At 41.8% G+C, this 70227-nt stretch overlaps 6 protein-coding genes across 8 annotated transcripts; 2 read left to right on the top strand and 4 right to left on the bottom strand.

Moving 5' to 3' along the window:
• The first annotated feature begins 5140 nt into the window (after positions 1–5140).
• Positions 5141–7377, top strand: LOC138621891 (proline-rich protein 15-like protein). The gene is made up of 2 exons (XM_069700240.1): positions 5141–5432; positions 5942–7377. The coding sequence occupies exon 2, from the start codon at positions 5962–5964 to the stop codon at positions 6346–6348; it is 387 nt and encodes a 128-aa protein (XP_069556341.1). The 5' UTR covers positions 5141–5432; positions 5942–5961; the 3' UTR covers positions 6349–7377.
• An 858-nt stretch (positions 7378–8235) lies between these two features.
• Positions 8236–16380, top strand: wipf3 (WAS/WASL interacting protein family member 3). Its single transcript, XM_069698762.1, has 8 exons — positions 8236–8553; positions 10297–10379; positions 11194–11329; positions 12496–12648; positions 12757–13473; positions 14577–14714; positions 15135–15239; positions 15343–16380. The coding sequence occupies exons 2-8, from the start codon at positions 10299–10301 to the stop codon at positions 15381–15383; spliced, it is 1371 nt and encodes a 456-aa protein (XP_069554863.1). The 5' UTR covers positions 8236–8553; positions 10297–10298; the 3' UTR covers positions 15384–16380.
• Positions 16381–16418: 38 nt separating this feature from the next.
• On the bottom strand, positions 16419–20000 carry LOC138621018 (peptidyl-prolyl cis-trans isomerase FKBP14-like). The gene is made up of 4 exons (XM_069698750.1): positions 19709–20000; positions 18963–19114; positions 18331–18458; positions 16419–18046 (listed from the first exon to the last, which is right to left on the bottom strand). The coding sequence occupies exons 1-4, from the start codon at positions 19900–19902 to the stop codon at positions 17888–17890; spliced, it is 633 nt and encodes a 210-aa protein (XP_069554851.1). The 5' UTR covers positions 19903–20000; the 3' UTR covers positions 16419–17887.
• A 576-nt stretch (positions 20001–20576) lies between these two features.
• On the bottom strand, positions 20577–29883 carry LOC138621036 (acetylcholinesterase collagenic tail peptide-like). Of its 2 annotated transcripts, XM_069698783.1 has the most exons (18): positions 29488–29883; positions 28827–28945; positions 28566–28675; positions 28356–28475; positions 28062–28106; positions 27910–27936; positions 26864–26935; positions 26641–26703; positions 26525–26551; positions 26392–26436; positions 26052–26087; positions 25891–25971; positions 25390–25486; positions 25142–25281; positions 24551–24670; positions 24099–24228; positions 23429–23531; positions 20577–21894 (listed from the first exon to the last, which is right to left on the bottom strand). In XM_069698783.1, the coding sequence occupies exons 2-18, from the start codon at positions 28927–28929 to the stop codon at positions 21825–21827; spliced, it is 1389 nt and encodes a 462-aa protein (XP_069554884.1). In that variant the 5' UTR covers positions 28930–28945; positions 29488–29883; the 3' UTR covers positions 20577–21824. The 2 variants fall into 2 exon arrangements, with proteins under 2 accessions (XP_069554884.1, XP_069554875.1); XM_069698774.1 differs by having other exon boundaries at positions 28356–28675.
• Positions 29884–30464: 581 nt separating this feature from the next.
• Positions 30465–32546, bottom strand: LOC138621899 (cytochrome c iso-1/iso-2-like). Of its 2 annotated transcripts, none has more exons than XM_069700253.1 (3): positions 32388–32546; positions 31903–32078; positions 30465–31354 (listed from the first exon to the last, which is right to left on the bottom strand). In XM_069700253.1, exons 2-3 carry the CDS (start codon positions 32069–32071, stop codon positions 31209–31211), a joined length of 315 nt encoding a protein of 104 aa, XP_069556354.1. In that variant the 5' UTR covers positions 32072–32078; positions 32388–32546; the 3' UTR covers positions 30465–31208. The 2 variants fall into 2 exon arrangements, with proteins under 2 accessions (XP_069556354.1, XP_069556363.1); XM_069700262.1 differs by having other exon boundaries at positions 31903–32081.
• Positions 32547–35011: 2465 nt separating this feature from the next.
• On the bottom strand, positions 35012–36300 carry npvf (neuropeptide VF precursor). The gene is made up of 3 exons (XM_069700276.1): positions 36124–36300; positions 35332–35705; positions 35012–35164 (listed from the first exon to the last, which is right to left on the bottom strand). Exons 1-3 carry the CDS (start codon positions 36283–36285, stop codon positions 35092–35094), a joined length of 609 nt encoding a protein of 202 aa, XP_069556377.1. The 5' UTR covers positions 36286–36300; the 3' UTR covers positions 35012–35091.
• Between the last annotated feature and the right edge of the window lie 33927 nt (positions 36301–70227).

Below are 70227 nucleotides of genomic sequence, written 5' to 3' on the forward strand. Positions count from 1 at the left end.
TAAGATACTGTGGGAAATTAAGGCTTTTGTTTCCTATGTCTCATTTCTCTGTATAATATTGTAACGTCTTGCTGTAAGGACGTTAATGTGTTAAGTGCCATGAAATAACCTATGTTGTGATTTGGCGCTATATAAATAAAGTTGAATTGAATTGAATTGAATTGAATTGAATTGAATTGAATTGAATTGAATAGTTGCATTTTGTACTTCAGTTACGCCATGAAACAATGTTCAAACTTTGAAACTTTTGGGGGATTGTTGTCCCACTTTCAGAGTTCTTGTTAGAAAAATTACTCGGAGGCTTGGTTCAAAATCAAACATATCGGACATTTATTCTTGCAAGAAGGAGCAAATACATGCACCCTCAAAGAGAGGTGTCCAGCAGTGCGTCCAGATCTCCTCCGTAGGGCAGCTTTTATACAGTGTGACAAACAGTTGACAGTCACCCCCATTCCCTTTGTATCTGCTTTCGTATGGTAATACTGAGTTGGTTGTAGATCACAAGATAAGGACACAAGGGGAGTCATCAATTAGATGTGGAAAGTAAAACAAAAAGGAATCACTTGCAAATAAGACAAACAACAAAAGAGACTTTTCGGAGCCTGCTTGACAAGAGACTTTCCGGAGCCACAATGCAAACAAGAGGAAGAGACAAATCTTTTTTTCCATCAGTTCTGAAAGTTTAATTGGGTTTAGCTTGTTCACCAAAATGGTTCTTGATGCAATCACAAACGGTTGAGTTTATTTTCTTTTGCTATTGGAAATATTGTATCACCAGAAAAATAATGCAATGATAATCACGCTATCCAAGGTGGATGCTCAATAGGCTATTTTAGGTTTAGGACTCTTGGTTTCATGTTAGAATTGGAATGGGTCCAGTTTAAGATTGGGCTTGTAGTGGTGCCAAGTTTTGTATTTGATGGAAGGCCTTCACAGTGTGAATATTGTACTACCCAAATCTGCGCATGTGTCCATAGCTGCCTGTCTGCATGTCTGTGTAATTGTAACACTTAAGAGAAACACTTAAGAGAAACACACCAAACACAAAGAAAACGTCCAGTAATTGTAAGATTCCTTTCTGCATTCCTGAAAGTTTTCATCTTTGGTGTCTGCAGCGCTAATCACAGGTGAAGCTCAGGTGAGTTTCTTGTTCCTTTACTCCTAGTTTCATTGCTCCAAAAAGCATATAGGAAAACAAACACTGCAATCTTCAACATAAAACAAGAGACTTTCCGGAGCCACACAATGTAATACATCGAAACTTATTCACAAGGAAGAGACCGTTTATTTGTTGTGTTATTACAATTCCTTTATGTAATTTGAGCCATGTATTCTTCAGTTAAGACCCCGAACATATCTACATGGTTACCAGTATTTAAAGGCCCTATGAAGGTTTGTTTTGTCTGAAAGGGCCACTAAACGAGTTCTGTGTTTGTGTCGTTAGTGTCCTTAGATACAGTAGCTGCTCACTTCCTCCGCTGGCTTTTTCTTTTCCCAGCTGACTCTACCAGTCCAACTGGCTGCCTTCCTGCTCTCTTTCCCATGGTTAGCACACCTCGGTTCAACCTGTTGTTCAGTGCTGCACAATGGCAAGAAGAGATTTTCAGGTTTTTCATTTTCACAATGCCTATTTCGCCTCATACGCACATGGCTCATGCGTGATGCAAACACATTGGCTTCACCACATACAAAACTATGAGCTTGGACAGGCGCATATAGTTTGAACGGTGTGCAACTGAATCAACAAAAATATTTAAACATGGTTGAACGGGTCCCATGTGTCTCAGTTTGTATCAGTCTATTGCCTTGCAAATAGTAGCCATATTTATACACATGTTTATGTATATACAATATACATGTCAGACTCAGGCCTTTTAAGTGCTTAGATTAATGGTTATAAACATATGATTAGTAATTTCATGCTGAAAATAATTGAGTAACTGAATTCCAATTATTAGTTTTACAAAGTACACTTTTATTTTATATATCTGAAATAAATAGAAATAAAGTTCAAATGTGACTTTATATTTGACAGCTAAATAATGCATGTTTTTGGCCATCAAATATGACGACTGCTCCCTCATGACCATGTGGTGGTTGTCAAGGAGAAAAAGTGTTGATTCATGTGGTTTCTGATGGCAGAAACCACTTACCAGACAGAAACAGATACACATTGAGGGAATACCTTATGCAACACCAGCCATTGTTTCAATATCTCTCGAAACCATCGCTTAGTTTTCTACACACAAGACATCAGTTCAATGAAAGATATGTTCTTGGGGAGAGAAATGTTTATAGAGCAGATCTTTATCTTAAAATGCATGCCGAGATGTTGTCGTTATCTGAAGCAGATGGAGTTAATAATCAACTTTCATTGAGACTACCTATAGTTTCCTGGAGAGGAGAACAGATGAAGAGATTTGGGACAGAGAGTAGAAGAACGCATATTGCGAGATGACATCCTGTGATTATGATGCCGCTCAGACCAGCAGAAGTGATATCCATGTGGGTATTGGATGAGTAGGAACGCAGGGCTGAAAAAAATGTGTATTATTTAGTCTATCAGACAAAATAAGTTACAAAGTGGCAAAAAAGACAAAGATTTAAAAGGTTCAGTCAGCTGGACAAAACAAGATAATCAAAGACATCATCTTGCTGTTTGGGAATTTTACAGACGAAACAATTCAACAGTTAATTTGAGCCTTAAAATGTAAATCTGTACATCTACAATGTGTAGAACAGTGTTTACATAGGTGAAAAATGAATGAGCATTTGAGTCTCAGTTGCATTTATGCTCACCTGTGTGTGCACAAGAAGAATAACATAAAGTGACAGACAGCTTTCAAGGTAGCAGAGAGGAAATAACTCAGTGGAGTTTCGACTGGCATGGGAGATGGGAGGAGAGGGAGTCCCCCAGGTATGCAGGCCACCTGCAGACTGCTGAAAAGAGAGAGAAGGGGCAGACATTCCTGGTGACACTACAACAGCTTTCACTCCAGTGTTACAGGATTCCTCCCTCCCCTCTCTGTTTCTGTGTCTGGGCTGCTCAGCTCAGACTGAGTCCTCCCTGTTGGCAGCAACTCACACAGAAACCATTTGGCCTGGGACTCCAGAGTCAGAGAAACTGCTTTTATCAGCATAACATTACATCTTGGAGATGTAATTTATTTAATTAGGAGGATCCAATGACACTCTGAAACTTGGCTTTCACACAAAAGAAAGTTTAAGAATAAAAGATCGTTTACATTTGTGATGAATTTCAAGCCTTTGATCATGTGAATAATACTGTATAAGACCTCTACCATAGGTTAAGCTACAGGATCTGTACATGGATGGAGACTGCTAAACTTTCTGCTTTACTTCTTGAAATACATGTTGAACATACTATATATGGTAAACATCGATTGTGTATTAACCTTGTAAAAACACACCTATTTTTTTTAGGTCCCTGCTCGAAAATTGCATACCCATAATAAAAAGAGTATATATCTGCAACCACAATAAAAATTATAACAACAAATATTTGTAATAATAAAGTGAACACTTGTGAGATTTGTTCAGATGTGTAAATATCAGTATGTGTGTCCATATTTTAATAATAGTTTTGCTATGTCTTCTCCCTGTAGGGCTTCAAAGGTTAAGGATGCATTTTAAGAATGTTACTGTTTTAAAGAAGTTCAGGAATGATTTAACTTTATTAATCTTTGGCTTAAATACAATTATTTAACTGGGCACCACCTTTAAATTGAAGATGGTGCTGCTTTAATGGTTTATGAACCTGTAGTTGCTTCACGGATCAGTTATAGGGCATTAACGAGAGCTTGGACATTGACATGTGAAAAAAAGCCCTAAGGCTGATGTTTACCTTCCTCAAGCCCGACTGATGTTGTGTCTGAAAACCCCCTCCAGTGGTCAGTTTGATCACATTTCCTTTAGACTGGAGCTGCAGGGCATCTAGGAGGTGATGCATAAATGCATCATATGCTCTAATATTATAAAATATTGGATTATTGGATTGCACATACATTATGTACATTAATGCATTAAAGTGTAAGTAGAGGTAAATTTACTCATAGATCCAAGTGCAGCTAATTTTGGGTACTAATCTAATTAATCTATAACGGTGTATCATTTTTTATATGGTTATCGTGGAGTAAAACAAAAGCTGTTTCCTTCTGAAATATAAGAGTATAAAGCATATGCATGATGAAGCATAAAATTTAAATATACTACTGACCTATGTCATGTACAGGTGCCTGTAAAGTGTACTCAAACAACCTTTGATTGAGAAACTATTAGCAAATTACTAGCAGCATTAGAGAGTTCAAAGAACCCTCTATTGCTGTATATCTTTTATAATTTTGACTTTTTTGAGTATTTTTCTGTACTGGATCAAAGGTCATCTGGACCATGGACAAGAAAGGTCATATGTCCTTCTGAAAGACAGACAGTCAGACAGAAAGGCATCAAACCGTATGAACCCTGAGAGAAACTGACTCCAGAGTTGGACTTGTACAGTACCAGGACAAGTTAAAGCATCAAGAAGCAACACAGGAGACAAGTACTGCAGCTGATGCCACTGGCACCAGGCCAACCTGCTTCCCCTCACTTAATGTGTGAAATTACAAGACAACAATTGCACGTTTAGTGCTGTAATGTCATATCAGGAGATACCTGACTTCTTCCTGTCGCATGCACTCGTCTAATAAACAGGCTCTCGTTTAAAACCATTTAGCCTGCCTGAATTGACTGCATGCTGATGTGGATTATTAATAGACTAATATTAATGCGTTGAATAAACGTCTCACTACCCGCTTACACTCCTTTGTACGACAAGTCACAGCTTAACTATCCAAAACATGGCACATTAATTGGCTCCCTGGTTTGGGTTGGGTTCAGCTGATACAAAGGACTCTTTTTTTAATCTGTCACCGAAGACGCGGACGGTCCCATGGGGTATGTTGCCACGCAACCACATGCCCCACCTCCCATTGCAGTGGATTCACCTGAGCAGTGCTCACGTGACATACTCCGAAACTTCATCCAATCAGGAGTGAAGACAGGTGCTTCTGGACGAGAGTTTCGGAGGCGGAAACCTGCTGGTTCAGTAGAGGAAAGCTGCTCCTTATAAATGTTTCTGTCCATTTGTAGGTATCTGAAGAACTGCTGAGAAAGAGTAGAGATATTTCACAGCAGAAAGAGGAAAACACTTCCAACGAATTGGTGGTGGGAGATGTGAGGAGACAGGGCTCGTGCGTAAAATGGGATACTTCTGCGACCCTTTGAGGGATTGTTTTCACGGTTGATCCACCACTGAAGAAGAAGACACTGAACACTGAGTGCTGTGGATATATCTCAGAAAAACCAAACGTGTGACATTTACACTTTGCTTTGGGTAGTTTTTAGTGTCTGCACCTCCTGTTACAGCTCAGGTAAGAGTTTCTTCTTTTGCGTATTGTTCAGCTGTGAATCACGGAGAATGATTGCGCCTCTGTTCTCACGACTCATTAAACCAGTTTTACAGAAAAGCTCATCACGGTTACACTGGTTATTCAGAGGATTAGTTGGTAAAACGATGTCTCATCAATGGGAAATGAGAGGTGAGAGAGAGCCAATCTGAGTAGCCAAAAGTTATAATCCATTCAGATCCCGCAGGCTAAATGATATTACAATAAATAGAATGGGATTTGTAACGATTATAAGGTGAGGATGTAGCTCTAGAGCAGGATGAGTACAATGACAGTGATGTTTCAGAGTAATAATTTACAAATATTGTTAAATACAGTGTTTTTGACGGAATAATTTGATGTTGAATTAAGAGAGTTGAGAGTAAATAAATGTGACCTCACACAGGACCTGACTTTACTGCCAAAATCCATGTAAAGGATGAGAACATCTTAACAACAGATGAATTAGTGACGGCATCTGTTCCTTATCACAGGTCCCTTCCTCTAGGCAAAGATGACAGAGAGGACCCCATGGTGGAAGGCATTCCTTCCAAAGAGAAAGACCGGAGGCCCCAAGGACTCAGTTTCAGCCCAAGCCTTTGAGCCAGACTTTGACCCCTTTGCACAGCCAGAGAAGCCAAAAGGGCCCAGTGCTGCCGCCTCCAAGACCTCCGGTGACCAGTCCCTGCCACAGCAGGAGTCCAACAGTAGCTCCAGCATCAGCGATGAGTTCTTCGACGACTCCCACCTGGAGTCGGTCTTCAATGAGAAGACGTGCCGCAGGAACATGAAGGTGTCCCGCTCAGGTAGATTCAAAGAGAAGAGGAAGGTGCGATCGAGTCTTCCTGTACAGGATAGAGAGACAGAGAATGTGGCGTCAGACAAAGAGGACGTACGATGATGATGAGGAGTGGAAGGAGGTGATCAAAGACTGCCTTACAAAGAGGCTTGAAAAGAAGGGGAGAATACATATATGAAGATGATTTATTCTCATGTGGCATGCAAGAGGTCTACTGTATGTCGCTTATGATGGTGATGATGAAGATGACGAGCACTCAAGTTTTAGCCCAATACTACGTGAATATGATGATGTGGTACAATAAATATTAACGGTTTTGGACATTTGTTGATGGACTTTGCCAGAAGGCCACAGAAACCATGCACAGCAATTTGAAAATGTTTGCTTATGATGGTTAATTAACCATTTTTTACAACATTACTCCACAATCAATACTTAAAAGAAGAGATGCAGTCTTAATGCAGTGAACACTTAGGAGCCCAGTGTAGTTCATGTCCCAGGGTATCCCCATTTCAGTGATTGGACAGCTCATAAAACAACACACAACCATTTAAAAACACACACACACACACACACACACACACACACACACACACACACACACACACACACACACACACACACACACACACACACACACAATATTTGAATGCCATTTTCTCTCAGTACTCCTAAGATGTGTAATGTGCTTCAGGAAAAAAAAAATGCTTATAAGATGTTTACATGATTTCTGTCCTAAGAATAATGTATGTTTAATAATGAAGGATAAATGTGATGCTCCTTTTACAATGCTTTTACAAAACTGTTGATTCTAAAGGGTTTGAAGGATGTTAATTAAGGTGTAAAGGATTTAATTATATGTGTGAGCAAAAAAAGAAATTAAGGAATGTTTGTGAGCAGCTTTTAGTCAGATGCACAACACTGGACGCATTCAATATTTTGATGAAGGATGAAATCGGGCATATTTTTTAACCTTTAGCAAAGCTACTGCCACTACAATAAAATGTAAACGTAGTATCTATATGAATAAAAGATGGGCAAGTTGCCAAGGAAGTGATGTAGATTTACTTTTCACTGTATTTTGAATACTTACATGAAGGCTAAATATGAGAAATAAATCTGATATCTGCTACAGCTGAATTGAATGATTGTGTGTCTGTCTGCTTCACAGTCAATTTCTGTAACCCCTCAACCTGGACAGTGCAAGGGTAATTTATGTCTGACTTACTTTGTCATCCCCTTTTTGGCAGAAATTGATCTTGAAACATCCAATGTTTCACACCGAAGACAAAAACAAGCTATTTTACAGCAGAAGTGATACAAAAAGTCACTTAAAAACTTTAGAAACGTGAATTTTAAAACAACGTAAAAGATGAAAATGCAAGAATCCTATCACGAGTCTTGGCAGCTGTTGATGCCTGACCATCAAAATGCGTCATTATCACAATGTTTGTAAAGGGCAATTACAATCAATTAGTGTTTATAGAGTCTGTAGTATGTGAAGACCTGCACCTTGCATGTCGATGTTAAAGGGTTACATCTGATGCACTTTCACTAACTTTGACATCCCATGTGGATCTTAACAATGAGTGCAGCAGGTATCCCACTGTAGCTCTTTATTTAAGGTGCTATGTGTGGAAACAAGCGCTGGCTGCTTAAATTGAATGTACACAAATGAATAACGACGACCTGTAATGGCATGTTTTCAACACAGGGGGGCAAAAAGGTGCGGACACCGTGAGCTGGAACATGAAAGGAAGATATATAAAAAACACCTTGTGAGATTTTGTGAGGTAAAAGTCACGTCTTGGCCTCTCAGTCAGAACCAGTTCTCATGAACACATAATGCTTACTTTATTCCACAGCCGTAATTCAAAGTGAGAGAAAGTTTCTTGGCACCTTCCGGACGAATTGAAGCAGTGACGCAGAGCCGAGCCTTTCTCTATTGGTCCCGTGTAGACTGTGGGGCGGTAAGATGTGGCTTTGCACTGTGCGCCTCCCGCAGTGCGCTCACACGGGAGTGAATTGAAAACAGCGAACAGCAGAGCCAACCAGGACCTAAACAAGTCTGCGTCTCCATCATGAAGTAAAATGCAAAGTTTCTGGAACTTTTTGAGATGTTTAGAGGAGCTCCAAAAGGCTCAGCCGTTGACAACCCAACCTGTGATATCCTGAGTGTCCTCATTTGACTAAAAATAAGTTTCTTGCTGTCCCTCTATGAAGAGCGCACCATGAGGGCAGCGTGCTGCGCTCCATCTCACTGAATCTTTCTCTGAAAACAGGTGGATTTCAAATCTTTTTTTGCAGGTAAGACCGCGTATTAATTATGTCACACCTGCACGTGACAGTTCTTTGAGGGAAATGTGCGCCAGAAATGCGTAATAATAAAATGGCTTTAACAAGAAGGCAAATAGACTGTTTTGGGGTACCTTTCTCATCAAGTGTACATGCCTCTTGTTTGATGGCCTTTCTGTTATTTGAAAAAATGTCCCCTCGGGGATTAATAAAGTAAATACCTACCTACCTACCTACCTACCTGTTATAATAAAAATGTGCAATTTGTGTGCCTAAAGTCTACTTTAAATAACTGAATAGGAGAGTATTTATTCCTGTCTTTTACTTGTATATTCATCTCACAAAAATCAGCTGACAGTGCACGGATAAACAAATGTGGACGACCTCTTTAAGACTTTTACATTGGCTTTACCGTTTCCTTGTTTGGGGTCTCCTTGATCACCACCTCTCTCCTGTGTAAAGAAATAGCAATGATCTCAAAATCAACCATTATTTCCTTTCCTTAAATATGTTCCTATTGTCACAAACAAGCTTGTACATTTGATGAAAGTGATACAATATGAAAATGGGCATAAGGAAATACAACGTTTTGCTTGTGTCTCACAAAGAAAGTGTCAGACACTTGTGTATGCTGCAGCAGCTGGCAGTTCCAGCTGTCTGTATTTTATCAGATCTCTTCTACCTCAGAAAGAGCACGCAGGGGTCAAAGAAAAACAACAAGTGGTGTGAGAGGTGCACTTCCACTTACTGTCCCACCTGTTCTGCAAAAGCTCATCTATCACCAGTGTCCAGTGTTTTGCCCCTTTAAAGACCTGAGCTGGCAGTGTCACAGAGGCTGCTTGACACAGATAGGAAGATGGAAATAGCTGCAGAGGACAGTCAGACGGTTGCAAAGGGGGGAAGCCTAAACTGCATACAGAAGGCAAGAATGATGCATCCACAAACACTGGTTCTGTTCTGTGTTTTATTAAATTGCTGAAGAAGAGCATGTGCAAATTCCAAAGAAAATGAGACAAACCTCAAGCTGTTTTCAGTCCTTCAGTCATGGAGGACAACTTGCCAACAATTTATGATGTCAAGATGGTGGGTGGAGGTCTCAGTGACCGTCACTCTGGACCCTTTTCTAGCTCAGTTACCATCAACATGTGGAGATTGAAACATGGTGACATAATCCCGGACATGAGGTGCTCTTGGAAAGTTGTTGAGGTGGACGTTTAGTGTTGTTTTGATTACAGAACCTGTTGCTCTTGAAGACATGATGTTCTTAGTTATATATTCGACATACTCTGGAAAAAAAAAGAACAATGTGTTTGCACGCTGCAGCGTGTTTCCTCTGGACTTTCCTGACCGTGTTTTCCACTCGGTTATAGCAGTGAAGGCCTTTGCTCATTGAGTGACTGCATGGAAGGGGTCCATTACTTTTCACACAACACTCACCATTGTTCCTGTCCCAAGTGCTGCCTCAGGGCATTGTGAGAAGAAGAGTCGTTGTGGTGACAGGGGGTTGGTGGTGTGTGTCAGATTTCTCTGGAGAGGATGGAGCGCTTGCTGTTTCCTGTTTTGTGCTGTTTGGTGGTGAAAGCTCTTCCTGTTCAGGGAAGAGGGTGGGAGGTCATCAAATGTGCCCCTTTGCACAGTAGCAGCTTCTGACATGCGGGGGGACAAAAAAACAATAAGAAGCTGGTCAGTGGCTGCATTACAGGACCTGGGTGGCAACTTTGTTTCCAGTAATAAGGTGTGCATTGTCTTCTGCAGGCATGCCAGTCCTCCCCTCTCCCCCCCCGCCTCCTCCTCCAGGGCCCCCTCCGCCACCTCCTCCCAGCGCTGCCCTGCCACAGGTGAGACCGTGTGCACTGCACTGCTCAACTCTCTCTCATGCAATTGTAAACACTCACTGGTATCCTTCTTGCTGCCCATCAACCAAACACCTGCAGGGCATTTGCATTATTGATTGAGCTCGCACACACACACACACACACACACACACACACACACACACACACACACACACACACACACACACACACACACACACACACACACACACACACACACACACACACAGAATAAGACATAGACTCTCTGTAGCAGGGGAGTGTTATGTTTCCACAGCAGGCTCTCCGTGTGCTCATGTTTAAATGAGTTGCTGCAGCCAGCAAACAGGGCTGCACTGAAGGGACATGGCTCAGCTGATAATAATAAATGAATAATCTGAAGTCATAGAGCCTCCTAATGTAGAAAATATGAAAGAAACATTCAGCTTTCTAGGAATCAAATAGAAATTATGTTCTCCCCCTCTTGTTTCTCTTCTTTTTCTCCTCACTTTCTTCATCTTCTGCAACTCTTCTGCCTTCACCTCAGGCTTTCACCACAGGGGTTCATTTATTTGTATTCATTTGTAAAGGAGCTAGGAAGAAGTTGAGATGATGATATACTGTATGTCATACACTCAATCTTTACATAGAAAGCTTATATCAAAGAAACCGACAATCTTGAAAAAGTTCTGCATCACAGTTCAGATCATTAGTGATTAATCTCTCACTTTTCGGATGAATTATATCCTATAATGTCATAGGATTGTGCAAAAATGGTTCTCGAAAGCCAACATTGACTTATTCAAATTTCAAAGCTCTTTGTTGTGTCTGCTGACAGTGTCCTTTAGAGCCTCCTAAGCTCCAGTCCGGAGGAGGAGGAGGTGGAAGGAATGCCCTGTTGGCCGACATCCAGAGAGGAGCCAAGCTCAGGAAAGTCACACAGGTCAACGACCGCAGTGGCCCCGTAGTCGATAGTAAGTCCAACAACCTTCTGTGTTCTCTAGCACACACGCACGGATGTACTTAAGTTGTGTTCACGAAGCTGCCTGAATCTAATCGAGTGTATTTGTATTTTGAAGTGTGCCATTGTGATGTGTTATGGGCAAAATAAAACATTAAAGATGAAGATGAGGGGAGAACACGAGGATTATTCAGTTCACCGGGAGGGTGTTGTGTTTCTATAGGTCTATTATTGAACATTTACTGGCCGGTGTTCACTTCAGGAAGGAATGCCCGAGAGCAGATAATGATGGAGGCACAAGAGGAAACTACTATATACAATGGGCAACACGACAGACAGGACAAAGTATAGCATAACCTTTATTTTCAACAAATGTTTATGTACTTTAATATATCACAAAGTCACTTTTGTACTTTATTATGTTTTATGGACAGTGTTGTAAAGTCTGCGAAGTTGATGTTTTACCTTGGCGCAAGACACATTTCTTTTTCTCTTCATGGAAAGTAAACTTTAAGTTCAAACTCTTACTGTAGATGCAAAAGACATTCATTTTAAGATTCAAATGGAACATTAGAGTTGTGAAAATTTTGTTAGAAATATTTACTACACACTTGTTTACTGTAATGGCAAATTACTGTGGCATCCTCCCCTTTATTAGACATAGCAAACACACAGCTTCCCATGGAAATAGAGTGAAGAGACAAAGAGAATCTGCTGACCACAAACTGTATGTTGAAATGTGCGTGCTGATGTATCTTACAACATTTTCAAAATGTATTCATTCAGTGAGTGACTGACATATCTCATCTTACACACAGCCAGGAAATAACACTTTAACAGTATCAATATCAGTTATATGTAAGGAGGCAGGCCACCTGAAAATGAGTGGAGTTAGTCCTCAGGAGGATGACTGTAGGTGAGTGAAGGGGTGCAAAAGATACTCACGATACTGCCTGAACTACATACAGCTGCGAGTTTCATTATGTTGTTTTTTCACTGTCAGGAAACTAATTAGCACATAAAGTAAGTGATTTTCTGAATGAATAAGTAAATTAATATAATGAACTTAACAAATACTGTAAAAAAAACAAACTTCAACAATCAGAGTTTCATGACTTATGATAAATGTCTACTGTTGTTCCTTTTATTGAACTACTGTATAAATGTGATGTTCTCCAGAACCCAAGGCTGACGCCGTAGATGTATCCGGAAACGTTGGCGTTTCCCAGGGTGGGATGCCACCCATGGGAACTTCTTTGAGTGGGCTATTTGCTGGAGGGTTCCCCACCCTCAGGCCTATTGGACAAAGAGACTTGGCAGGCAAGACCCCAGGTTGGTGCAAACTGTCATGTCCTTAGTAGATCTCTTCAGTCTTCACCTGTAAGAATCTGTACCATTGGAATGACTCCTTTTGTGCATGTGTGTGTGTGTGTGTTTCAGTCTCTCCATCGGCCTCCATGAAGCCGGTCTGGAACCCGCCCACATCAGCTGACTCGGTTAGCGTTGCTGAGCCTCACAGGACGTCAGAGATGTACAGCTTCATCCACCGTCCACTCGCTCCCTCGTTCTCTGCTCCTCCCTCCCCCTCTCATGGCAGCAAGCACCCACCTCCTTTCTCTGCTTCCTCTCCTCCTCCACCTCCACCTGCCCCTCCCTCTGCTCCTCCCCCGCCTCTCCCACCTCAAGCCTTCCAGGACCGGCCAGCGAACAAGCCTCCCCCGCTCCCCTCCTGCCCTCCTCCTCCACCTCCGTCCCAGGTTACCAAGCCCACATGGCTCCCCATCCAGCACCCTCACCACCCATCTGACTCCCAGCCCTCTACTCCTCCTCCCCCCCATCCCCCACCTTCTCCAACTTTCCAGCCTCCTTTGACTGTCCCAAGCGACCGTTCCTCAGGGTGCTTCTACCCTCCACCTCCCTCTGCAGTCCACTCTGAGCCTTCTAGGTTTCCCATACTGCGGGACAGCCCCCTGGGGCCTCCTCCCCCACCTCCACCTCCCCCTCTCCCAGCTTCCTACACCCCAAGCTGCCCGTCTACCCTCCCTCCACCGCCCCCCAAGTTGGCTCCAGTGCCCTCACCAGCCATGCGCTCTCTGCCTCCCTCATACCCCTGCAACGCTCCCACTCGACGGCCACCAGCTGTGCCCAGAGGTGCAGGTATGTGGACGGCAATATAAAAAAAAGGTTTTTATTAGAGGTTTTTGGCCACAACCTTGGTTATGCTAATTATTATTAATTGTGTGCTAATTATGACAAGATTTCACCAAAAATTCTAATTGGATATTTTATATCCAAAAGGTCAAAGGTCAACTTCACTGTGACTTCATGATGTTCAGCAAAAACTCCTTTCTGCCATCATTTAACACCATACGTCAGGACAAAAGGGGAGATTATGACCATATTTCCCATTTAGTCAGATACTGAATTGTTGACACTAACCTTGGGTATTCACTTTGAAACTGTGGCGATTGTAAAGATCTTCTGCTGTCAGGTTGAAGATGTGTGTGAAACGTTTACGTTTTAGAATTTGTAGCTTCTTTGCAGCAACACACATTTTAAGCATCGTCGTGGCTAAATCTTTGTGTTCTATCAGAATCAGCTTTATGTACAAATTCCTTGAAAAGCTTCACTACATATATTATGAGTCTGGACAGACATGGATATAAACTGCATTGACTGGTTGGCGGAGTCATACAACTGCAGTCACCTTCTTCTAGTTAAAAGATGTTTAAAGAAGCCTAGAAGTGGTTCTTCATACCAACCTGGGGAACCTTCTAACCCTGCAAATGGGTCACATGTTTAGTCCAGCGGGCCGTGAGAAGATAATTTAGAAACAGAGACAGGAAGTAGTTCTGTCACTAAATATATTCTCTCATCTTTACTTTTTTTTTATTTATTGTAAAACACTGATCTTGATTCCTCCAAGAACAATTTAAATGCGTTTATATGTTTGTGGGAATCTAATAAAACACCAGAAGCTATTTGTAGAAATGGTTTGTTTTCCTGTTTTTCTGTGTTTGGAACTTCCAGCCAAGTATAGCTTAGAAACCGTGGCAGCTTTTACAGCTAGTCATTAAAGCTAGCAGTATGTGTTGCGTAACCCTGTAGTTTTTTTTAGTGCTTTACACAAATCATTGCTTTTTCTCAGAAAAAAAAGTGTGAATATGCCCGACCAGTCTCAGTGTTAGAAAATGGCACATCAGATTTGATTTTTGATTCTTTATGTTGTAATGGTGATGCCTGACTCCTCTTAATAACAGGTGTCGGTCGGCTGGCTCCTCCACCAGCTCCTCCGGCGCGTTCCCCCACCACCGAGTTGTCCACCCGCATTTCTCCCCCTCCACCACCTCCTCCGCTGCCCCCATCCAGTCTCAGGAATGGACACCTGCACAGCCTGGGTACAACTTTTTTAATATTACAAGTAAATTGACTTGATAGATTAAACTTGTACGGTAACAAATAAGACCATCTATCTTATTTTCTCTCTTTTATTCTTTATGGGTTCAATAAATGGTTTTACTTGTGTCACACTGTTGTTTATAGTCTCCTCCTTCCTTTATTGAACTTAGTTTTTATGCATGCTTTTATATTTTAGGTGTATACTGTATGAATTTTCTTTTTCTGATCTGTAATTGTTGTGTAGAAATGGAGCAATGTAATTGCTATCATTTTTTGACATAAATAACAGAATTTTAAGGAGACAAGATTTGGTGATTAGACAGTTCTATGAGTTAATTTTTTAAAGTTCAACTGTGATGGAGGTCAAACTTATATTGTTAAAACAAAGTGGAAGTTTCTAATTGCATTTTTTATTCCAGCAGATGACTTTGAATCCAAGTTCCAGTTCCACCCTGTCGAAGACTTACCCCCACCCAATGAATTCAAGCCTTTCCCTCGGATCTACCCCAGCAAAGAAAACAGAGGTAACCACGCAGCACTCTCATTACGTCTCAACCTCACCCAGGACTTTGGTCTCATCTGCTGAGTGGTCATTTTTCTTCTCTTCCTCTTTGCTCTCTCTTACAGTGAACCCCAAACCGCCTGGGATCAGGACACACCTCAGATGAGTCCCCAACACACAGCAAAAAAAGAAAATATTCAATATTCCTCCTCTGTCTTATGACAGCTCACGACAACAACAAAACAGCCATGGACTTGTTTAGGCTTTATGTGTGTGTGTGTGTGTGTGTGTTGTTTGTGTGCCTTGTATTTGTCTGTGTGTGTATATATGCAAGTGTCAAACACGGTCCTGTCTTACACTGACTATGTGACCTCTGACCTTTTCCAGTGTGGAATGTTATGAATGTGTGTGAGGAGGAGGACTCGCCCCACTCATACTCATAAGCTACATACAGACCTTTCACACATACACATGCACTTCAAGGACAAAGTGTTCCAGTATTTTTAACACAACACAGTTTGTGACAATTCAAGCACTTCATTATCTACATACAGTGTAGAGCACTCGTTTGAGACTTTTGTCACCTTGTGTTGATCCGTCCCTCTTTACAGTAACACTTTTAAAGTCTGCATTTCACCCAGTCATTTTTAAAGAGCAAAAAGCTCTTTAAAAACGAATATATACAAACCGGTGTCTGGGTGAGATTCTCTGTAGGTGCAAAGAATGTATGCACCAAAAAATACAGCTACCTTTTTAAATTGATGTTCGCGCAATATTTCTCAGAAGTTATTTGTTTTATTTTGGAAATTTTACACTGAAAACTTGTGAATTATGTTCCTTTTAAAACTCAATGTGAAAACATGATTATATGTGAATTCTTGGTAACTATTCTCTTGTAAGGCAGGGTACACTAACCCTGGGTGTTCATAAATCATTGAACTTACAATACAGTGGTGCTCTCCTGTGTTAATGTGATTATTTCTTTTTAAGGAAATGTAACAAGACAATCACTGACATTGTGAGGATTATGGGATATCTATCTATTATTAATAGATGACTTATGAGGTATACTGTTTCCTTTCCCTTACAGTATGTATCAACCAACAGTGCCACCTGCTGGTTCAATGTGTGACCATCAAATAAACCAAAGGATCTTTGTGTAAAAAGACCCCACTTTATTGATCACATTGTCTTCGAAAGAAAAAAGTAACATACACAGCTGCCACAAACATTACAGGGATTTGCATTTTGAGTTTAGCCTTGATAGTTTACATAAAGGAAGCGACAGAAACAGAACAGTCCACATTCTAGTCAAGTCATTTTCTGGTTTAAGGCTCTTGTGTGCGCAATATCTCAGAATAACACATTTAGAATAACAGGTACAAATAATCTCCCTTGTGTTTTCTCATGAGTCTACTCTGGAGGCAGGATTATTCATTCAGTCACCACAAATTTGTCCCAAAATTTGTGTTTGAAAAATCTGAAAATACAGCACTCACTGACAAAGACCAAGGCTGAACAACAGAGCCTTTCAGTACTGACATCTTTCTCACAGATATCCAGATTTATCAGTATTTCTGATGACACTGATTATGAGTGGATTCCACTGAGGTGTAACTGTGCTGCACCTTCAGTATTGTGTCTGGGTATCTGTGAGCACTAACATTAAACAACGTTTTTATGTCATTTGTCACACCTGCAGGTTCTGCTGTAGCAAATCATCATGTCTGTCAGGAGAAATGCCAGTTAAATCCTAAAGAAATACCCAGTTTACTGCTGAATAGAACATTTACATCACTAAAGTTCACATGTGTCTGTTGAAAAACACAGATTAGAGTCAAGATGACAGGATTCATTTAATTACTTTATGGTTGCTTGTTTGTAAAGTTGTCTTTTTTTTCCAACTTGGAGCTATAAAAATGAAACTGCATTAATCTAATATGACTTCATAAAGGAAGAAAAGACTATTTAAATTTTTGCAGTCGAATTCAGCAACAAATCTTCTTACAATACCTGCCCACAGGATGCACCGTGACTAGAAGTGTACTGATAACTGCTAACAGTGAAAATACAGTCTTTAAAATTCATATGCAAGATGAAGCGGAAATATTTAATCCTGGTCTCATATTCTTCCATGTAAATGTACCATATGGTCATTTCAAACACGCAAAATCAGGTAGACTGCTGAATGTTCAAATCACGCCCACTGAATAGCCAGAATGAAAGTTTTTAAAATGTATTTTTTAAACGTTCAACATTGATGTCCGAGTGAAGTCCAAGGTGGGCGTTCAAAAAAAAAAGATGTTAAACTTTCATTCTAGCTACTCGGTGGACTTGATTTGAACGTTGAACTGAGGTCTCCCTGACGTTGAGTGTTTGCAGGGATAGGAGAGTTTCTGGTTACAAAAATTTAGCTGGCAATGCTCCCAAAACACACCTGAGGAAGCAAATCCTGAAAAATTAAGCAATATGCTTCAGTGAAATTTCACAAACAGTTAAACCAAGTCTCCCGCACCTACCATGCACAGCTTCACACAGGAAAGGTTGAACTGCCACACACCGCACAAGCATAAAACTAAATTTCTTTCAGACATCCTGAGAGAGTCTTTGCGATAAACTCTGTACCCAAGTATTTCCATCATGAGCCACACGTGAGTACTTGGCAGTGCTTTACAGTTCATCGTGTTTGTAAGTGAACTCTCTGGAGGATATAAAGCCGTCCTTGTTCTCATCCTCTTTGGAAAAGATATCCTCCACCATGTTCTCGTGAAGAGTGTCGTTGGGAGGGTAGCCGTGACGCTCAAACTCCTTCCTCAGATATTCTTTCACCTGGCAGACACGTGAAAAACAGGAGGATTGAGACAGACTGGGAGCCATTGAGAAAAAAGAAAACAACATTTATAAATTATTATTTATGATTGACAGTCTAAAAGGTCCTGTGACTGCTCAGAACTCCGACACATTGACAACCAGGGACAAAGGGCCGTGGCCAGGCACTGCTCGGTGATGAGGGGTCCGAGGCCACTAAGATTGGGGACCAGCAGCTAACTGGAAGGGATGGTTGACTGATACATTTAACCTCACAGTAGTTGTTGAGCACTGCTTGTGTTCACCTCAAGTTTGGAGAGCTTCCAGTCATCGTTGAGGTCCATCTCCTGGAAGGACTCATGTGACCTCGGTCCATTTCTGATCTCAAGCACCTCGATAACGAAGGTCAGTGTGCTTTCAGGTGGGATCTTACCTGATCACAGACAACACAAGGCAAGAAGTCAGCTAAAACTGAGACCATTATTAGGTTTCTGTAAGTGTGCTTTAGTTTGAGGAAAACAGTTAAAACATAGAAAACGTGTTGGAAGTGTTGCTGACAAGCGAACTTACTTTGCACATTAAATCCTATCAAGTCATTCAGGGTTGTTTTTTTTAAATTGTTGGTAGAGGTTAGTTCGGCACAGAAAAGACAACTGTTATTGGTTAGTGTGGTTTGTGCTTACCAGAATGAAGCACAGTATTGTTCACATGCTCCATGTTGAGAAAAACTGGACTAATGTTACTGAATGAAATCTACATTCAGTGTGGGAGTCCTAGAAAGCCATTCAAAACAGAAAGTATCACAGACATGCATGCATAACATATGTACATAATAATACCCATTTTGAGAAGCTGAAACATTTTTAGGAGGACAGAGCCACACTTCTGTTCAGCAGCATGCAGTGAAGCTTTATAGGCTTGGATGAGGCTACAGTACCTTTTCCTTCCTTCCCATAGGCCAGGGCTGGAGGTACGAGCAGTTTTCTCTTCTCTCCAGCACACATGCCCTGCAGGCCTTTATCCCAGCCTTTGATCACTTCTTTGATGCCCAGTGTGAACCATGCTGGCTGCTGGTCACCATGGCTACGACTGGTGGACAAACAGACACGTGGAAAGAGTTACACGTCAGAAGAGGGAAGAACAGACATCTATTAGAGACAATAACAGTGGAAAGTTAACACGTATGTATTAGCTGCAAGGGATGGCTGGGGGCGAGGGGGGGTCATTATGGGGTCATTATGGCAACGTATTGAAATATTTTGTAAATACATACATGTGCTAGGCGCATGCAACATTTATGACAGATCTTTATGTCACTGTTGGTCAATATTATTTGTATGACGTCAGACGTAAAATCTTTCATTCCGGCTACCCAAGGGACGTGATTTGAACGTTGAGCAAAGACGTTGAACTGACGTCTCCCAGACGTTGCGTGTTTCCAGGGATGGGATGGTGTCCCCACTAACAAACCCACAGACATCAATAAGGCTGCGCACAGCTTAAGTTATTTTGGGAAAAGATAAAGTGGATTTGAAGTTGCACAAAGGAGACCGTTAGTCATATGGCTCATAGACTACTATTAGAAGTGAAACACTGTCCTACACAGGACCCCCCCCCCCCCCTCCCAGGAGAAACAGAGGAGTCAGCTTCTTCTTAACTTATTTGAAAGTCTGTAAAGCCTACCTGTCGTGAAACATTGTACCATTCTCTAAGTAGCCCTCATGATGCGCCAGCAGGATATCTCCATACTTGGACTTTCGGTGACAGAGGAAAGGTCTGTGCAGAACCTCGATCTTCACCTCAGCTTCAGGCAGCTTCCCACCGCTGACGGACACCAGCAGGGAGGAGCAGAGGAAGCTCAGCACCGTCAGTAGCATGCCGACACGTTCAACCTTCAGAGGAGACGCCAAGAGAAACACACAAGGCTAAAAAAACTTTTAGACAAATGTGCAGAAGCAGCAAGAACAACAGCAAGGCATGCAGTTGGTCCTCTACGTGGCAGTGACGTTTCATCATGCAAGTTGTTGCAGGAAATTGTCTTCTGATTGGCTGCTTTTCCTCGACAGCCCCGCCCACAGGCATTTCCCCTCACAGATGGCCTTTGGCATCAATAGAGTGACGACTTTAACTGCGGCTGACTTCGTCTGTCTTGATGGTCGGCAAAAGCTGTCGGTGGCTGCAGGGGAGAAGTATAAAAAAGCTGCCGTCAACTCGGACACCTTGGCTGCATCTGTGCATTTGAAATTAAAACCTCGCAGAAGCGAGGCGGCCGCAGGTGTTCTCCTCCAGCTGCAACGGCGGAGAACCTCCTCTGTGACGAGGTGGTATGTCTAAACTGACAACAAGGGCTGATCTCGAGGTGTTTGCCTTTCATTTTCACTTAAGCTTATTTCAATTATTAATATATAGCTCCAAATAGGTAGGTAGGTAGGTAGGTATATACTTTATTAATCCCCGAGGGGAAATTTTTTAAACAAATACCAACATAAGTCACATCAGGACTCTGAACACAGTGAGGTCCTTACAAAAGCTGACAGTTTATTCACCCAGATTTGTTGCTCTCTAAAATGTACAGACCACACACAGTTTACATCAGTGTTGGACACATTAAATCAAATCTAAGTAAGTTTAATGGAAACAACCTCGTTTACAGTGTGTCTGTGTCCAGATGTAAAATCTGAGCAACAGAAGGAGCAGATCAATAAATTAGGAAAGATAATTACAGGAGATAACTGCTCTGAAGGTCTTAGAATTAAAAAGAAACGTCACATCATACATGTCGGTGAAACTTGAAACCTATCAGGACAGAGTGTCATCACAGAGGAGGTTCTGACCCAGTGCAGCTGGAGAAGAGCAGCTGCAGCGCCTGACTCAGAAATCTGCAGCCGCGTCGCTCCTGCGAGGTTTTAATATCATGTGACATCTTGAGGTTTTGTAGCCTCGGCTAAAGTCGGACAAAACTTCTAACCATCATGCAACGTTGCAAGTCCTTAAATCCATAAAGTCGAATGCACCCATTCAGTGAGGACTTTGAAGAGTAGACCTAATCTTTATTGTTTTATAAAATTTACAGCCATGCTGGTAGATTCTCAATTAATCACATTTTAATGGATTCATTTTTGATGTAATTTCATGCTGCTGCAATAATCACAGGTATATATTTTTTTGTTATTGTAACAATATGACATTCATTTTCCTTCTGTCAGATTTTTTGTACATTCATTTCTAGAGGGCCTCACTTTGGCACGTACATTTACAGCACTGGTTAAAGCAGGCTGTTGTCCACTGCAACACATTTGCATGCAATAACACTGCGTTGCACTTCATAAATATATGTTGTGTAATACATTGCACAGGAATAAACACATTTACACACCCCTGATTTGCATACTACAGAACATATAGAATCTATAATATTACTGCCTTTCTGAAAAAGGCTTTTTTCTCTTTCTTAATAAAAAGGACTTTAGAACACAGCTTATTTCTGCAGTAACAGTCAGCAAGTCATACACATTGTAAGTATTTCATATGATACAATCATTAAATCATTAAACATGTTTCCCACCATCTTCAGTGTCCATAACAGTGCTGCAGTCGATGGTGTGACAGTAGCAAGGAGCTGGGCAGTCAATTTAAAGTTGACTCCCATGACTTTTCATGGCTCAGAGCGGGCACAAGAGCTTCCCTTTAGTACTCTCGCAGTTATTTTTTAAGGGGTGAGACTTCAGTAGAAATCTGAAGTATAATCCCCTTGATCAGAAAGAGGAATCGCAAAGATCCACCGTGGCCATTTTTGGATTCAGGTGAAGTACTTGCAGCCCGTAGAATCGATGAGGCAAGAGTCGGTGCATCTGAGCTGCCCAAAGGATCTGCAGAAGACATGGAAAGTGGTTTGTGACAAGTGCAATTAAATGCATTACAGTATATATAGTTATATTTACACCCAGTGTCAGGGTCTGGTTTCTCCCTTTCTGTTTGCCTTGAAGTCCCCAGCGTCTGCTCCTGCCTCTCTGCTTAACACCCTGTACCACTCCCTCCACTCACCAGAGGTTCCCCACTCTGCCCACTAGAGGTCCACAGTGTTTCTTATGTCTCTTTCTGTGTTCAATCTCCTGCATGCCACGCCCACCTCACCTGATCAATGTAGTATATATATACTCCCTGTCAGCATTACCAGTTGTTGCATTGTCAGTCAACAGTCTTCATAGCAAGTCCTCATGACCATAGTCTTGTTGGGTGGAACTAGTTTAGACTTTTCTGCCAAACTGTTTTCTGTTGTGGGTTTACTGTTTGCTTTTTAAGTAAAGCTTTGTATTTACCTAAACCTCTTGCATCAATGTTGTGCATCTGGGTTTCAATTCCTGTTAGACAGCACCCAAGTTATGCAGCAAACTTACGGTTTCATTTCTCTTTATCTAAGGATTACTTTTAGGAAATGCACTTATTGATGTTCTTACCGACAATTAGATGAGAAGATCAATACCGCTCTGATAAATATGAAGCTGCAGCCAGCAGGGTTAAAAAAAAGAAAGAAAATCTGCCTACCTGCACCTCTATAGTTCACTGTTAACATGTTGTATTCTGTTTTAAGTAAGATACAGAAGTCCTGCCCCAGATCCAACCCATAACATTTCCATAAAATCCTTGCATGTCTTAGTAGATAGCTTTTGTTACCTTTGGAGAGGAAAAAGGCTTGCTCCCAGTAACAAGAAGCATTTTTTCCCCCAAATATTGAACTGTCATCTGAAAAAATATTTCATCGGTCTGGACAATAAACAGTTTTTAGCACAATTAGATGAGATGCTTGCTACCACTCATCTTAAATTTAGGGAAGCAATTAACAAGCTTAGCATAAAGACTTGAAACAGAAGGGAAAAAGTAGCATGAATGTCTGAAGGTACTACCCCAAATGCTCACTAATTAAAATGGTATATATCTTGTACAAAAAAAACCAAATACACACAACTTTTGGTTTTACAGGGAGTTATGAGATATAATGATTGGTTGGCTGTGCCAGTAAACTCCTTGAGGCTCTGCTGTTTATCTAGCAACCAAAAAAAACTGATTTGTTACCTTTAACAAGTCATTATGGTAAACTCAGACAATCAGCTGCATATGAGTGTGGGGTTGATCTCTCATCTTACTCTAAGCATAAAAGTGAATGTGTGTATTTCCCAGAATGTCAAACCCCTTCTCTCAGCATAAATGTAAAGAATGCTGAGTGGTGTGTTTTTTGCAAGATAATGCACCATCATCTCTGGATGGGTTCAGAGACATTACAGTAAAAGTACAGTAGTTCATTAAAATGACCTTTAAAATCCCCAGATGGGTGCTGCTGGTTTAAAAGGAGCCACATTGTGCTATCTGGACATCCTAAAGTCTTTTATTATCATTAGAACATACCCAGGAAGATAGGATTTGCAGGTCTGATAGCCAAAGTCCTTTCCATCGCACTCCTCCATGCCTTCATGCCTGTAGCCATCTCCACAGTAGGCCCACTTGCAGTCTGGAGTGACAAAGTGAGGACGATGAGTATGGTTGCAGAGGGAGGGAGGGGAGACGAGAAACGTTACTTATTTCTTTGGCACTGCAGTCTGTTTCAGAGCTGCCATCACAGCATTTTCCTGCTAATTTAATTGAACAGAAGTAGAGGGTAGTGAGAGAATGGCAGGGCGAGAGCGAGGGTGAGATTAATGCAAGATCAAGGAAAGGTTTCACAGTGCTTAGTGCTTTTATCCTGTGCCATGTGGGCTGAGACTCTGTGGTGTACTCTAGTTATGCTCTGCAGGGAATCTCATTAGCAGTTTGGTGTGATAGCATGGTGGTGTGCAGCAAAAAGAAAATGATCCACTGCACTTTGTAGTTAGAGACTATTCTGTTTATTTAGACTAACAAATAAATAAGCAGGATACTGCATTACAGAAAGGGATGTCTAGTTAATCTGGAGGTGTTTTAAATGCAATTTATATATGCTTGTATTATCAGAGTAGCTGACTGAAGAGCTGGATTTTTTTTTTTTTTTTAGCTCTACATCACTGGCCATGTAAGTGAGCATGAGAGGCATGCAACTCACTGAGACAAGCATCGGTGACGATCTGGTTCCCATCGTCACACTCTTCTCCGTGCTGGGCCTGCACCTTCCCGTCCCCACACACGCCAACTCGGTCCGAGACTGTCTCTGTGGACTGGAACGTCTGGAAGGGCTAAAAGAAGTGTAAGAACAAGCGCTGACTTAGCATTTCAAGTACTAAGCGTTATAATCCAGTCATTTTGGATCTGGTGGTTTGCAGTAAAGAGGTCAAAGCATTTAAGCTAAAGCTAGGCATTATTAGGTAGAAAAGTAACCTAGTACATACAGTATGGTAGGTATCTAAAAACAGTTTTCAACTAAATGTCACCCTGACAGACCAAAAAGAAACTTAAGTCAAGCTTTTTTGAGCGCTTTCAACTGCATATCATCTGTCTTCCTCAGTTTGTTCAATGTTACAGCGCAGTGTTGCAAATGCACACATTGAATGTTCCTACCTGTAAGGGCTGCCATCCATCTTTATCTTTAAAGTACAGCATTCTCTGATCCTTCCTGAATGCTATTGCATTGTCTAAATGTAGACGGCCCATCTCCTCCTCACTGTTGACCACAAATATCTACACACACACACACACACACACACACACACACACACACACACACACACACACACACACACACACACACACACACACACACATAAAAAGAGCAGTGAAAGCAGATGAGTATTAATTCAGTTAAATCCGAAAACTCACGTTGGAAATGTTTATTGCAACATTTCAAACGTTGAAAAGGAGCCTGCAGGTGAATGCTGGGGTGTTGGTGGGGCTTTGTGAACTGGCAGCAGCACTGATGCAGGGCAGCAGTGTCATTGACAGACAGAAAGGGTGAGATAGGACATTTTCCAGCTTTAATAAACCGCCAGATTTGGAGGCTGTGTATGTCAGATGATTATGGAGTATGAGGCATGTCACATGATGCAGAGCGGAGAAGCTCGAGCCTGAACTTGCTCGCAGGCGTCGCTCCATTAATGACACAAATGTAGTGTGGATATTGAAATATTGTATTGTGAAGGACCAGGGTCTTACTGCAGTGACTCTATCGGGGGCACGCCGTTGTGTGTAACTTCCAAAAGGGGCCTGATTTGCTCCAGGAGTGGCGTCGCAGTCACAACGACCTGATGGACCTGGAAGACCTTTCTCCCCTTTTTCCCCAACTAGATAGAGACCTGCAAAAAAAGTGTGTGACATTTAGTTGGATAACCACACATGCCCAATACATGAACTCGAGGCTGATTGGTTATGACTGTGTGTGCTATGTCTGAGAGTTATTGTACCTGAGGCAGGAGGACCCGGTGGCCCAGGGTGGCCGGTAGGTCCAGGGGGTCCGGAGGGACCCATTATTCCAGGAGCTCCAGTATGGCCCTTCATTCCCTGTGCAAACCAGGCAACATTGAGAATACACTTAAGGTTGCCTACATGTCACTGCCATCTGTGCATATTGTGTGTGTATATTTAAATGTGTAGCTATAGACCACAACTCTCCTCTGGGAATCTAAACTTAGAGCTGGAGGTAACGTTGAGTGTCTCGAGTGTCAGTTAAGTGATAGCTGTCAGGATGTGTTTGAAAAGTGTGAATCATCTGATGCATGTTACACTCAGATCTGGTCCTAATTTGTGTCAAGTACACACACACACACACACACACACACACACACACACACACACACACACACACACACACACACACACACACACACACACACTAAGATATGTAAGATGAAACTAAACAACTTGTGTACTTGTGCATTATTCTTGCTTGTCTTTTTTTCCTCTACCTGTTTGCCTCTCTTCCCTGGGCGCCCGGTTGGTCCTCGTTTCCCTGAGACTCCTTGTCCTCCCTTTGGTCCCTGCTCTCCCTGAGAGAGGAGCAAAGAGAAGGAATAATCAGATTAAATCAAACCTCGCCAAAGTGTCGTCATTCTTAAACTATTCTTACCTTCTGCCCGAGCATCCCAGGCATACCGATGGAACCCTAAACAGAGACAAAATAGGAGCTTGACATGAGAGAAGTGTAATATTAATTTAATATGGCTCTAAAACAAAGATATTTTTAAAGCGACTCAAATGTAAAGACCTGAGAGCTCTTATGAACCACTTTGGATTTTAACCAATATTTGTAGAAGCTGTTGTCAGGGATTTTACACCCTCATTAAATTATCAGGTCCATTAGAACATAGCATGAGTTAAGGTGCTCATTGTCAGTGCCAAGAATAAATGGGCTGAATGTAGTTACACACTATAACCCGGTCCCAAATAATTTCAGAAACATTTCAAACCTTGTCTCCTTTTGGTCCTGCTGAGCCAGGATCCCCATGAGCCCCCTTTTAGAAATGAAGACAGATAAAAATGTAGGATATCACAGTTTTGTACTAACAACAGGTACTATGGAACATGTCAGTCTGAGCTTACCTTCTCTCCTTTGTATCCAGGTAAACCCTGAAAAAATAGACAAGGAAAGTAAGAGCAGATCAGAGTCTATTGTGTAGTCTGCATTATTGTGCACATGATGTAAAGATGGGACTAACCTTTGTTCCCGGTGGTCCCCTCAGTCCAGGTAAACCCATGAGTCCTGGGTCACCCTTCTCACCCTAATAAAAAAATAAAACTATGACTTTCTACCACTGTATTAATGACATGCCATACAAATATGTGTAAGACCGAGATGTATTTAATGTATCACGTGCCATATCAGGAGCCAACAGTACCCAAAAATGTGTCTGTACCTGGAGGAAGAGCCACGACACTTACCTCGGGTCCCTCTGGACCAGGCCATCCTGGGAGTCCTTGTTTCCCTGGAAGGCCTGGCGCTCCGGTACGACCCTACAGAGACACAAACATCAGTGCTGGAACTCATCGATGCATTTTGTGCTCCATCTTCGTTAAACTTGGTGCAAAAGTGCTGTGAATCTGAAACAGCTTGCTTCTTGCTTTAAATTGCATGAAGGATTTTGCAACAGACTAAAATTAGTTTTCAGTGTTCAGAGTGTGATATTCTTCCCCAATAAGTTTCTACCTTGTTCTCTTAAATATAACGTATTACTTGCATGTTTTGCCAGTATCTTGTCAAACTGACCTCTTAAGTTTTCTTACTCTACTATCGGAGTAAGAACTATGAGCCAAACTTCAACAGTGCCACTTAGAGTTGCTAATTAGTGCACAGGAATGCAGCCTTAATTGATCTCACCCTGTAGCCAGTTCCCTCCAAGAAGAGCCAAATATGTTATGCAACAGCCTCACATCACTGTGACACCTGGACAAGTATTGCAGAGCTGCTGCCATCCTAGCAGCTTGCTCTCATTTAACTGCCTGTCATTAAAACCGCAGCCTGTAGAGACACCGCGGACATGCTCTGTGTGTGTGTTCAGTGATTTATCATGGAGAGCAAAAGCACTTAGGGAGATTAAAGTGCAGAAGTGGAGTGCTGAAGAGGCTGGATCAGCAGGACTAGAGTCCAGCACAAGAGCTAATGGAGCCAGGCCAAGGGAAGGAGAGCAGAGAGGAAGAAGAGGGGGAATCATAGAGAGGTGAAGAGTGCGAGGATGACGGGAGACATCCAGAGATGGGATCAAGCTTTGCTACATGGTCACACCGGCTACTGAGACTAATGTAGCATTACCCATTTAGCAGCTGCAGAGGATATTCTGAGCACATCAATAGACAAATCACATCACAGAGAATGAGGGGACATGAGAGGCAGAGAGGGGGAGAAATCCTGATCCTATTATTCCAAGGACACAGAGAGACGGACCAGAGAGAGATGAGCAAAGACATGCAGGAGAGGAAAAGCAGCTCACCTTTGACCCTGGACGTCCAATTTCTCCCTGGAGGAGGACAAATGAAGGCAGAGGAGAGGCAGCGCTCATTAGAGCAGAGAGGACACAAGGACACCCAGAAATGCTTCTATAGAAAACGCCATTAGAGACGTAACTCACAAAAAAACACACACCTTCTCCCCATTTGGTCCTCTTATGCCAGGTAATCCACCAGGACCCTGAAAAATGACACCAAATTTATATACAGCTCACATATCCCATATTAAGAATGGTAGAGAGATCGATACTAAAAAGGTCATTTGCTTTTATTTCTACGCTTGCTTAACAATATTTCCATCTACTGTCTTAAAATGGCTACAGCAGCCTGATTACACAGTATGATGGATGTCCTATGATTTAATCAGACTAAAAAGCAAATGTAAGGTTAACAAAATTGTGTAATATCTTATTTTGAAACAAGGCCTTACCTCTGGACCATGTGGTCCCGGAGGTCCTGGAAGTCCAGGTGAACAGCCCGGGGTCAAAGGCTTTTCTTTTTCCTGCACCTGTCCTCCAAAAACACTTGGTTCTAAAATGCTGAGACCATCCTGCAACACAAAATCCAATACGTTTTCAATCAGTGGCCTATCGCGGGCAGTAAAATGTGTGTAGAGGAAGTTGTGTTTGTAGAGACCTACAGGGCTGCCCCGCTTCCAAAGCTGAGGCGGAGGAGGGAAGAGCGGTGGCGGAGGAGGTGACATGAGACAACACGGGTCAAACCTCATCGGCACGTCCAGAAACCTGAGGGCTGAGGGGAAGACGGAGAGCAGCAGGCATCACTGACTGCCTGCCACAATGAATAACAGAGCGGTGACATGTGGCATGTTCTCCACATGTTATGTAACCATCAGTACAGCACTGGCAGTCAACACAGGCTCACACACCACCGTGTATCTTACCTGAGTGGGCTGAGAGGATGCTGTCCATGTAAGAGTGACGGGACAAGACCCACGCAGGACACAGAAGAAGGTGAAAGGACACAGCAATTTTCACCAGGTCCATGCTGCTGGTTTTCTTTCTAAAACACACACAGACTATTTCTGTTTCCTGAGCTTAATGCAGTCACTAGCATCTGTCACTTTTCCTTACTCCCTCTTGAGGGTGTCACTATTTCATCACTTCAGTCGACCAAAGTCTCCTCACCTCCCCCCTCTCTCTTCTTATAGCGTAATAAACTTGTTGCAGCTCCACACTGCAGCAGATGCAGCCACCGCTGTAATTCCAGCCGTGCACCAACCCCCTCTGAGCCAGAATTAGACCAAGGGGTGGCCACTTGCTGACTGAAGTCATGTCAACAATAGTAAGGTTGTCACAGGTTCATTCACACAAACATTTTTAGTGTGCTCATATTTCATGTGGTGAATGCAAATCAGTGACAAAGGTTACAAGGATTCTGATTTGCAGAAAAGATGCTGAATCGTGTTCACTTATCTTCATTGGCTCTACACCTTTTTCCTGTATCTATTGAAAAGTACAACCTGTCCTAGTGATCCAACAGCTTAACATTGAAGCAATTTCCTTCACAAGCATTGGCTTTTGATGCACAGGATCCAACCTTACCTTCCACTTGAGATTTTGCTGCACTTGTAGACACGTTGTCTAGCGCTCCTCTCACCTAAATGAAATGCGCGGTGTGCAGCTCCAGAGACCGTGGTTCCTCTGACATTACCGTAGCTAATAAATCTGATCCACTTATCGACTTGCGTCTTTCCCTCTGCCGGTCAATAACAACACAATTGTAGAGGGAGGACCTTTTTTTTTTTTTTTTTTTTTTTTTAAATTATTTTTACCGGCGCTATAATGCCCAGCAGAGGCCACTTGAGTGGAGTCAACACAGCGGTGGCAGTTCAGTCCCAGCGGGTCTGCATCAGAGGTGCATTCACTCCTATACCAACTGAATCGACTTCAGGACAGCTGGCTGGATAACTGGGAAGGGTCTGACACTTAAAGCCTGCGTGAGCACTGGTCTGGCACGTTTCTTGCCCACACTGGTGCTGATGGTCTCTTCCGCAGAGGAATGGCGCCCTCTGCTGGATGTTTTAATCCATGTCAGAAATAACATCAATACATATCATCACACATCTTTGTTTACCATCCTGAAAGTTTCATAAATATCTTATATTTTTAACCTGTGTATGTGGTAATAAAAGGTGAAATTAATCTATGAGGTAGTATTAAGATGTTTAGGTGGATTGAGACAACACTAGCCTTAATTTCTGATGCAAAGCCTAACATCATGTGAAGTACTGTGTGTCCTTCAAACAATAACTGTATTGATGTATTCTTTTTTTTAAATATATTTATATAAAACTGCATTTATGTCTCTTAGAATCGTGTTCTTGATGTTGGTCTTCATTCATGATCTTACAAAAGTGATTTTATGAAGGTACAGACATTTCAGACAATAAATGGCTTGTTTAACTGCCTAAATAAATCAAGAAAAAAACTTAATACATCATTAACTGATCATAATATTTTAAAGTGGAAAGGAAACAATTCAATTACACTGTGGAAACATGGACTCAGAAATATTTGAAAAAAGAAGTATTTTATTTATTTATCTGGAAAAATATGACAAGAAGTTATAAAATAGTAACTAATAGCAAAAGATTTTAATATAAATGTAAATAGGCTACTTAGCATCTTCTCTTATTCTGCAGGGCAATCATGCTGAACTAAACTTCTGAATTGTAAATGTGACTTTAACCAAAAAAAAGTGTTTACCATTCTTTTGACCCCACGGTTCTTTTATCAATTAGCAATGAATTTAGAAAATATATACAGAACATACTCTCATTTTAAAGTGCAGCCCTGTAACATTAAAAAGACTGTAACACCCAATGGCTTAAAAAGATGATTAAAAAATAGCTTTAAAAAAATGTCTAGACATTTTCAGACATGTAAACAGAAGACTTAACAAGCAGTAAATACAATATAATAGAAAAAGTACAACACAAACAGTGATCAACAGTGTGGTAAGAGTTAAAGTGTGTAGTTTCAAGTTTTAGGAAAACAATAAAACCCCACAGAAACGCTGCCTCTTTAAGAAGCCTTGACTGAGAAGTGCCTGGAAAAGCTGCAGGAAGGCTGACTCATATCATGATTAAAAACAGCCTTCTGTACACAAAACAGAGCGGCAGTAAAAGTTGTATTATAACCAAAGGTTGTGATACAATTGGAAAAACTATTCAAAATTACAACACACATTGTTGTTTTCCATAAATATACAGTGTAATGTTTCCATCCACAGCTGAATGTCTGTGTTCTGCATCACCAGTACGTTAGGAGGTGGCGTCCTTTAAATAGGCAATAATATCTTTTCTTTCCTTTTTCTTCCTGATCCCACTGAAGATCATCTTGGTACCTGGAATGTATTTCTTTGGATTTTCGAGATAGACATTCAGAGTTTCTTCATCCCATATGATACCTATACAAAAGCAAACACAAACACATGAAATGTAAGCAGTATGTTTTCATGAAAATGATCTTACTTGTATGACTAATCTGCATTAAGACACTTCTCATTACTGTGTTAAGGTTTTATTGCCTCATGTCAGCGCAGAGCTCAGAGTCAGATTGTCAATGCTGTCCTACCTGTTCAGACCTGCTGCCCTGACTGTCAGGTCTAGAAAACTAAAGAGCCAAGCTACTTCTCAGCACTACAGCAGGAATACTGACACAGATGGGCGGGAGGAAAAAGCTTATACAAAAGCAAATTTTCCATTGACATCAATACAATAAATAAAACCCACACCTTAGTTCGGTAAATGAGTTTTAACACATCATAAACTTTACTGGAACTTAAGATTTGACAGTGTGTGTACGTTAAAAATGTTAGTCTCTGGCTTCTCCACTCTCTATTAGAAAAAAACCTGTTACAATTAAGTTAATCATACAGAAAACATTTTATACTTATAATTTTTCATCAATAAATGATTTATCTTCGCAGGTGTTGTACACATCAGTGATCCATACCTTTATTGATGTTGGCATGTGTATAGGAGAAGCCAGATGCCTGCCCTGTCTTCCTTCCAAACAGCCCCCACAGGTTGGGTCCTACCTTGTGGCGCCCCCCCTCCTCCACTGTGTGACACTGGGAACATTTCTGGACAAAGACCTTCTTCCCTTTCTGAATGTCCCCCATCACCGACCTACTGGGAGGAGATGACAGCAAACAGTCAGCAATATGGGAAGTGAGTGGGGAAATGTTCCGACAGCCCAGGACGCACGGACTGGGTAAAAACTGTGGTTAAGTTATGAGACAAGGGTTATGTTAGTTCAGGCAACCACACCAACAATGCTGCTTGAACTACACACGTTCGAATAAAACGCACCGAAATAGGTCTGTTTGTTATATATAGCAGGAACAGTAATTCACTGTTTGTTGTGTTGGTGGAAAAAGATCGCTGTCTGTAAAGTAGTTATCCAAAACAACAATCACACCAAAGGCATTTTCTTACCGTCAGACGGGATTGCGTAGTTTACCTCCAGGCAGAAGTTGTTTCCCCTTTTAAAAATCACACTTGTTCGATTTTTTTTTTTTTGTAAAACAAATTTTCGTTGTTGTTTGATAAGTTGTCGTCTGGCAGTTTCTAGTTGTTCCGGATTTGAACTTCAGAGCAAAATATCTCGCATTTCGAAAGGGAGCGGCTGATTCGCGTTGACTACAGTGTGACGCAGGATGTGAGTCACACCCATCTCCAAAGGCAGGTAAAGTTTGTGTGAAATGAATGTGAGAAGGAGCTGTTAACAAATTATACACATCTGAAACGTGACCAAGTTTCACTGCATTTTATATGACGTCAGAAACCAAAACTTCTGAAGAGTTTAATCTTTAACTGTGTTTCAGGCTTTTTTTTTTTTTTTTAAACGCTTATATAGGTATCCACCGTGTCAAACGTCCTGTTTAAAGAAATATATTGGAGTAGAAAGGAGGAGGAGGGCGGGCTATCACGGGAAATCAGAAAATTCAATACAGTATCAGTGTTGAAAATTGGCTTAGAAAACAACCATGTATGAAGAGCAATTTTTCTATTTTCTATTTCTGCCATGATGGAGCTGCATAACATGGGAAAGACAAATAACTAACTACGTTATATCATAATGGGACTCTTTGAAGCAATTAAAGCAGTGGAAGTCGCTTTTACCCCCGAGCGATCGAGACATCAGCAGCCGTCACTATGTCAGCTCTGTTGCGCTTATCTAATTCATCTTTGCATATTTTTGAATAGGTGAATTAACCACCGTTAATTTACCAGAAAACAATCAAATTCAACGGCAAGATCAAAATTGCAGTTTTCAATATAACCATTAGAGGGGGCGGGGGGAGGGGGGGGGCAAGGCCCGTGCAGAAAGGCTCCATCCAGCCGAGGTCAAAGCAGGTCAAAGGTCACAAAAGAGGAGGAGAAAATGAGATGGGAAAACAACAGTCCAGATTGAACTAGCTACAGTGAGAACATAAAGATGATGTTAAAGATATAGAAGACGGAGATACTGTGTTTTGGTATTTCGCTGTTCACAGGAAGGTTTACGGAGGACCAGAAATGTTTATGTTTTCCATGTTATTCCCCCCCGCGAGTGTTTGTTCTGTTCTCTGCTCGCTTAAACTGAACGTAGCTCCTGTTCACCTTCATGACCAGGAATGTAAAACAAAACAAACACATGCAATAACAAGCCAACGCTGTAAAAATTGTGCCGTGTAAGAGGTTTAACCGTGAAGTTTTATTGCATTAAATGCCGCCGTTTTTGATCGGTATACACTCGGCCGCCCCTGATGAAACACAAGCACAAGTACTAAATGGCGAAACAACATTTCCAAATGTTTCTCAACAAAACAATTCTGTGTGTGAAAACGTTGACAGCTCTGGTTAGCTGTCATGTCTACTTTTAGTCAATAAAATAGCGACAAAACACTACGTCAGTAATATCTATGCTGGTAGCAAATGCCTTTTGCTTGATAGCATCCGTTACTTCATATGTTTCTGTTAAATTATAAATATTCTGCGATACATGTCAAGTACCGTCTACAACGGTGGAGTTTAGGCCGTGTCGCCGCCAGAACACGATGCAGCTGAATATGGTGGAGCCTTAACAGGACATGCCAGACCTCTAGATACGCCCCAGCTCTACAGCCCTCTGGCTTGTGGGTGTCACTGCTTACAGGAAATGCCGGTACTTTATCTTTCTCGGACCCAGGGATTATATGACGTCTCAGATTTGAAGAGATCCATGCTCACGACACCTCGTACGCTTTACTGTTTTGTGAGACAATACTTGTTCAACATATTGAGGGACACATCGAGGAACTGTGGCTCATGTGAACGGTAGACAGATAAAGGTGCCAGTTTCCAGGACACTTGCAAGTTTATTTACTGCCGCTGGAGGAGATGGAGTAAAAGATTTTGTAACTCCATACTGACGAGAAGTGTCAGCGGAGATTTAGCCTGTGTGTTTGTCTCCCTCTAGTGGTCACACACTGTAATGAATGAATAGTCACAACCAAGTCTAGCTGTTTTTAGTTTCAGATTTGAATGGTCTCTGCAGTGCTCAAAACGAACCCATTATCCTAATCAAGATGTCTAAAATTATATAATCTAATATGTAGTTTTATAGAATTAAATGTAAAATAACTTGACAAAAAGAAAAAGTGATTAAATTGATGAAAAATAATTTTAATCATATGTTTGGAAGAATCAAACTAGTTTGCCAGTGCTTTAGTTAAATATTTTTTTTCCCATTGAATCCATTAAAATAAGATGGTTTTATTGGTAATGACACCATGATAAGGGAATAATAATCTTCAAGTGAGTCATGATTCACATCACAGCTTCCTGATGCTTGTTTAGAGATAGCGTATATGATTGCAGTGGTGGTGGTTCATTGTTTATTGTAAGAGATTGTAGGCACTGTGTTTGCTTTGGATCTGTGTGAGGCCGAGGTAAATGTGGATGTAGTGGAAAAAAGGTGATGAAATAATTTCGTGTATCTGAAAATGAAACACAAACTCCTCATTTGAAACTTTTATTATCATTGTTTAGGATAATATAATATAACTTTGTTTAAATGAACGAAATAATTTTTTTTTCAATATATAACTTTAAACATTTGTCTTTACAGTAAAAACAATGAATGTTTACATTCTATAGTCAGCCTGTATGAACCGCTTTATCCTTTTGAGGTTTTTTTCTCCATCTCCACTTCTTCCTCTGAACTGGTCGTAAAGTCAAACACTTCAGCCCTGTAGAAAGAAAATACACCATTTGCATTAAAAGGACTGCAGCCCAGCGGTAGACTGATAGATAATTGCATGATGGGACAGACAGTCCCACCAAGAGCTTAAGAAGGAAAAGGTAAATATAAGACTGGAGTTACATAGTTTCGTCACTAAGGACATGAGTTGCCTACCATTGCAAACCGGTGTTCAATAACTGTTTAGTGGCCAGAGTCAGAAGAAGGCGGTAACCAGGACTATTTCTCCCAAATCTTTGAGGCAGCACTGGCTTCGGTGCTTCTCGGACCTGTGGGCAGTCTGCACACATACGAATCCCCTTCCTTGACCTTCCAAACCTCTGGGGCATGTTGGGGGGCGAGTTTGGCTCCTCGTCATCCCCCTCACTCTCCCTCCCGAAGCGCAGAGGCATGTTGGCGTTCAGGTGGAGAGGTCTGGCAGTGGGCGGATAGAGCTTCATGATCGTTGGGAGGCTGACTTTACTGGCGGTAGGGATCACGTGTATGCTGTAGCTCCCGAGGTCTAAACTCCTGCTGATTTCACTCTTCATCTGGAAAGAAATCAGCAGATCAGATCATTGTTTTTTTTATAGATTTTTTTTTTCTTAGTTAATTACTTTGAAAACTGATTAGCTTTTCATTTGTTTTGCAAATATTTTCAGGCTCACCTTTGGCTCTAGGAAATTATATTACAAATATAAAACTTCAGAAATGAATAAAAAAAAAAAACGACTATCATAATTTTAAAGAGTCTTTGAATTGCTTTTATTATCTCGCCAAAATGCAAAAAGACAAGTAAAAGGATCAAATGTTTACTTCTAAACAGCAGTAATTAGAGGTTTATACTTGAACAATGTCTGAAATGATGAATCAACTCCCAAAATGTTAGTTTTCTGCTGATCAACAATTGTTGAATAAAAAAAGAGCTTAGCTGCCCAATAAGATTAATATTCATCAAATATTTCTTACCTGTTGGTGCGGCTGTTTCCTCACGGTGTGTCTGCCGTCATTGCTGCTCAGCAAAGTTTTATCCCTGCGGGTGGACTTCCCATAGGCCTGGAAGTCAGATGCTGCTGCCCCTCCAAGATCCACCATTATCAGGAGTGCTGAGATTATCATTGTTATCAACATGTTAACAGCAATATTTGACAGCTTCTCTCAGGACAGCATCAGGAGACATGCCTTGTTTCCCCACTGACCACACTGTCCCCTGTTATTAAAGACCCCTGAGCACATACGTCACTTGTGGCGCGTGATAAAGACACTCGCACATACACGTGCACGCACATTTTCAACCTCCATTTAAACTGAGCAAATTCCTTGCTCATCCACTAATCATGCAGCTCTGAAGAATATCTTTTAAAAGGCATGTGTGTCCTAATTGGGCTGTTTAATCAACCAGTCACAGTGGGTTTTTTTCAAAGCAGGAACCTGAGTGAAGATCACAGGAAAATTAAACTAAAAACAGTTGGTCAATGGAAATAGTGAAAGGCACTCCAAGCTTGTATTATCCAATTCTGGAGAGGATGTATTTTCTTGTAAGCTGTACTAATTATATCCAGGTCGGCAATGTCAAACAAATCTATTAAGAGCCAAAAGGTATTTCGATGACCTGATAAACAAAACAAGTAGCAGCACTGAACACAACACAAGTTCATATTTTGCAGCCTCTCATTTTCCTTCTGAAGTAAAGACCGCCAGTTGATTCATTAGAATATGTTTTTCGATTTCCTTCAAAACTAAAACCCCAAATTAACAAAATCAAACCATAAATTATATTTTTTAATCTTGAACAACATTAGTGCTGATTAATACTTTGTCACAGTTATAATTATACCATCCCTATTATCCCATTTGTGACAGCAGTTTGATGATTTCTTATTCATCCATTTTTCTGCTTCTTATTCGTTGGGTTGAATTCTGGTGGCAGCCCAGAGATCCCTCTCCCGGGCAATATATTTTTATGTCCACCTGAGGGATCCTGGGGCTTTTCAAAGGCCAGACAAGATATATAATCTATCCAGTGTGCTATGGGTCTCCTACCCGTTGGACGTACCCACAAAAACTGCAGGGGAAGGTGCACACGAGAAATCTTAAATCAGATGCCCGAACCACCTCAATTGGCTCCTGTGGTCGAGAAAAAGCAGCGTCTCTACTCCGAGCTCCCTCCAGATGTTGAAGCTTCTTACACTTTCTCTAAGGCGGAGCCCAATCCACGAGGGAAACTCATTTCAGCCAACACCCATGGAAGGCACCCTTCGGCACTGTGTCCCCTCGCCCGGATGGAGCCTGACCGATGAGGGGGAGCTCTCTGGCGAGTGTCTGGGCCTTGGTCCATCGGGCCCGGTTGGGCACAACCAGAAGAAACAACATGGACGTGCCAACCTGTGGAGATGGGTATCAGGGTGGGGTGTACTACAACACAATGTCTGTCAGCTTTATCGCCTCTATAAACAGCCTTGTATAATAATCTCACCTATACTGAAGAAAACAAATTGACAGATTGACAATAACAGTCTTTTTGTTTCTGTGAAAAACATAAGAACATGTCTGAGACCTAAAAGCAGCATTCATGAACTTTGAGCACAACAAGCTGGAAACACAACATTGATATATAATCTGGATGTGATATTGTAAAAAATTAATGACATCCAGCAAATAGAGTGCAATATTGATACTCAGTTGGAGTCATGTTTAAGTCCAATACTCACTCGCTAGCTCTATTTTGATGTCCAAGATACAGTACACTATTTTAGCTGCTAAATGCTCCTTTATTGTTGCCATTTTTTCTTCTTTTTTAATTTATATTGTGAGAAATGTCATTAATGCAGCTTTACATTAGTTTTCAATATAATATGAAGTTAGGAGGTCTCAATCAGAATATAGGATTAAGACAAATGAAATGCAAATGTTTGTTAGACAATGTAAAGCCTAAGAACAGATCTATGGGATTACAAACTATTTGGGGAATATCTCCATTTAGTATGTAGAGGTTGTATCATGATCTATAATGGACATTTTTTTTTAATTTCTTTTGCTGCCTGCCGAGCATTTTGTTTTGGTTGAGCAACAGAACCTGTACTCTTGTTGGCAGCTTTATGGGACCCCATGTTTCAAAAGGTTTGTTGCACAATTGCCAAATTAAAGACCCTTCAAAAAGTCAAATAATTTCATGTCCCATCTTTTTGTTCTGTGCTTTCTCTCTAATTTGGAAAAATACTCAGACAAAACTACTCACTCATGAACAAAATACTCAGCCGAACTACTGTGTTCTAGCAACCGTTTGCCTGAACAATTCAGCTTCAACAAGTATTTCCAGCAGAGGAGTGGGCGTGACCTCACACACCATTCCTGTTTCTAAAGGTGTCAACAGTGTTTTCAGATGCACTAATGACTCATTGGAGCTGCACATGCATCCCGAGCAGACAGAATGTGAGCAATGCTTGTTGAGAGACACAGGGTGATAATGACAACCTACAGGGAACTTTAATTTGATGCATGCGTCATGACCCCGACATTGTTGCCATTTGCCATGTTGCCATGTCCATCATACCTCGGAGCACAGGGAGCATTTAACAGAGTGGTTTCAAAGTATCTCAGCGGTCAAGCATCTTAAGCACATCTGGTTTTAGTCATTGAGAATGAACCTTAAGATGTTTTTATGGCCATTGTTGCAGTCTATTTTTCTGTATTATCATTTACCTCCCACCTCTCCTCATCCCCTCTTTGTGCTTTCCCTCTCTGACCCTGGCCCCTAGCCCACTGACTAAGGGGTTTGGGATTTACGATCATGCGTCTGACACTTATCCAGAGTCCCATCCGAAGAGGGCTTCACTGTACTTCAAGCTCTCCCTTTGTTCTTTCATCGAGCTCTCCGAGCACTCCCTTGAAGACCTTGTTCTCCGCCACTGTAATTCTCTCTTCTTAATGTTTTTAATGTTCATCCTTCACCACCCCGACGACCTTTTCATCTTTCCATTTACATGCTTGTGGGCCTCCGTCTCCTCCTCTCTGCTTCTACATACTTGAAAACAGACGCTGCTTCCTTGATAGAAATATAGCCCAGGTTTAATTTATACCAGCTCTACCTTTCCTAAATAACATCTTTTTTTTTTTTTTTTTTTTTTTTTTGCACAAATCCTCCATCCATGTTTTTTATGTATATTCTGTATATGAGACGGAGAATCTTCTGGGATTTTTATATTTACCTTTTGATTTATTAATCTTACTGTAAAATTCATGAAAAACTAATTAAGAATGCTGCGAGGAATTCTGATAGAGCAACAACTAATGAAATAAATAACAAATAGGACCCAAATAAAAGAAAAAGGACAGAAACAGGGCGCAGGTTGTAAGTAACAACTATGATGCCACTGATCCTTGCTTCTCTGTCTGATTGTCTGTCTGGGATTTGGCAACATTCCCAGTATTCCTGTCCAGGATCGGGACACTGTCAGATCCCTGCGATGATTTGTAGGAACAGGCTGTTATCCCCCTGCTGTCTGATTTATGTTGAGTTTTATCTTCCCCTTCACTTAGACATCAGCTGGGTCATCATCACAACACTTCACATGCTTGTACACTCAGCAAGGAGACACATTCATCAAGCCCTTGTGACGGGTTATGGTTTTATCAATGATCAAATCCATTTCTGTGGGATCGGAGCATGATAATGTATTGGGAAGACGAGCCGACGCCGGGCAGACAGACACAAGCTGAGACCGGAGGGCTGTATTTGTGTCCGTTGTTCTTTTGTGATTATAGTGGATGATAATGATGATGATGGATCCACGTCGATCACACAATCCCATCCAAGAAAAGAAGTGGCCAAATAAAACTTTTTGAAGCTATAAAAAGTCTAGAAGACTGATCTAGAGACAGAAAGGAAGTGGAGCTGAAAGACAGAAAGAGTTTTATGTTAAATTATTTAACCTTTTACATATGCTCAAGCATGAGCAGAATTTGGCAGCGCTGCCCTGAACTAAAATCATCCCTGGACAAGACAATAAATTCTCCTGGTTAGTTTCCTGCGTATGACAGGTAGTAAAATTGTACAAAAACAGGATAGGACATGATATTACTTTGAGGACCAGACAATATCTAAAATTTCTGTCAGCATCAGCAAAGTCCAAAAGCAACATTATGTTTTTTTTTTTTTTAATTTATGTTTCTCAAAACTTGACACCTTTTCAAGGAAACACTGAAGATATGCATTTAAAAATGCAATACAATATATATATATCATGATATATAAGGTGTAATTATTAAACAGTTGGACAATGTAGTTTTTATCAAACATAACACAGACAGAATTAAATTGTTGTTGAGTATTTTTATTTGTGAATTTGGTAGTATTGGCAACCATAATTGGCACCATGACAGTGTATAAGAGATTGCCACAAAATAAATACAATGCCCATGTTCATTATAATGAAGAATCATGACAACAAGTACAACTTGTGTGTCTCACTGAGGTGTTTTTGGACAACAATGGAGAGCTTTAGCACAAAGTGAGAGGTGCATTAGGCTTTGGTTTGACAGAGTATATGTGTTAGTCAGATCAATTCGTTGTTGGATTGTTTTTTCATGGAATTTATTGATATTAAACAGAAACAGATTGTCACATTTTGTTGCTGTTAAGAGAAAAACTTTTATTTCCAATCAAGGGTGGTTTGAGGGAGATCATACTGAATTCGATTTGAACCCTTCAGACAAATTAACCCACCTGAAAGCTTCTTGGATAATATTCCCACTAAAATAAAGACATTTCCTTAGTTAATCAAAAGCTGGCATTTTGAAGAGCACATTTCTTAACTCTAACTGAACCATCTGATTGGGATTTTTAGTCTGTGATACGTGAAGTTACTACAGTAGCCTGCAAAACCCATGTGCATCTTTCTTGTTCGGATGTTGAGTCCAAAACGCTTAAATGATTTCTGCCTCCCCGAGATTCACTTTTAACATTTTTGTATTATTAAATTAGAAACAATATGTTAGCCCAGACAAATTATTTGTCTGGTACAGAGAATAGAGGCAATAACATTCAGTTATAATTCAACAGTGTGGTGAGTTCTGGACATGTAGAAATTGTGTCAGTTTCCTATTGGTATGGGTAACAAAGTAATTCTCTGCAGCCTTCATTTTTTACAATATAGGATAAATTAGTGCCTGTTTGTCCAATAGTCAATACTGAAAAGAGCAGTAGTTTTAGTCTTTGTATAAAATAAAAAACGTAATTTATGTTTCTAGTTTTTTTTTTTTTGTAACAGTTGACACATAATGCCACTAGATGGCGGTGAAGGTTTAGATAATCAAACACATTAAAGGGTATAGACTTGTTAGTTGGAGCATGTTGTCCGTTTCTGTTTCTAAACTGCCTTTTCTTATATTAGTTGAGTCCTTTTTCAGTGCAGTTTTAGAATTTTTTGGAAAAGGAGATTAATATTATGTTGTATTTATTACAGGATAATGAGACTCTATCCATTACGGTGTACAATGTGTGATGCTCAATCCACCAGGTGGCGCTGTAACACACGTCTTCGCGGTGTGTAGAGGAGGAGGAGCACCTAAAGAGAGGCGGAGAGTCACAGAAGGAGGCTGTCCTAATAGAAAGAGGGAGTGTCCCAGAAAAGAGGAGGTTTTTTAACGAGTGTTGAAGGAGAGGAGGTGCCAGAAGCAGTAACCAATCAGAGTCTAGTAGAAATCCACCAATAAGAGAAGCAGAGGAAAAGCTTAGACAGGCAGGCAGGAAACTGAGCAAATGACCCTTGATGAGAGAGAAGAGGTGGAGGATGGGAAGGGTGAGGGGAGGAAAGGGGGTCCTGGGAGAGAGGGGTGTGAGAGTGTGCAAAAAGTGTAGTGTTGGTTGCAAAATCTGCTGTAGCTTTTGTTGGTCTTATGTTTTTTTTATAAGATATATTCCTTTCCCTAACATAAATGTTTATGATCCGTTCAAGACTAAAGAGATAAATTACATGTGGATGGTGGATAAGATGAACGATTGAGTTTTAGCAATAAAATACTGAAAGAAACTAAAATACTAGAGAAGTGAGAATGAAGAGATGTGTTATTGGTAAAGAAAAATAAAATACTAAAATAAAATAGTATGATAGAGTTTGTCTGAAGAGATTAATGCCCGACAAAGTTTAGAAATGCCTGCGGTTTTCGGTGTAAAAACAACAAGCCCCTGTCATTGTGTTGCTTTCCTTGCTCTTACTTGATTTGAATGTTTACACGGTCATTTATCTGTTGAGTGACTTTCACGATCTTAGGGCCCTGGAAACCTCTTAAAAGTTTGGCGCATAAATTCCAAAAACACAAGTGTCTGTAGGAAAATAAGCATTTTTTTACGGCTTAATTAACGGCCCAGATTTTGTAAGTATTATTTGTACAGTTACAGTGTTGGGAAGACAAAGTGAGAAACAGAAAATGAAGTTGGTTGAGAAAAAGCTTTTTTCCCCTGAGTGTTTCTCTTGACCTCTGGGCCTTCGCTCTGCTCCCCGTTGGATGGCCAGTCAGAGGAGGTCAAAGGGTGGAAACACACCCACACAGAGAGCTACACTGTGACCTCCAACCTCTCCCCGGCACGCAGCTGAACCTTTCACAGCCAAGAACTCTGCATTTTTGAACACACAAAAATCGGATTAGTTTAACAGCAAAATGCAAAGTTTTAGTCATATCAAAGCCACTTTTAATTTGCCACGTAAAGGTTTTTCCCAGCCTAACTATAATAAGAGAGCTGTGATTGTACAGCAGTATCAGTAATTGAGTACATGCGCCTTTCATCCACCAAGTCAAAGATAGAATGTTCTGCTCAGATTAATTTGCTGCTCCCTTTATTTTGAATTTTTCAGGGAAGAGACACTCTGAAAAAACTCAAAGTATCAACATTTTATTTTAAAGGAATATTTCATTATATTTACTATTTCTTTTATTTTCTTGATATCAGCTATATTTTTTCTCAATGTGTCTTTATATTCCGTTAATTGCTGGAGCACTTCCGGTCAGACTTACCAGGTCAAACAAAATGGATTTGTTAAAAACAAACATGAGCTTTGTGCAGCACAATAAGGGCATAATTTAAGAAATCCCCCACATACTTTACCTCATTCGAACATAATGAGCTTCCAGCAGTGAAAGAACAAATGCTGAGCTTACACCTTTTATACCACAAGTTTCCTTTGCTACACCAAATGAGGGATAGTGATGACCAATGTAAAACTGTTTTGTTACTTGCGTTATACCAGAGTGCACGTGGACACATTTACTGTATGTCATAGTGAAAAGGAGAGACACAGAAAATCCTTAATTCAATCGAAGCAGATATGATATAACAGCTCTGTAGAAGTCGTCCATTCAAAAAAAAAAAAAAAAAAAGGGCTTAAATACAAGTGAAGTGCATGCACTTAGCTGGGTACAGTACAGGACGAGCACTCATGTTTCACTTACAGGAAGCTCTCAACCTCTGATGCGTTAACCTCCATAAATTAAGAGTAAACAGTACTTAATGCCATATTAAGTGCTGTGTTATGCTGTTATGCTTGTGTGTAACTGTATGTAATCCATTTCACTCGCTGCGTGCTGGTTTGAAAAGGTAATAGTGTTCTAAAATAAATAAATAAAATACATTTCATGCCCGTTATGAACAAATGAACTTTAAAGGAGTTTCGTGGTGGCAGATTATCGGTATCGTATCCCTAGAACCCAACACAGAAACTGTTAAATGTTTTGTAAAAATGTGTTAAAACGGAAACTCGTAGAGAAGAACTTGGAAGGCTGCTCAGTGGTGGTGATTATCCACACTGTCATTCATATGATTGTAGTTGTAGGATTTAACAGAGACTAGGGAAGAAGCTGCTTCAGTACCTTTTAAAGTCTTGGACGTAACTTTGAAGCAGTGTGCTGAAAACACATAAACTTCAGGAATTAAAATACTTTAATTTAAAATGTATAGATTCTATCCTTAATAATGGGGGCAATATGTTTTTGAAAACCACAACCAGACAGCAGGATTTTGAGGAAATGTGCAGTATCTGGCTTCAATAATAATAATAATAATAATAATAATAATAATAATAATAATAAAAAAAGTGCCTGCTTTGAAAGACCTTATCAGGCTGATTAAAGAAGTATTTATTTTATTTTAAGTCAAATCATTTGCAAATCATTTAAGTAAAATCATATTTCAAAAAGAAATAAAATGCAGATTAAAAGCAGAACCTATTTCTTTTTATCTGGTAATCACACTATTCTCAGAAAAAAAATGAGCTCAGCAATAAGAGACAAATATACATTATTTCTTATATATCTTATTGAGGCCTAGAACTTTGTAGCTGTTAAATAAGAAATACAATTTTGATTTGCATTCTCTACAGTTTCAGTTCATCTTAAGAAGGCTCAACCATGCTCTAAACATTAGATCAAACAGAGAAACTTAAAGAGCAAATTTATTCTGATCTATTTTTAATTCTAACAAATTTCATCTTCACAATGAATCCCATACCATAGGTAACACTATTTGTAAAGTGGGTGTACTTTAATTTCCATCGTGATTCGTGTTGTATAATGTGATTTTTTTATTATCTTTTTTCAGCCACCCTTTTCTGAAATTCAATTCCTAAAAAGGAAGAAGAGGTAGCGCTGAGCTCAATATTGAGTTTGACAAAACAGAGCTAATTAGGAACACATACTTCAAAACACCACTCAAGTATAATACTGTCCGTATTGAGTTTTTCTCTATTTCCACTCTATATGCACATTCTCAGTATACAGTTAAGCGTGTGACCAGTTTTGGGTGAATAAAATACTTCTATCTTCTCATTGTTTGCAATGGTTATGCTGTAAAAGCATCCCCCACTTTCCCCTCATTTCCCCTCCCTTTCCCACTCTTCCCCCATGCCCTTCCCGGCAGACAGAATAGTACAGTGTGTGTGTGTGTGTGTGTGTGTGTGTGTGTGTGTGTGTGTGTGTGTGTGTGTGTGTGTGTGTGTGTGTGTGTGTGTGTGTGTGTGTGTGTGTGTGTGTGTGTGTGTGTGTGTGTGTGTGTGTGTGTGTGTGTGTGTGTGTGTGTGTGTGTGTGTGCGCGTGCGTGTGTGTGTGTCTCATACACACACAGAGGGAACTTAATCTAGACCGTGGCTTTCAGCGCAGCATGTAGGATCCCTAGAGTTTAGAAAGAAGAGAATTAAAGAGAGAGAGACGGAGAGAGATTTGATCTCAGTGGAGCTTTTCACACACACACACACACACACACACACACACACACACACACACACACACACACACACACACACACACACACACACACACACACACACACACACACACACACACACACACACAGTCCCATACACACAGTGTGTGAGTGTTGCACTGAGTGGTAGGGACAGCTGTGGGATAGTGACATCATCTTTACTTGCCGCCCCGTGCATTTGATCTGGGCAGAGAGGAAGATTGAAACTGAAACACCAGACTGCTCTCTGGCCCCACATCCCCTGCCAGAAGAACCGTGTGAATGTCTATGTGTGTGTACTTTTTATGCACGCTGCATGCGTGTAAAGGTGCACCAGTAAAACCGCAACATTGAACCGTACACCACCTTCTCACTCTGTCTGCCTCTTGTTGTCTCTCTCCCGCCATGCTGATGGATGACTTGTATATATTCCTTGTGGTAATCAGAGCCCTTTCTTCCAGAGGTTGCTGTAAATACAGTCTGCTGTAGTGCCAGGCTGCCAGGCAGACAGGCTGACTGTCTCTGGCAGGGATTTAGGCAACGCTCTGAAGCCCCACATCGTGCTGTGGAGGCCCCAGAGGACATGAAGGAACACATGATGCCTCTCCGTGATTAGATCAGCGCATGCTAACAGTGTTGTGTATGTATGCGTGTGTTTGTTAGAGAAAGCGAGGGGTCATCCAAGGTCTGTGTTAGCAGAGACGTGTAGATTCATTAGACATCTGACTTGATTTGAGCGGTAAATTAGCTATTACATTGAAATGAGTGGAGCAGCGAGGTGGTGCACTGATGTGACTTTTTGCGGTTTGGTGAAGATGACACAAGAGGGGGCACACACACACACACACACACACACACACACACACACACACACACACACACACACACACACACACACACACACACACACACACACACACACACACACACACACACACACACACACACACACACACACACACATATATAGATACACACATGCATGTTGTGCGGCGTTGAATGGCATCTGTGTCTCAAGTGACAGATACTTACACAGTCTGATCATGGCTATAATCTCCCAGAGCCTTCACCACCCAAACCATCTCTGCACATGAGGACACACAAACAAACCAGCTAGCAGAGATATGTGTGTGTGTGTGTGTGTGTGTGTGTGTGTGTGTGTGTGTGTGTGTGTGTGTGTGTGTGTGTGTGTGTGTGTGTGTGTGTGTGTGTTTCAATGTGTATGTGGTTTTAGACATGACACCTGAGCATCAGAAAAAATTCAGCTTTAAACAGCAAAACAAGCAACCACCACCACAAGGACAGAAATCCACAAAACTTAAAGAAAACATGTCGAGGCAGCACGATGTGGGTCTGGACACACGCTGTACATACCACATACACAACAAACAACATTTAATCAGTTATATAAAACTGTTGTTACGTTGTAATATAATAAGGAGTATTGAAACTGAGTTCATGACAACAAATCTGTCTCCATGACAACTAAGCAAACAACATCTGCGAAAGGTCATGTGATAAATCTAGCAAGTGCATGGCCTGATTGAGGTTAATGTGATCAACATCCGATGATAATAATACACTGCTGTTTTTGTTTTTGTATGTAGTATTGCGTGATATAATGATTTTTTTCCCCCCTGAATTTCTTGTTATTTATTGGCTAACATTTACTGCAGACGAATAGTGATTTACAATACGTGACCAAAGCATGTGGAGACATTTGTCTGCATGCTTGTGTACTTTTGGCCCTGAGCTTTTATTTGTGGTTTGGGAAACGTCCCTTAACTCTGATTAATAACATTTACAATGGTACATGTGATGATATTTTCCTCTATTTCCAGGAAATAGTATGTTTGCAGTATGTTTGCCAAAACTTAAGAGAAGGCCCTCTCCCGCTGCAATGTGACAATGCACCCATACACAAGTTAAGGTTCAGAAAAAATACCTGTTCCAGAATCTTGTGAAAAGCTTTCCCAGAAGAGTGAAGGTTGTTATAGCAGCAGAATAATGTTTAAAGTTGTCGATTGAGGTGCATCATTTTTTAAATATAGGCATAATATGTTCACATACTGAGTTTGAGTGTTTATATACTTTTGATTTAATGTGGCATCTACGAAACATCAGGCTCTATTTGTAACAACATATTTATATGTTTATTTAGCATTGGCAGTAGTCACTGTCATGCCAATAGAGCATTTTGAAGTGAACCGAATTGACACACTGAAACACAGGAGAGCGAGAGACAAAGAGACGGAGAGAGTGAATCTAATGAAAGCGAGCAGAGGGCTACCACCCACTGGAGCAGACAGCACACACGGTCTCACTCACGCAGAAAGTCAGCAGAGACACAAAAGGTACAAAAGCCATCTGGGCTAGCGGGCTACGCTACATCCAGTAACAATAGGGGCTCATTCACACAGCCCAGCCCAGCCAGGGCCATCTGCTGTTGGTGAGAGCGAGTGGGAGAGGGGACCTCCTGCACCTCCAGGACCCCTAGAGTCCCAAAGTACAGCAGGGTGGTAGTCTGAAGTCAGCATAATATTAGAATTAAGGGATGAAAATATGAATGACGATGAGCCACTGCATAACATGAGCCAACACAATGGAGACGGTGGCTGAATCAGGCACGCAAAGCTGCAGTAAGCCTCCCGCATTGGGAATGAGAGCATGTGTGGTGTTTTTCTGAGCAACAATGGGGAAGGCAGAGCAACTGTTACAACAGCGGGGGAGAGGATTCGCAGAAAGGGAGTGCACATGCATGTAAACTTACATTTAGCACAGAAGCACAGATGCACTCACACTGCAACATAACAGCAGTCATTCATCATGCGGTGGGAAATGAACAAAGAGAGGCGTGAGAAAAAAATAAAGAGAGACTGAGCACAGAAAGCCTTTGACTTAAGTTTCATGTGTGTGTGTAACTACTCTGCAAAATATATCGATATTGTTTGAGCTCATCAGTTTGATAGATTTGCAGTGATACAGATCTCTCTCTAGCTATAATCAGTCTTAGCTTTGGCATGGTGAATATTCAAGTCATGTCACGCTATGGTATCACAGCAAAGCAGCCAGAAAGAGAGGGACTCTAAGTTTGGGGTGTGCAACTGAAGTGCTGAGCCCACGTGGAAGCAAACCCACACCAACACACACACACAAGAAGATATATATACAGTATATACAGTACATGCCACGCATGCACATTACAAATATGCAAGCATGAAAGTCATTAACAAACATACTGTTCAACTTTTAGCAAGCTGGGGGATTTCCCATTCAAATATCTATTATTCCCTTCAGCTTAATGGAACAGCTTTGTTTTCCTTTGTGTCTTTTAATTCATTGTTTTAGTTTTATTTCCTGAAAATTTGACTGTAAGTTATCTCAACAGCACCAAATGGCAGACATGATTAACCATTGAATAAGTAGTAGTAAGTAACATATGCCATTTAAAGACAGATATTTTCTATCAGAACATAATGGAGACCAAAACAAGTAGAATTAATATTGAACTTGTGCTCACTGGGTGGCCAGAAACACAGTACCATGTTCCTCTGTGTCTACTAGATGTAGAAAATACGTGATTACAAGTAAATATTGTGTTTGCGGCTCGTTGGGCTGCCCACAAATCACCAAAATCATTTTTTAGATTCTTGTCATTTTCAGTCTGTATTTCTTTTAACCATCAAAGTCAGAAGATTCAACAATCTAACCTGAGTTAAACTCGCAGGCCAGTGTCGTCACTTGCTTGTCATCAGCAGGTATTGTTAAACTGTATCAGACACAGTGACAACCTGTCAGCAGTTCATATTTGCAGATTTTATTATTTCAGTGTCAACGCCATCAGCTAAAAGCTTTTGTGTACCCAGTCTTTACTGACACTGTCTGTTTACACTCTGCAGATTGTGCAGACAGGTTAGCAATCCTTGTTGGCCTGAGTTTAAAGTGATTTGTGAGGATTGTGTATTTACTTGGGTGGGAGTGTGAATGAATGCAAAGTGTATCCGTCTGCCTTTAATTTCTGAGCATGCCGCTCAAACTCAGACAGAGGAGCACCTGAGTTAGCTCAGAGACTCTCCCAGATGTCAAGGCAGACACTGATGAGAGATCCCGTGTCAAAATTTACGCCTTACGTTAATGAGCGGTTTTGTTCTCAAACACAACCAAAAACAGAAAGTGTGGAAATCCCCCTCAATTGCTGACAGACAGTTGTCAGGAGTCTCAGATTAATGAAGGAGTCTCTCAGTCAGTCGATTCCCAAAGGCTGACACAGCTCACCCAGCTCAACCCTGGGGCTTAGGTGGCATTTAAGTGATTATAGGTTACACTGCGTGTTCTCAAGAACTGCGAACTAACACATACATGCATTTGCAAATATGGTATGTTATTTTTAAAAATCCATCTTGATCCAGGGCTACAAATGAAACGGAGTTTGTTGCTATACAGTACACTAGAAAGATTGTTCTCTCTCTGTATTGGCCTGATGTTATGAAGAAGTGTACAGCGCAGTGGAGGCAATAGGAAAAAAGACGATGTGTGTCTCATTAGTTTTCATTATGTTTCCCTGTTGTCCAAATAGAAAAGTCTGCAATTCTCATTTACCAACATGTCTGCATGCATGGGAAAAGGGTTTCTACAACTTGGTGAGTTTTGGTGCACATGTGGTAGTCAATGCCGATTAGTTAAAGGCTGTTCTAGTAAAAAAAAAAATGACCTGAGCTCTGCCCCCCTTAGGATGTAATGACTGGAAAACAAAACCATTGGAGTATGGCCAGACCCTATCAATTCTCAAGGTGGAATTTGGGCAGGTAATACCAGATTAAATTATTACCTATCCAATACACGCATTCGTTAAATCTATTGAGGTGCTTCGTTCATTTGGAAGTGATCTGATGTCCCGTTCGAGGAGGCTTGTCTGTGTTTCAAATCATGTGCATGTGATTTGCATCAGTCATTAAACATCTTTGTTGCCAGTGAATCTGGAATTTTATTTCTGTTGAGAGTGATGATGAGTCAACATAGAAGCATTTCCAGAGATCTTTTCCAGTTTAACCTGGAGAAATCCACCTGCTACTCTTCAACAAACTCCTTTTTGGGAGTGAAATGGACGCAAGACACTAGAGCTGGATCCAGCAAGCAGCTGCAAACAGCCATTGTGATGACAGTTATTGGTACATATTCAATCTGCAAACAAACAGGATTGAGTTACATGATGTATACATAATGTATTTATAATATGTAAGAGGGATGCTCTGTGGACAGACTGAAAATCAGAAATGTCTTACTCAACAGTATTTTCCTGAAACCTACTTGTTAGAAGAATTGTTACTCTTGAATCATTCACATGTATTTGCCATCGGCTTATCTATTGCAGATGTACGTTCATTCAGAAAAAGCGCCCTCCTCTCCTTCCATCTCTTTCTCTCTGTCTATCTTCTGACTGTGTGTGTACCCACAGGGCAGAAAGAGATTTGTGACAGGTTTTGACATGTATGGCCTGGTGGCAGACCTCCCACCTGTCAAACAAACAGACAAACAAAGGAAACCAGGGATAAAGAGCGCTGATACAAGGAAAGTGACAGACTGATAGCCGAGCAGACTTTGATGGAGACATACAAATGACCAAAAGACAAAAACATCAAAATAGTAGTTTGTCTTCAGTACACCTTTTTCCCTCCCTTTTCTGTATGATTTCTCACCTAGCTCTCTCATCTCTTAACACCTGGCCCTCACCTGGACAAGTGGCAAAATAGCACGAAATGGTTGCTTCGCACAAGCAAATCCAAATACACCTCAAGTACCATGAGTGTTGAAACTTGCCTGAGCATGAGGGAAGTTGACCTGTGTGTGCAAAGAGCTGATACCATGTATGAACATGCAGTCAGAAGATATACAGACACAAGAGGAGAATTTGGAAAACGTAACATGGTGAAAACCAGAATGAGAAGCAAGTGGGTAAAAAAAAAGGGATATCTGTGTGTGTGCGTGTGTGTGTGTGCGTGTGTGTGTGTGTGTATTTCCTTAGTGAAAGGCTGTTGATGGTTTAGTTGGAGTGTGCTGTCAGAGCCCGTCACCTTGACAACAAGGCCTGTATTTCACTCACTCGCTAAAAAGAGAGTTCGAGAGAGGCCCCTGGCTTCTAACCCCTTGTCAAACCCATGTATACACTTACACACACACACACACACACACACACACACACACACACACACACACACACACACACACACACACACACACACTCTCCTATACACACACTCACACAGACTCTCTTACACACACATAGCAAATTCATTCTCCTTATTCATTTAGCTCACCCAGCTTGTGATTCATTTCACAGAAGTTATGCAACCTGTTGACGTCGTACTGAAACTGTCCACCGTCTGTGCGAGTCTTGTTGATGAGCAGTGTAGCGCACCTGGCATGCAAGATGAAAACAACAGGTACATAAGGTCATGGGAAAACACATGCTTCTATGCAAGTTTGTGTGCTGTCAGGCGCACAGGTGTGTTTGGTCTCATCCGTGTGAAAGCATGAGAGTACGGCCGACAACTTCCAATCTGTCACCATATTTCAGGAGACAGAAGTCAAGATCACAACAGCAGCCACAACAACTTCACATTGCACAAAAGACGGGATGGACAGGTGAATGAATAAGGGATGCACCGAGTGTGTAGCTTGAAAGATGGATGGTCTAATGGATGGATGATTTAAGTGACAGGAGAACCGACAGATGCTGTTGGATAAATGGATGGATTGACAGATAAATGGAAGGGCAGACAGATCCATAGAGATGCCAAGGGATTAAAAAAAAAAAAAAAAAGGAAAGAAAGAAAGAAAAATGAAAGCAACTGATTGTCTCTCAGGTGAAAGAAGACATCGCGTTCAGAACATAGGTGATTTAAACAGTGACCACCAAATCTGACTAATAGTGCTGAAAGTGACGTATCTTTACACATTTTCTGGCTCAACCTGCAGCCTGAAGTGTTGACAGCATCTCAACTAGTCCTGGCTTTCTGTTGGAGAGTGGACTTCCGATTTCTTACGCTTAACTGAACGGGCAGAAAGGCATGATGGGACGTGAGGAGGGGGGCGGGGGGTTTGCATTCCCTTGCTTCCTTGCAATAGAGCCAGCTGAAAAGCGTAGATTCTCTGCCTGCCTCACCCTGTCACATCTATCAGTGCTCAGCTGAAAGGTGGGACAAGAGAGTAAACGCAGAGCTGTTAGAGGCCCACACAACACACACACACACACACACACACCATCAAAGACACACACGCAAGGGGTTGAGAAGAGGGGTGGGGAAGTCTGACTTGTACATCTGTACTTCAGAACTATGTTGCGTGGCTTCATAAGGTTTTTGTCAGGGTCTCGCTGTGAGTGTTGACATCTTGCTATTTATGTCCCGAGTGTTGCCCATTTGTTTTTGCTGTTGTCCTGGTTTACTGTCTTTTGTCATGTGAGACAAAGTGTCTTGTAGAGGCTGTAATATTAATCATCGTAGCGAATATTTATTGTGGAACCAGCACACAACACAAGCATCAAGCAGTACTTAATTTGTTTCCTTGTAGCTGCCAACTGTAATGATCACTGATGTTTCATATCCACATAAAATCTAAATAGAATTAAAAGACAGCAGGAAATGTTTTTGACATGCAGACCCTCCAGTGCAAGCTCTTCCCTGTGTAAAGTGATTTAATTTGAGAATTAGAGGTTTCAGCAGTTTTTTCCACACTAAAATACGAGGTACAAGTGATTTGGGCAATGGAGAACATACACCAAAGCATTTTATTAGGAACACCATAGTAATACTGGGTAGAGTATATTTGTGCTGTCAAAACCGCCTGAATTCTTCATGGCACAGATCCCACATTCCCTGTCATGCTTGGAAGTAACCACTGAAGACAGTAAAGTGTGGCCATAAATTTATAGACATGGACAGCAACAATATACAGGCAGCCTGTAGCATTCAACCAATGATTGATTGCTGAATGACACATCATTGCACCACCACCAGCCTCGATCAGTGTTTAACCCCTTCCCCCAACAGGACCCCCGCCCCCCACTGATAGAAACAAAATGCATGCGTACAGAACTGGAGTCACGTCCAATAACTCCTATGCTATTTACTTAATTCGAGAGCACCCGTTTCATTTGCTCAGTGTGAAAGTCGTTCATGCATTTTTCTGTCACTAAGGCTGCCTGCCGGGGGGAAACACTGGATTGTTGCTCCAGGGTAGGCTGTGTCCATGGAACCATGTCTGTAATGGCAAATGGTGACAATACTTGCATGTCTCCGGAGAAATCTACATTTATCAGAACAGGCAACATTTTTCCAGTTTTCCACTGTCCACTTTTAGTTAGTCTGTGCCCACTGCAGCCTCAGATTTTGGTTCTCGGCTGACAGGAGTGAAACCTGCATGTGCCCCTCGGCGGTTGTAGCTCATCCGACTCAAGATTTGTCATGCTGTGCATTCTAAGAAGCTTCAACATAGTTGGAAACAGTGCGTATCTAAATTAGGGTAATCTAACCCTTTCTGTCAGCTGCAACCAGTCCATTCTCATTCACAAGGTGTCAAATACTGCCATTTTGTAAAAGCCTTTTGGCATTGAATAGATACGCCAGGGTGACCTTTGGCATCTGTACCGTAACGATGAAGTGACGTAGAAGGAGCGACAAAGTAGGAAGGAAGTTGATGGTAGATTGAGCACAAGCAGAACTTTTACCAGGAGACTTTTGTTTTAGTCCGAGAGAAAGGAAAATTCATTGTGGATTTTTAAGTATTTGAAGTAAGTTACGTATGAAAAGCAATGTATTTAACTTATGTAGCATCCATAAAAACAACCTATTTTAACGTAAACTGTTCTCCGTACAGTAACCAAGTAGTTTTGGTGCCTAAGTCTAACCAAAGTGTAACTGTGTTACATTTAACCCAAACCAGGATCTTTTCCTACACCTTTCCACATGGCTTTTGGTTCCAAAACTTAATTTGCCTTTGTTAAGTTTCATGAGCAGGTTGGACACAAAAGCAAGGCACACAGTTCAAAACAAAAGAAAAGATTTATTAAACCAACAAAAGAACAGTTCTGTAATAAAACCAAACAACAAAAAGCGAACCAAGCTTGTGCTGATGAAACACAGTTAAAAAGGTTCAACCAAAGTAACAAACAAAACTGAACAAACAGGTGCAGATACAAAGCTACTAACAGAAGGGAAACAGGCAGGAATCTGGAGCAGGAATCTGGAGCAGGAGACCAGGGAACACAAGGAAACACCAACCACACTGAACACAGCTAACTGACAAGGACTGGGGGATTATATACTGACAGAGGGGATAGGAACGTGAGTGCAGCTGGGGCTGATTAGGGAACTGAACGCAGGTGAGGTGGGTGTGGCAGGCAGGTAACACAGCAGGGAAAGAGAGACACAGACAGACAGAGGACCACTGGTGAACACAAGGAGAAACAGGGCAGACACAAAGAAAAAAGACTTTCAAAATAAAACAGGAAAATGTCTTCAGTTTGTTACTATTCTCCATTAAATGGCTCAAACTCCACATCTTCACCAACAAACCTTTGTTGGAGATAAAGTTTTACTGGACACTTAGACTTTATGCTCCTTGGCCCGGTAGAGCAGCAAGGTTGTGCTTCCTTCAGGGATTATTCAGCAGGATTCTGATTTAGCGTTTGCTTAGAACATTTGCCAAAAACATTGCATAAATCTGCTTAGCTGTAATTTTCCTGTGAGTCATTGTTTGTAAGGTGCTCATTACAGTTACAGCAATGCTTATCATGTATTATCTTGTTGATAGATTAGGGGCCTGACAAAATGTCAGCCAGTAAATTTGATGTTGAAATTGTTAAAAATGCACACATGCCAATAATCCTATTGTTTTTCCTTCTTTTCTTTTTACATGCACACACAAAACAGACTAACTGTGTTTACCACACCCAGAGGAAAAGTAGACCCCTTTGGACCTGTTGAATTGTGCAGTTATAGTGAAGCTTTGTAAGTTTCTCTCATGTCACTCTGCACCTCACAGCTGTGGGACAAGAGGTGGTGAAAACGTAAAAGATACAGTATGACCTGACACACACACACACGTACGAGCACATACACATGCTGTTGGTATACACAAGCTCAAGTTTGTGCACTGTTTGACACATGTCCACTGACCCTCCAATCTCATCCACACACACTAATTCAGGTCCCTTATTCATTAATCTTCATTTCAACACACACTCTGGGCTGCCGTCAGCACATATGCTCCCAACAATCACTTGGCACTGTGCACTCTCTCCCCCCAACACACACACATAGACACACACACACACACGCATAAACAAGCTCTCAGAGGGTGAGATCTGATTGCTGACACTGATATCAGGTCCCCTCCTGCTGCTGAGCTGTCCATCTGGCTGCCCGATCAGAAGACAGAGTGGGGTCCTCACAGTGGGGCTCCTGTCACTGTGCATTAGGAGCAGGCTGAAGGCCGATCCGACCTGACACTGAGGATAATATTGGCATCAACAGAATCCTTTGGTGCCAGTATCACATCGGGATTACAGTGGAACATGATGACATCTGAGGTGGCTAGGTCGAGTCGTTTCGAGGGCACAGCGTTCCCCAATGATCCGATGGATCCTTTTCTGGATTTTTCAGGGGTTTGGGCCAGTCCAGGGGACAAAACCATGTGGTCTGCATGAGCCAATAGTAGATAAACTCAGAGAATCTGGGGTACCCTACTTTTAGCTTTTATTTGCTCACCAACATTTAACAATAGATATTATTTTTTTTCATTTTATTTCTGTGGTGGAATCTGTGAGTTTTTTTTTTTTTTTTTTAATGAAATCCAGACTTCCTGAAACATGCTGGTAAAAGAGAAATCACATAACCCACACAGATAAAGTGCCAATCCACTCAAATTTTACAGTGTTGTTTACAAAGATCTCTAAATAGTCGGTGCCCAGCGTTTGTTTGATTACTGTTTCTAACAGGAATGACTGAATCCAGCCCTCTCAGCGCCTCTGATTCACTACAACAGAGACAAATAAACCCCAAGCCCGCGTTTGGCCAAGCAAATCAGTGCTGTTGAATGATTCAATCCCACCGTTTATTATGGTTTTTACGCCATGAATTCCAAATGAAGGCCTGGGCACGAACAGGCATGTAGGAAAAAACAGGCACTTATGCTTTGTATATTTCTCCGTCTCCCACTCTCTGTCTGTAGCTTCCTCAATAAATCTCTTGCTCTGAAAGATAAATTTAACTTCTTCATCGTGGTATTGTAATAAACGCAAACAATGCTTGAAAAACTCAGATAAATGGCTCCCCCTGTTTTGACATTATGGCCTGTTCATTCACAAATTGCACTGAACAGAGAGGGCTGTGTGGGCTGTAGTATTTTAAACCAGTGTCCCCGGCTGTGACTTGGCTGTCAGCGAGACATTTTGGCTGCTGGCTGGGGGTGACAGGAAGGTTTAGGTGTTGTAATCAAACTCCCCTTATTCCCCCCAGACTCGTTACAATGCTCATATTCTGCACTAATTGGCCAGCGAGTCCCATGGCAGCCAGGGACCTTGTCTGCCCAGTAACCCCCGAAGAGAAAGAGAGAGGGGGCTTTTATTATTTTCAATTTGTAACAATATATAACATTTAAGCTGATTTTCCAGGCTTCGATAAAAGCACGCATTGTGTGAAATGTTGCTGTGAAAAATCAAATACAACAGACTCCGATTATTTAGAGTAAAAGCACACATTCATTTGAAAATGTATGCCCGGGAAGCACACCAAACTGTTCTCATCCCAAAATGTCAAATAGTGCTGTTTTGTAGCAGACCACTGGCATCTTTCACATACGCACAAGGTGACTTAAGTTTATGCACCAGAAGCCACATAGTTAGGGCCAGGAAAGGATCATGTTTTTTGGGGATTTTAAGTTAGCAACACCAGTCTCTTGGGTGAAAGTCCTGTGCTTGTTCCATCCAGACAACCCCAACCTCCATTTAGTTACACCAACGTCAAACGGCCCCATGTGTATCTCTCTGACGCCAACAGCTTTGATGAAACAGCCAAATTGGATAACCTGGGAAAGAGAACAGGCTGAACATGCTGCGTGTCAAAAAAACTTGATTATTACACTTGCATAAAAAAAAAAAACACGCTCAAGGGCCAAATATTTGCCTATGTCATGTTTACAATAGTGGATAATAGTGATTTCTCAGGGACATTGCAGATAGATTTTGAAACTACATGGATTCTGACGTGCCAGGTACTAAAGATAATGAAATGTAACATAAAACTGGGTAATGAAACCACAGTTTTTTTAATGATTGTAACTGGGAGATAAACCGTCTCCCTTCATCTGCTTCTCTATCTCTGTAACCACCTCTTCCTTCGTCCATACCCCTCCCTCTTGTCCTTCAATCTCCCTTGTTCCCTGGATTCCTCCCTTTCTGGGGTTTATGGCTCTCAGTTCTTTGACTGTTGAACCATTACTCCAAAGAGCAACAAACGGATCCGTGGTCACACTTTATAAGCTGTCAGTTGAAGCATGCTCCTCCGCCGACAGGTGAGGAATGTTTCCATTCACCTCTCTGCCTCTCTTTGGGTGTTTCTCTCTCACACGTACACAGTTAAACGCATCTTTTTTTTTCTGCACCTGGGCTCAGCACTTTAAAGATGAAAGGAAAGGGACAGCAGAAGACAGAAGATGAGAGGCGGAGGAGAGCAGGAAATATGATCCATCATCAGACGGATCGTTTCTTTTCGGCTCTTGAGCCACAACCCTCTCTCGCTCTGGTGGGGTGTCCCTGAATCAAAGCATCGACAAGTGTGAGCTTTTACTGAGCTCACACCACTATCAACAGGATGCCATTATTTGTCTGTGCCTTCTGAAACCTCTACAAGACTTCTGGGGAAATAAATCAGTTTCATGACCTGACTGGTGGTTTAGGTTTGGTTGGGTATAGACAAAAATAAATATTCCTAGAAAAGGAAAATTCCACTTTGTTAAGGTTCAGGGACATTTTCTATCATGGTATAACCACATGACGTATTTAGGAAGAGATCATAGTTTGGGTTACATGTGACACGGTTTAATTTTGGTTAGGTTTGGGCACCGAAACTACTTGGTCAGAATTAAAACAAGTAATTTAATTATATGGGCTAACTTAACATGCCTCACATAAGTTATTTTTTCACGTCTTTCAAACCTACTTTTATGTGTGAGAGTTACTGGAATCATTCATCTCCCCGAGGGGATGAAGTATCAATCTGTTTATCTATCTATACCTACTTACCTACATACTCTTTCTATTCCGTCATATTCCCTCCTCCTTCGAACCAGGTGGTCCTGGTGCCAAAGCCAAAGCGCACGTTGTGATGCCAGCGACTCCAACAAAACAGCAGTATTTGACGCCCAGGTAATGAGAATCAGCTGGATGCTGCCATTTTATTTTTGGTACAGTAGGACAGCCTTCCTCCAGCAGGCAGCAGCTCTGGAAGCAGTTTTAATCACAGGACACTTTGAAGCTCAAATAACTGCTAAACATAGTTTCTCCTGCGGTTTTTGCTTGCCAGACAACTCGGTGTAGCTTTTTGTGTTGATCCATATTAACAGTGAATTTGTTAGTGACTATGTGGCTGATTAGTGTATGTTCCACAAAGGCTTGAGTTTCCTTCTCTGACTCATTGCCCACCCAGCAGGCATTATGGGTAGCTGCTAGCGGAAGAGAAGGATAGTGGGAAAACATGGGGGCCTGGGGTTGGTGTGTCACCATTGCTCAGTGTCCTTCGGCCTTGCTGCCAGTCCACACACACACACACACACACACACACACACACACACACACACACACACACACACACACACACACACACACACACACACACACACACACACACACACACACACACACACACACACACACACACACATGCATGAATATGTCCAAGCCATCACCTTGTATGTGACATCAGAGTTCTGACAAAGACAAGCTGGCCCAGCAGTCTCAGTTTTAACAAGCTCCAGCTGAGGGTGGACATAGGCCACTGTGAGTGAGTGTGTGTGTGTGTATTTGAGTGTGTGTTTAGGCTGGTACCCGCAGTGACACAAGGCAGCCTGTATATGTGTCTACTCCTTCATTTCCTGTTCCTGTGAGGCAGACTTTCCCCTCACAGAACATGGCAGCTCACCATTGGGTGGCCAATGTGTGTGTGTGTGTGTGTGTGTGTGTGTGTGTGTGTGTGTGTGTGTGTGTGTGTGTGTGTGTGTGTGTGTGTGTGTGTGTGTGTGCGTGTGTGTGTGTTCTCTTACCAATGAGATTGAAAAGTCATGAACACAAAAAGGAATCAATCGCACTTGTTGCTGATTAAGACGTGACTCCACCCCCTTGCTCTCCTCCCTCCGCCTCCACCTCCTCCTCCTCTAGCTCCTCAGCTGTGAGTGATTAAGTTGAGGGGAGGGCAGTGAGGGGGTGAGACGAGGGGACAGGGTACTCACTCACTGGCTGAGTAATGGCTTCCAGAGATCCCGGACTCCCTGGCTCTGTGCAGCACGAGGGCTAATCTGGAGTGACGGCTCAGCCCGTTTGGACAGTGTAAAGGCAGCCCTGCTCCTGTCAGGCATGGACAGCCACTCCTCCCCCCCTTCTCCCTTCACCGCAGGACCCCAACCACTAGGCCGCTGGTCCCTGCCACAACAATCTGACAGGGAGATGTTGGGTAAGAAAGGAGAAAGGCGTAGGACGGAGAGGAGAGGAAAAGCAAAATGGGAGAATAAATCAAGCAGATTAGATGCTGAAAAAGAGAAAAGGCAGCCAAAGAATAGCACACAGGGAGATACATGCAAGGCCCATGTACAGTGGAGTGGTTGATGCGGTGTGCTGGTTTCATGTTTGTGCGTGCCTCTATGTCAGATTGACTGTGGGTGTTTAATGGAACCTCCGAGCAGCTGGGGAAACCCATCGTGTTCATTTAACAGCACAGATCTCAGGAAAAGCAATACTGAGGTTACTGTTCCTGTTTGTGTGCACGAATGTGTGTGTGCACGCATACTGTATGTGCGTGTTTGCGAGGGTTACGATGCGGTCTGCTGATTCGTGCTGTTTCCACGGTGATTGGTTTCCATCACGCGTCCGAGAGCCGAACCATCGACAGCGCTCCCTCTTTCTCTGCGACCTGACTTATTTTCATTTTTCAATTTCACTTTCATCAACTGCTGCCGCCTGTTTTTTCATTTTTCTATTTCCAGCCGATGACAGAAAATGTGTGAAGTGTGAAATTAGAAAGAGCGTCTGTAAATAATGGCGTGTAACGTGGAGAACACACACATGAACAAACACGTACGAATACACATACAGTCTATTGCATAAGCTACGAGACAAAACTCATTATCTTCAAACTGAGCGATTGGAAAAAGTGAACTGAATACTTAGGCTTGCCTCAAAATGACTTAATTACAAACAGCAGATAATCGTGGGACTTCTTATTTGATTTGATCAAGTGGGAATCGAGAATATTGTGCAAAACATGGAAAAAGAGCCCTGTGTTACTTTGTGGCACCGACATTATGAGCAGAGTTTAAGTGTGTTATTCCATCCTTTTGGGGTTTCTCTGTGAAGGAGCCCCTGTTCTTTGTCGCTTTTTGGCACATACACACTCTCTCACACACATCTTGCCCCCCCCCACCTGGGTTTAACTGTCTGACAGAGTGAGATGTTGGCGTGCTGGAGGGCTGAAGAAGGAGGTCAGGGGCGCAAGGGCAGTCAGGTCCCTCAGACGTCCATCAAAATGACAGGTACCCCTGCCTTAAAACTCTGTGACCCACCCCAAAACCCAGTTTCCCTCCTTTTTTTTTGCAGACACACAACGCGCACACACACACACATGCACACTGAATTACTAGGCCTAAAAAGTAGCCCCGCAGCGAAGGAGACCAGCTCTCCGCAATTAGAACATTCTGCGGCCATGAAATCATTCTGAAAATTAGCTCCAGGAAGCAAGAGGAGGGAGACAGAGTCCTAAAGAGAGACAAAAAGAAAGGAAAAAAATGTGAGTGTAAGGAAAAGGGTGAAGTTAGGAGAGGAGGAAAGTGCTCTGGATCTCCTCAGCAGTCAAACAGACGGGCCACATGTGCTGGCAAGGCGAGAATGAAAGAATTCAGAATTATCCCAGATAATGACGCCTGTTAAGATTAGCAATTAATCCTCTGGCCTCATGACACGTTAGATTTGGATCTGAGGAAATGGCTCTAAGAGGTGCGAAAGGGCTCAAACAAGGACTCAGTCAGCTAAAATACACTTTCCGTGTATGTGTGTGTGCATGCCTCCAGCGGTTGACAGTGTCCAGGCCTCAGGTCCTGACAGCAGAAGGAACCAGGGTTCGGATCTCAGCTCATGACTGAGGAGATCTGCTCTATGTTCTCCGTTCGTGCTGGACTTGGCTACAGCAAAGTCTTTTCTACATTCTGCAGGTCTGCAGCTCTCCTGTCGCCTCTGGTTTACCCCGCTGTGACCTTCTGCCATTACACAAACAGCATCTGCCAGCGATCAACCCCCGACAAGCCTTAAGTAACGGTGGGACAACATTACCTAGTGCCACCTCAACCCTCAGGCCATCCTGTCTCCGACACTAAACATTTCAGAGATAGACGTGGGGATCACTTGCTTTTGGCCATTTCTACTAACTTTAGAATAAATGGATGTGTGTGTGTGTGTGTGTGTGTGTGTGTGTGTGTGTGTGTGTGTGTGTGTGTGTGTGTGTGTGTGTGTGTGTGTGTGTGTGTGTGTGTGTGTGTGTGTGTGTGTGTGTGTGTCACACCAGCTGTGGGTTGTTAGTAGTGAACTCAGCTCAGTGGGGAAGGGGCACCAGATGGTTGGCGGGATGGAATGGTTGAGAGTTGAAAGGAAGAGGTGTAAATCGCAATTAGAGAAGACAAAGAAAAGCTTTCAGAATGGAGAAATGTGGAGAAATTACAGAGCTCAGCTCAGACATGATCCAACAGTGAACTTTTCCTCCGCCTTCATCCTTCCGAGGCACAAACACACATCTAAATCGACACACAGTTGCTAGGTTATCAATACACAGTAGATTAATAAATTGATGAAGTGTCAGTGCCCGTATGTGGGCATGTGCCTACAGTATGTGTGTCTCCTTTCCAGCATCACTGTAAGTGCAGAAATGCAAACACACTGCGTTCACTTCCACTTTTAATCCTCAGATTCCTGCTCTTCCCATGTAGCTCTGCTCAGCTGCGGAGGGAAAATGAGAGGACATGCTGTACCAAGGCTCTGTAATTCGGGTTGTGCATCGTTACGACAACATGTGTTTTTCTCGACACGGGGAAACTTTGCCAGTCAGGCGAGGATCACGCGATCGGTTGAGCTGCTAATCAAGCGATGGGAGAGGTTGGGAATTCTTTGGGAGGCAGACAATGGAGGCAGCACTGTGTTTTTGTGGTATCCGGAGCAGCAGGCATTGGGAAATCAAGTTCAGCTGAACAGTCAGCTACACACGCACACGCACACGCACACCATTATTTGAAAAACATTTGGCAAGAGAAGTACCCATCTTGATTAAAGGCTGTATGCTTGATGTATGTTTCTGCTGATGACATGTTTCTTTCCCAGTTCTGTCAACGTGTACGGACATGTTAACTTTTTCCTCTGTGTGAACTTGCCTGTGTGTGTGTTGGTGTGCGTGTCTGCTATCTGATTAGCCGCCGTTTCTTTGAGGTGTCCCTTGTCCTCCTGCTCTCTAATCAGAGTTGAGGCCCCTGCAATAGCCGGAAGGAAACCCTGTTCCAGGAAGTGCCTGTCTGATGCTATGCAGCTGGCCTGCTTCGGTGCCAATCGGACATCTATTCATCTGAAGAAAAGGAAAACCGTCATTCGCGTCCTTAGTCAATCCTAAATCCAGTTACTGTAGAATCCTGTTCTGAATGGGAGGTTTGGTCTTCTCTGTGTTTGTTTTAAGCTCAGTGACGGACATGTTGTTGATGGATGTGACAGAAATACACACCGGTTACAGTCCACGACTCAATGCCCAGACATAACATTTTCTAAGAATGTTCCTCTCTTTTAAAACAAGTCAAACTCGGGTGAAGCAATGATGCTGAAGTGCATCATGGGTCACCGATCCCTCACTCAGGCACTGAGCGATGATGTCATACTTAGGAAAACCACCACTGGGACAGCAGGAGGGGAAAATAAGAGCTGTAGCATGAAAACATGGGGAAAGACAGAGATTGGAGGCGACGGTTGTGATGTGGGAGAGTGTTTCTGGGCACTGTAGCTGAGAGTGTGCAGTGCGGTGTGGTTGCTGGCTGGCTGAGGGGTTTTAATAAACAGCCTGTTGAAACATGACAGGACTATTGGTTGAAATCACAGCTGTTTCACTGTGATGACTGCAATGACTGCCTGAACCTGGGAGTCAAAGCAGGTTAGGACAGGGTAAAAGCCCGAATGTCAGGTTTTATGATTGTCAGTGGTGACACAGTTGGTTCCTTTTCACCAATAGGTGTGTTCCTTTTTGAGTAACAAAGACTCTTCCAATTCATTTAACAGTCAAGGAAGTACTTGTCAGATTGTTGGACATCATCTGAAACTCCCTTCCTTAACACCTTTCCAAAGTTGGAATTGCTGGGGTGGCACCGGACAATATTTAGCCCTTTGTGAAATCAGCAGTCCCAGTATCACGCCCACGACACACAGAAACTGGCAGGTGTACCAGCGTATTATTATGCTTTTACTTCAACTTTACTGACTCCAAGGGGACATTTATCTCACAGCCATGTGAAACACAGAATTGAACATAAAACACAATAAATAAAATAGATTGAGACCCAAAATAAAGTCTGTACCATGATCCTTATCTCTATGACAGCAGGCTTTTTCAACATGCATTTGAGTGTAAACTCAGCATAACATGTCACTGCTGTTATCACTTTTGCCTTCTGATTCTCTCAGACGACAGACTTAAGGGATTCTTTGCCATGTGTTGTTTAATCTTTTTGGTTGGAGATTAAGATTACAAATTTGACACTATGTAACATCTCTTTATTTGCACACATCTGGCAGCTCATGCAGTCTGTGCTTGTTCACCTCAAACAGCCAAAGTGCTAACTCTATAGACCAAGTGGCAACCCACTCTGACAACACACTGGTTTGTGAACTGCTGATTTGAAGCCTCGAGTCTAACATTTCGGCTGTCAGCATCTTGTGTTTTACAGCCAGATGTTAGATAGATAGATAGATAGATAGATAGATAGATAGATAGATAGATAGATAGATAGATAGATAGATAGATAGATAGGATAGATGGATAGATGGATAGATAGATAGATAGATAGATAGATAGATAGATAGATAGATAGATGATAGATGGATAGATGGATAGATGGATGGATGGATGGATAGATAGATAGATAGATAGATAGATAGATAGATAGATAGATAGATAGATAGATAGATAGATAGATAGATAGATAGATAGATAGATAGATAGATAGATAGATAGATAGATAGATAGATAGATAGATAGATAGATAGATAGATAGATAGATAGATAGATAGATAGATAGATAGATAGATACTTTATTAATCCCACAAGGGGAAATTTTTTCGCTACAGCATTAGTGAGCGAGACTTAGATCAGAGCGAAAACTCAAGATCACTACGCCCACCCACCTGTACAGGTAACCTGACTGCACCTTGGGCAAGTCAGTCAAACCAAACATGCCTCCAAACATACTTCTGTTTGAAGATTAACCCTGCATTCTGAATCGCATACTATTTATTTTTAGTCCATACTACAGCTACCCTTAAAAAGCATGTACGGTAGCATGTAGTATGCATACAATTGGGACGTACTACTTAATCATGAAAAATGCATCTTGACCTTTGACCCATTTGTCATATCCGTCGCGATCCGTAGCGCGACGTTTGAAGTATAAAGAAAAAGAATGCAATTTGTATCGATTAGGCTTCGTTTTAATGATTCTTCTTCTTCTTTTCCTTCTTCCTTTTGCAGGCAGAGCATTTGAAAATACGACCGGATGTAGTAGAACATCCTGGTACTTTTGACATCTTCCGTTTAACATACTATGTATTGGCACACACTAAATCTTTTTCTGGCATACTAAATAGTATGGATATTGGAACGCTGGGTAATATCTAATTAATTATGGAAATATTTTCAGAAGGACCACCAGAACACTGATCAGAAGGAAGGAATTTATTGAGTAACACCATAATTTCTTGTGGAATCATTTTATTAACTTTGTATTTCATGAGAGAAGTTAACACTTATTTAATGGGAGTCTATTGAAACAAGAGATTTTTAGAGCCGGCCCCTGGTGGCCATACCTGGTGGTATTGCACTTTAAGGTATTTGCACATTGGCTTCACTTTTCAGACCCAGAGGCTATATCCTTTTTTATACACAGTCTATTGTATCGACATTATTTATGACAAAATGGCAACATACAGTATGCTCTGAGTGTATGCATGTCCGCATAGTCTGTGTCCTTTTTCAATTTGTGTTTGCGTCATGTTTACAAACCCGGGTTTGTTTGCATGGACATGTGTTTTTCTGCTGACATTGTATACACCAATGCTTCCTATAAAAACGACTTTGTGTTCACGCCAAGCACACCTCGAGGCACTCTGTGCAATTTGCGAAACAGATTCTACATTTCTTGTAAACTTTGTGATTGTCAACTGGGCATAGTAATTCTGCAGCCATGAAAAACAGACAAACCAGGGTTTACCACCCACCCACCCACTCATGGCACTCTGTGCTTCCAAAAGCAGTTTGGAGGACAGAGAGGATGCTGATGTGAGCATAAAGCAACTTTGCCAACCCCAGTCCCTCAACAGACGTATTATGCTGCTGTTAGGGTGAGGGGTGAGAGGTTATAGGCTAGGGGGAGGGTGCGGTGCTGCAGGGAATGGGACTTGCCTCGAGATGACAGTTCTCTCCCTCATCCGTACACCAGCTGCCTCTGATGCATACACACATATGCTGACATTCATGCGTAAGCACACGCTACACATTAACCCGCTCAACCTCTGTCCCCCCGAGCTCCAGCCACTTCTCTGTATTTTCAACAAAGACTTTTTTTCCCATTCGATGCCAACATTATTCACTCCTTTTTTTCATGCAGGTGCTTCTTGTTTATTCGAGATCTGTCCGGTGGTCACGTTTTGACATTTAACCAGAGTACTGGGCTCTGTGATTGCTGACATGTTGTATTAAATGAGCACTGGTCTATGTTTGACGGAGACGCCACACTGAAGGGGAATGGCACTCGGGTTGCAGCTGATGTTGGCTGTTTGTGGCACTACAGAGGTGCAATGGGTGCTGAAAGGCTGAAAGAGGTACAGGCCTGCGGGGCAGATGTTAAACACACTGTAACTGAGCGGAGACAGAGCGAGAGAAAGGGCTACTGCCAGAGCCTGATCGCTGCACAAAACTGAGAAGAAGAAAATACAGTAACTGCCACACACAGTGACAGGATGGATGGAGGAGAAACGATTTTGCTGTTTTAGAAAGAACAGAGTTCTTCTTTCAAGATTAGACGTGAAAGTGTGAAACATCTGCATGGTGAATCAAGTCCAATCAAAGTGTGATCAAAGAGTTCACATCTGTGGGAAAGGAACTGCACATCATGGGTGACGAGAGGACACATTCCTGATTTCTTCCCTGAAAGTTCGATGTAGGTCTGAGCCGTCAAGGTGATGGAAATGAGCACAGGCGCTGATCCGTGGGCCCGATCGACACGTGTGCTGGCCCGTGAGCGCTCCGAAGATCTCCTTCTCCTCCTCTTTTTCCCTCTCTGTCATCTCTCCGTCTCTCCCATGGTTTCCTCCCATGGTTTATTATTACGGTATAATCGCTTCCATCTGCCTGTCAAGCCTACCGGGTAGACCGAGATCAGGAACAAAAGACAGTGAGAGTGAGAACCAAAAAGAGGGCAGGAGGGATTTTTCTCTCCAACACAAACACATCTCCTCCCTCCTCTCTCCTCCTCTCGAAGGCCCTCGTCAGAACAAATCAAAACTCTGCAGAGTCACTTTTCCCTTTCTGTCGAGGATATTATAATCCAGCATGACTTCTGGACAGCTTCATGCACAATTAGGAATTCAGCAGTTTTAGGCAAGAAAATGTGATTCAAATTTGTGCTGTATTACATTACTGTTTACTTATGATCTCTCCTGCCATCGCCTTTCAGTTTCTCTTTGAGGTAGTCTCGTGTATTCTTGCGTGAGTGTTTGGATGCATGAATACACTTACACATATGATGTTTACGTCCAGCAGGAATTTTTTTTTTTTTTAATCTTCAAGTAGTTTCCTATTTGAGTGCCTATGGATTCGCTGCATTGCCCGTTGTAGCAAACAATATAAGCTTGTTCGGTTCCCAAATCATACAGCAAAGACCGGTAGCAATCAGCTGTGCTACAAACAAATATGTTTGATGTGTACATCTTGGGTCAGTGAAGGGGCAAGGGAATACTCACTCCCAAACCACACAGGACCCCTCATCCTCTGATCTTCAATCAGATTAACCCATCGCTCCAATTACAGGCAATCAAAGCCAATTAAATCCAATTATGACCAATTATGGATAATTAGACTGCCCCGGAGATTGATAGCTCAGCGAGATGAGGCAGTAGGCTGTCACTTTTAAAAAACTGTCACACTCATCTTTTTTTTTTTTTCTTTGGTCTCCCTACATCTCAATCACAGTGCCGGATCTCTTCAACGGATGCCTGCTGACTTCAAAAAGACTCCACAATGACAAGGGAATCTAAAAATACAAAAAACACACCTCCAAGTCTCTCTGTTGCTTGCCCATCTGCCATCTCTCCTCCATTACACCTAAATTATGGAGGTTCCCTCTGAAACACTGGTACACTGACATGAATGACCACCAGTCTGCAGTGTACTGTAACCACTGCCAATTCAGAACGATTTTTTTTCTCCTGCTTTTCTGAGACATATGACCACTTTGATTGTCAGCCATTTACCACAAAACAATCCTCTCTTTCGGCAGTTTGGTATTTTGGTATTATGTGGTTTGCAAGCCTTAAGTAAGAGAAGGCAAAGACCTGCTTTTACTTCCAATTTCAGATCTTTTCCAAAGTAATGTTCTTAAAAATATCCAATGCCATAGCCCTGTAGTTTCTGGGATTTCCCTGTATGGCGAATGTTTTCGCAATAGTTCAAGCCCTCTCACTGGGTGCTATGGAATGTCTACGGGTCGTGTTATTGTATGGCTTTGAGTTTCGGACTTCCATGGTGTTGATGTTTGACTTGGGTTGATACGAGGTATATGGACACATATTTCCATCTTTAAGATATTGCCCAGACACGGAGAAATGTGGAAAATGAAACAGATTTTCAGTTTAAACTTGAGCCAACATTCCTCATCTTCACAGATCCATCACTTTTGTCCATCAAACCGCGGGGGCTCCTGTCAGTCAAAAGGTCAACCTCTGACCATGTCACGTCCCGCCTCTAGTTATCATTCAGCCCACTTAAGGTTAGTTGTAGCATACCCTTTCATTTTGACAATTTTGTTTTCCATTCCACAAAGCAATTGATGTTATTGTTTTGATAAAAATCACTGCTTAGATATTCGGCTTTAATGGCTGACAGAGAATAATGAGGCCCATTCCAGAAAAAAAGTCCAGCCAAGATAAAGTGCATAAAATGCGGTGCAGTCTTTTGCTGTTTTAAGCATTTTGAAGTCTGAAATAATTGCTACAAAATACTCACATAAAAGCTTCCTTGTGTTTTACATCGTCAGATTTTCAAGATAGCGACTGCAGGATTTTCTCTTTGGACGGGAGTAGATGAGGACTGAAATAACCTCAGTCACAAAAGCTACATGCTGATATAACTCAGGATGAACCCCATCCCTGGTCATCAGATGAAATTGGAGTGTTTTGGAGTGTTTCTTTTACATTAATCAGCCTTTTTCTGCATGTCTCCTTTTCTCCTTTTACTCGTTTCTTTGGTTCCTTCTCTCTCTTGGGTTATATAAGTTAATATACTGTATATCTGTGTGTGTTTGGGGTGGAGGGTTCAAAGGAAACATGGAGGATAAACAAACAGACTTGCAGAACCGTAGAGGGCTCAGCACTGATTGCGCAGCTCAGATCTACTCTGCCCCGGTTTATTTGTCTATGTCACAGAGATAAACATCGCAGTAACCCTTCGACAAGAAAAATGAACCCACCAGAGGATTGACACTGGTGACCAGAAACCATTCACACATGTAGATTTGCACATGCTTCGATGTAAAAAAAAAAAGCACTCATGAACACACCGGCCTGCTCTATTTTACATGCGCACACACACACACACACACACACACATGTACATTCCTTCATGCCTTCCCTGGCCCCTTGCAATGAAGAGACCTCTTTAAGAGCTGTCAGTCAGTGCTGGTCACCATGGAAGTGACTCGAGCTCACAACAAAGACCCTTAAGAGTTTCTCACAAGGCAAAAGGAAGGCACACAGAGAAAAACAACAAAGAAGAAGACAGAAACAGACAGTGAGAGATTTACCGGGAGACAACATCAACCCTTGCGAGGCGAGGACATTGACTGGTTGAGCGAGTGTAATGCCACACAGATGAAGCTGGACTGAATGGATTTGATGGACAAATGGGACAGAAACATATTGTGATAAAGAGGTTGGGTGTAGAGTTGTCAATGAAAAGAGGAAAGCTAGATAGAGAGGGGAAGCAGATTTACCAAGGCTCATTAAATACAACTGGAAAGCTCTTCCTCGCTATTACTCACATATATACCGAAAAAAGATCAAGCCAACG

The sequence above is a fragment of the Brachyistius frenatus genome, unplaced genomic scaffold (genome assembly GCF_029030835.1).
Source record: "Brachyistius frenatus isolate BFR_SWC_R1_liver_20210118 unplaced genomic scaffold, ASM2903083v1 Contig_2, whole genome shotgun sequence".
Classification (NCBI taxonomy): Eukaryota; Metazoa; Chordata; class Actinopteri; family Embiotocidae; genus Brachyistius; species Brachyistius frenatus.

What these genes read in the sequence shown, in the direction of transcription:
- LOC138621891 (XM_069700240.1), top strand. Translation starts at nt 5,962, where the DNA reads ATGACAGAGAGGACCCCATGGTGGAAGGCATTCCTTCCAAAGAGAAAG.
- wipf3 (XM_069698762.1), top strand. Translation starts at nt 10,299, where the DNA reads ATGCCAGTCCTCCCCTCTCCCCCCCCGCCTCCTCCTCCAGGGCCCCCT. An exon ending in CTTGGCAGGCAAGACCCCAG is followed by an intron (nt 12,649 to 12,756) that starts GTTGGTGCAAAC and finishes TGTGTGTTTCAG; the next exon opens with TCTCTCCATCGGCCTCCATG. An exon ending in AGCTGTGCCCAGAGGTGCAG is followed by an intron (nt 13,474 to 14,576) that starts GTATGTGGACGG and finishes TCTTAATAACAG; the next exon opens with GTGTCGGTCGGCTGGCTCCT.
- LOC138621899 (XM_069700253.1), bottom strand. Translation starts at nt 32,071, where the DNA reads ATGGGGGACATTCAGAAAGGGAAGAAGGTCTTTGTCCAGAAATGTTCC. An exon ending in ACATGCCAACATCAATAAAG is followed by an intron (nt 31,355 to 31,902) that starts GTATGGATCACT and finishes GCTTTTGTATAG; the next exon opens with GTATCATATGGGATGAAGAA.
- LOC138621018 (XM_069698750.1), bottom strand. Translation starts at nt 19,902, where the DNA reads ATGCTACTGACGGTGCTGAGCTTCCTCTGCTCCTCCCTGCTGGTGTCC. An exon ending in GGTACAATGTTTCACGACAG is followed by an intron (nt 19,115 to 19,708) that starts GTAGGCTTTACA and finishes TTTGTCCACCAG; the next exon opens with TCGTAGCCATGGTGACCAGC. An exon ending in CTATGGGAAGGAAGGAAAAG is followed by an intron (nt 18,459 to 18,962) that starts GTACTGTAGCCT and finishes GTCTGTGATCAG; the next exon opens with GTAAGATCCCACCTGAAAGC.
- LOC138621036 (XM_069698774.1), bottom strand. Translation starts at nt 28,929, where the DNA reads ATGGACCTGGTGAAAATTGCTGTGTCCTTTCACCTTCTTCTGTGTCCT. An exon ending in CGGGACCACATGGTCCAGAG is followed by an intron (nt 28,107 to 28,355) that starts GTAAGGCCTTGT and finishes GTCATTTTTCAG; the next exon opens with GGTCCTGGTGGATTACCTGG. An exon ending in CAGGGAAGAGAGGCAAACAG is followed by an intron (nt 25,487 to 25,890) that starts GTAGAGGAAAAA and finishes TGGTTTGCACAG; the next exon opens with GGAATGAAGGGCCATACTGG.
- npvf (XM_069700276.1), bottom strand. Translation starts at nt 36,285, where the DNA reads ATGTTGATAACAATGATAATCTCAGCACTCCTGATAATGGTGGATCTT. An exon ending in GGAAACAGCCGCACCAACAG is followed by an intron (nt 35,706 to 36,123) that starts GTAAGAAATATT and finishes ATTTCTTTCCAG; the next exon opens with ATGAAGAGTGAAATCAGCAG. An exon ending in TTGAACACCGGTTTGCAATG is followed by an intron (nt 35,165 to 35,331) that starts GTAGGCAACTCA and finishes TTCTTTCTACAG; the next exon opens with GGCTGAAGTGTTTGACTTTA.